The 72,089-nt window shown below is 41.5% G+C and overlaps 4 protein-coding genes across 4 annotated transcripts in view; all 4 read right to left on the bottom strand.

Moving 5' to 3' along the window:
* The window catches only part of LOC143710748 (extracellular superoxide dismutase [Cu-Zn]-like), a 1,321-nt gene extending 767 nt beyond the window's left edge, over positions 1-554 (bottom strand). The window contains exon 1 of the mRNA XM_077201877.1: positions 448-554. Coding sequence (XP_077057992.1) covers positions 448-450 — 3 coding nt within the window. The 5' untranslated portion in view covers positions 451-554. The remainder of the gene's footprint in view (positions 1-447) is intronic.
* A 3,958-nt stretch (positions 555-4,512) lies between these two features.
* On the bottom strand, positions 4,513-5,289 carry LOC143710773 (extracellular superoxide dismutase [Cu-Zn]-like). The gene has a single exon (XM_077201939.1). It carries the CDS (start codon positions 5,277-5,279, stop codon positions 4,635-4,637), a length of 645 nt encoding a protein of 214 aa, XP_077058054.1. The 5' UTR covers positions 5,280-5,289; the 3' UTR covers positions 4,513-4,634.
* Positions 5,290-29,676: 24,387 nt separating this feature from the next.
* On the bottom strand, positions 29,677-31,114 carry LOC143710747 (uncharacterized). The gene is made up of 2 exons (XM_077201876.1): positions 30,993-31,114; positions 29,677-30,458 (listed from the first exon to the last, which is right to left on the bottom strand). The coding sequence occupies exons 1-2, from the start codon at positions 30,993-30,995 to the stop codon at positions 29,787-29,789; spliced, it is 675 nt and encodes a 224-aa protein (XP_077057991.1). The 5' UTR covers positions 30,996-31,114; the 3' UTR covers positions 29,677-29,786.
* A 4,074-nt stretch (positions 31,115-35,188) lies between these two features.
* On the bottom strand, positions 35,189-36,552 carry LOC143710746 (uncharacterized). Its single transcript, XM_077201875.1, has 2 exons — positions 36,423-36,552; positions 35,189-35,889 (listed from the first exon to the last, which is right to left on the bottom strand). The coding sequence occupies exons 1-2, from the start codon at positions 36,423-36,425 to the stop codon at positions 35,218-35,220; spliced, it is 675 nt and encodes a 224-aa protein (XP_077057990.1). The 5' UTR covers positions 36,426-36,552; the 3' UTR covers positions 35,189-35,217.
* Between the last annotated feature and the right edge of the window lie 35,537 nt (positions 36,553-72,089).

The raw sequence follows: 72,089 nt of genomic DNA, 5'->3' as shown, positions 1-72,089 counted from the left end.
AGGGAGCTTTGAGCGTGGAAATTGCATTAAGTAAAATAGCACAACCAGATTAGTTTGCAACAGAAAACCATATAAAAGAAATTACATTTATTTTTGAATTGCCATGTACCCTTGTGAAAAGGTGTGCTTATTTGTATTGAATATGTACTTGTAGCTAGTACTTATTCTTGAGAGTATACTAAAAGGAAAAAAAGAGAAAATAATATTTCTACTTGCAGAGAACATAACATTGATGAAATAAAAAGCCACTGAAGTGTACTTACTACATACAGTACACTTTCAGAAGCATGTTTCTTAATAAACAAGTCAAGCACTTTTAAAAAGTTCACTTTGCAAATATAAAACTAAAAGTTTATTTTGTACATCGTTTTAATCTTTTTGTTGTGCTTTAAAGTAGTAAAGAATGGAGAGATAAAACGCATGCCAATAACAGCAAAGGTACATTACCATATAGGTGAAAAGTTGTCCTTAATCTGTGTGGAGCCTGAATATTGCGGTCACAAAAATACTACTACACTTTATCCGTGTGCAGTCCTGAACTGGGGTAGAGAATGTTCCTTTGCAGTCCTGCTTTTGGTTGCTCTTTTAGGAACTCATGTGGAGCTACAAGTTAACCATGATAGTCCGTTAGCCTGTTAATCACTGATTAATTTCACCTGTGTTTCATTTAGCTCCCTTTGTCTGCCTGTGTTTATATAGCATTCAGTTCTTTGTTTTGCCTTGCACAATATGTTCTCCAGTGTAAATTATCTCTATTGTTTTGTGTTTATTAAAATAAGTACTGCTATAGATTTCTCTTCTCTTAATTTGGTGACTCAAGTGTGACGCATTAATTCTTTGTGTACAATTCCACTTGAAGTTCATGCTTGACACCACTTCTTATAGCAGATATTAATTTCTCATAAGCGATTATCTGACAGTTGTTCTTTTTTAAAGGAACCATTTCTACAGATTCTGTCCCAAGCCTGACAAGCCTATATTACACATGCAATTGGGCTGTTATTTAATTGTCTTTGAAGGAAGGAGTAAAAATGTTTGGGGGAAATATTATTTTATGGGATCAATGTTAAAATCCCTTTTTAGTAGAGTGAATGCAGGTAAAGTGGGCCACTTTTTGTTAAACTTGTAATTTAGATAACTAGTTGTGTTTTGTCTTTTCTTTATTACTTTTGTTAACTTTAAGGTCCAACTTTAATATTTAATTTTGAATACAGTTGATGTGTTATTTTCAAGGTATAAAGCAATAAACATTTTGAGATAAATTGGTCTGGTAATGTGAGCCATCCCTGATTTATCAAAAATGATCCTGTATCTTAAAAACACATGATTTATTAACACATCAATCAAACATATTCCACAGCATATTTACCAGACCCAAAAGCATATAGATAGGCTATGATGAGTAATATTCATCAGTTCACTCAGTGCATGTGTAAAATTCAAAACAACTGATAGAAATATGATATGTTGACTTTAAATTTGATGAAATTTGAATATCAGATATGCGAATATGGATGAAAATGAACTGTACATTAAAAATGCAACTACAAAACATGCAACAAAAAGGCTAACAAATTCAATAAGAGGAACATTTAAAATGGTAACCATATTGTAAAACTTTTTTTTCTGTCTGTTTTCTTTAAACACTGTAAATTAACTTAAATTTTGTCCATATTTTAAAGCGTTATATTCTGAATCTACATTTTGCTCCTCTCATCCTTTCTTCACTCTACAGATTAAACTTAATTCCTTGTCTTATTTTCTGCTCTTTCTTTCATTTGAGTAGGTAAAGTGGATGACCTTTAACCTTCAGTAATTATACTCAAATTAGACAGTAAATCCCACTGGCCCACTTTATCTAACACATTGAGCCAAAGTGGGTCAGCAATATTTAAAGGGGTGGTTGAATATTTCACTTTTTTTAACTTTAGTTAGTGTGTAATGTTGCTGTTTGAGCATAAACAACATCTGCAAAGTTACGACGCTCAAATTTCAATGCAAAGGGAGATATATTCTTTTTTAAAAATCACTTTTTGAGGACTACAACAAACTTCTTCCCGGGTTAGTGACATCACTAACCCTTAAATTTACATAAACCCTGCCCCGGGGAACATGCAACAAAGGGAATGAGGCCATGATGATGATAAGAACAGGAAACGTTGCCGTAATAAAACACATTTGGGAGTCTGCTCAAGCAGTCGCATGCGTCTTTTCAAAATTATTGCAATACACTATATCACAAATGCAATAGCATATCATAAAAGCAAGATTACACCATAAGTAAAACCATAATTAAACTAAACCAGTTCTACCTTCATGCAGCATATTCTCTGGATTTGTAGGCATTTTACAACAGTTCCCACGGGAACAATTTATATATGACAGATTTATGCAAATCAATGACTTGAACATAGTTAACTCTAGGGGTGGGGGAAAAAATCGATTCTTAGATGCATCGCGATGCGGACGTGGATGATTCTGAATCGATTCACAAATGTCAAAAATCGATTTTCAAAAAAAAAAAAATTTTTTTTTTTAGATATGTAGCCTATTTATAATGACGTAATATAGACGGAACGCAAAAGACGGAACTCTGAAGCGCGGAAGTGCAGTGCCCGGACCGTCTGTCTGTGGCGTGCGCACATAACAGAGACGCGATGGCTGAGCGCGAAATCCAAACACCCTCCTCGTTAAAAGCTGACGTGTGGAAATATTTTGGCTTCTATGAAGTTGAAGGGGGAAAGGAGCTGGACAAGAGCCACACTAGCTGTAAGCTTTGTAGAATAAAACTAAAATATTTCGGCAACACGACAAATATGAGAAGCCATATGACACGTTTCCACCCAGAGGAGGAAAAACACTCGGCTGTACCAGAGCCGTTTCTCTCTATGGCTCTGGGCTGTATCGGTGTTCAGACGATTTCTGCTGCCTTGTCGAAAAATGCTACCCAAACGCAAATCGATCATAGATAATGTTGATTCATTCTCTATTGTTTCCATAATGGTGTAAATCTCACAATATTATAACATCGTTATTTCATTTTAATCAGGGTAAGTGTATGGGGAGCATATTTGGATATTTTAAATGAACTAGCAATTATCACATTTGATATAACAAGTAAAAATGATATTATTATATGAAATAAAATTATAATAAAATTCGAAGTTAAGAGTACAGTATAATGTACTGTTTTTATTTTTAAAACGGTGTGAAAAGTAAAAATTATCATCAAATATTCATCTTTGACCTGTCAAAGTTTCCTACAAGTCTCCACAGCAAGGATGCATAGATTTATGGGCGTGGTAAGCAGAAGAAAAATGAGTCTGCACATGCACCAGTAAGTAGCACATCTCGATGGGTAGCATGAATCGTCAGAACACCTGTTGTTGTTATATTATTAATTTACTACAAGTATGCTGCTAGTTCAGGCACACATTTATTTTCCTGTTGGTTCTTTGCAATGTTAATAAAATATATTGTACGTTAATTCTTTATGGGTCATTACTTTGTACTTTTAAAGCAAAGTATTTATATTCACACACACACACACACACACACAAAAGATTCAGATAATCGATAATCGCTTTTGAATCGAATCGCAGGCCTCTGAATCGTAATCGAATCGAATCGTGAGGTGCCTAGAGATTCCCACCCCTAGTTAACTCCACATCAGCCACGTAAATTCATCAACTAACAATTCAGAAACATCATGTTGCCTTCTAGATGTTGTCAGTTCTTGAGTCTCTGCATCATTGTCTGACTCCCGTTTTAACATAAAAGGCTGAACAGTTTCTGACATTTGTGAGTGCCTGTCTTTGTCTATGTGAGGTAATCAGAGCTGCTAACACTAACTCCAGAAGCTCCACCCTGTTTTTGAAAGGGCACCAGCGGTTCATTATGCAAGGTCTTTACACACCACTGAAAACATAGTTATGGATCTTATATTGCATTTCGGTCAATAGATCCTCAGAAATATTACACATTGCACCTTTAACATGCTATAAATTATCTGTTTTGAGCTAAAACATCACATACACACTCTGGGAACAGAGACTTGTTTCACATCTTGTAAAAAGTGGCATTATAGGACCCCTTTACAACACCTTACAAGAAAATTAACACATTTTTAAAATATTTTATTCCCCGTTAACTGTAGTAACAAAACCGGAGCGATCACAAAAATATGCCTTAACATTTAGAGAGAAATCTTAGAATTTAGACGATAAAATCTTATGTTAGAGGGTTTTCTAAATTTTACCATAAGGGTGTCCTCCCTTGAGATGTGGCCACACCCACCAATGTCATATTTCATCAACCAATTTTATCATTTAAAAAAAAAAAGTTAATCTTTAAAGTGGGTTTTAATGTAAAGTGTAAACCCATCAAGAGCAGTACAACCAAACATAAACAGCCCACTTTACCTGCATTCACTACATTTATTTTTAAGAGTATAGCCATTTGCTATTAGAAGCTATTGCCAAAAAGTCTCTAAACAACAAAAACATGGGAATGTTCAGGTTATTAAATATTACTTTATTGTAGGACACAAAGAATACACAAGGAATATCATGATTATCCTATTTGAATCTGCTCTTCCACCAGATCCGACTCATCTTTGAGTCTCAGTGCCCTCCTCAACATTTTATCTTGGGGGGCACTTCAGTCTTCTGCCACAGACTTGGAGTAGTAATACCAATCACACCGTAAGCAATTCTCTGTCCAGCATTCCCACTGAGTTTACTCTCCTCATCTGAACCCATTCCCAGATCATCTTCCTTCTCATGAACCACCACCGCACGTCCCAGAATGGAATAAGGCCCAAAGAGCTTGGCCCCTGGGAGCTTCAGGAACTGCCTTATAACTCCTTGCTCAGAAGCAAAGTTGCCCAGGTCTCCAGGATGATGAGGGTGGTCAACGCCGTGTGGGTTGTAATGAGGACCAACAGTGATGCTCCCTTGACTGATGTCTCCATACCGATGGATGTGCATGGCACGCTGTTGATGATCGATGGCAGGCAAACCACGGAGGTTGATTTTCACTTCTAAATCTCCATTGGGGAAGACCTGCTTGAAGAGGATTTGCCCAAAGATCTTTGGCTGGCAAGGTGGCAAATTAGGGCTGGGAGTTACTTCACAAGTGGCATAGATTGTGTTGTCGAACTCCACGACTTCCGGCTGTGGAGCTTCGGCAATCGAACAAACTGGATTCTTAGAGAACTCTCCTCCTTGTATATGCAGGACCAGCAATATCAGAGGGAATATTAGGATGATTTTCTCCATATTTATCTTTAAAGCCTACAATGAAGAGTGGATTTAGTGAAATCATGTCATTTGGGTTAAGAATGTAATATTTGATAGAATAAGGTCAAAGCTTTGTTGCAGGGAGCCTTGAGAGTGGAAATTGCATTAGGTAAAATAGCACAACCAGATTAGCTTGCAACAGAAAACCATATAAAAGAAATTACATTTATTTTTGAATTGCCATGTACCCTTGTGAAAAGGTGTGCTTATTTGTATTGAATATGTACTTGTAGCTAGTACTTAATCTTGAGAGTATAAAGGGAAAAAAAGAGAAAATAAAAGGTCTACTTGCAGAGAACATAACATTGATGAAATAAAGCCACTGAAGTGTACTTACTACATACAGTACACTTTCAGAAGCATGTTTCTTAATAAACGAGTCAAGCACTTTTAAAAAGTTCACTTTGCAAATATAAAACTAAAAGCTTATTTTATACATTGTTTTAAATTTTTTTGTTGTTCTTTAAAGTAGTAAAGAATGGAGAGATAAAGCGCATGACAATAACAGCAAAGGTACATTACCATATAGGTGAAAAGTTGTCCTTAGTCCGTGTAGAGCCTGAATATTGCGGTCACAAAAATACTACTACACTTTAGCCGTGTGCAGTCCTGAACTGGGGTAGAGAATGTTCCTTTGCAGTTCCACTTTTGGTTGCTCTTTTAGGAACTCATGTGGAGCTACAAGTTAACCATGATAGTCCGTTAGCCTGTTAATCACTGATTAAGTTCACCTGTGTTTCATTTAGCTCCCTTTGTCTGCCTGTGTATATATAGCACTCAGTGTTTTTCAGTTCTTTGTCTTGCATTGCATGTGTTCTCTAGTGTAGATTATCATCATTGTTTTGTATTTATTAAAAGAAGTACTGCCATAGATTTCTCTTCTTTTGGCAACTCAACTGTGACTCATTCATTCTCAGTTAGTGCTCAATTAGATGGGAAGTTCATGCTTGACACCACTTCTTATAGCACATATTCATCTCACATAAGTTGTTCTTTTTTAAGAAACCATATCTACATACTCGGTCCCAAACCTGACAAGCCTATATTACACATGCAATTGGACTGTTATTTAATTGTCTTTGCAGGCAGGAATAAAAATGTCTGGGGGAATAATTCTTCTATGGCATCGATGTTAAAATCCCCTTTTAGTAGAGTGAATGCAGGTAAAGCGAGACACTATTTGTAAATGTGTTCCTAAATGTTTAGATACCTAGATTTTTTTTCTTTTCTTAATTTGTTAACTTTAAGGTCCAGCTTTAATATTTAATATGTGTTAATACGTGTTACTTTCAAGGTATACTAATAAACATTTTGAGATCATGCACTCCAGACACATTCCTTTTAGGTAAAGTGGGCCGCCAGCTGGTCACGCAACTTTAGCCATCATTGATTTATCAAAAATGATCATGTATCTTAATTAAAAACACATGGTTTATTAACCCATATTATCAAACAAATATATTCCATAGCATATTTAACAAACCAAAAAGCATATAGATATAGGCTATGATGAGTAATATTATAATTAATTATTTGGCTCGTCTTGTTTACACCGTGAGAACTGCATTCTTTAATGAACATAGTACAAACACATCAGCCTATTATACAATGCAGTCTTAAAGTAAAAAAGATGCAAAAAATTCAATACATCAAACAAATATACATGTAAAACAAATACCTCGTTGGCTGCTTGTCATGAAAAGATGTCCTTAAGTCCTTTGTTTAACAAAATTTTCTTTACAGTCCCCTTTGACTTGAGACAACACTTATTTTTAAACTTAAATTCAACTTTTGTTAGGTCATCTGCTCATCATCAGTCCATCGGGGGCAATGCAATATCTTGTCATTTCCGCTAAAGTGACGCATTCTCGCGCCTTATATTTAAAGAGCCACAAATGAATTTACTTAGCATTACATCAAATTCACATTTTTACATTGTACCTCTAATAGATGAATGCATTAAATTATGGATTTAATAATAAATGAATTATAGAACTTCTGCAATACAGCAATACAACAACATTAAAAATGGGACCACGACAATCAGGGTAATCTTCTACGGTGGCCGAGAGAGCTCAACCTGCTGCAACCTAAAGAAGACGAATGCAAATAGAAAAAAAAGCATGCAAATAGAAAAAAACACATGCAAATAGAAAAAAACGCATGCAAATAGAAAAAAAAACGCTTGCAAAAAGAAAAAAACTTATGCAAATAGAAAAAAAACACCAGCAAATTAAGAAAACATCTTCATCAGTTTCACAGCACACGTGTACTCCAAATACTCACAACACAACCAAATACAGAAACGCGCTGCAAAAGTTCACAACACAACCAAATACAGAAACGCGCTGCAAAAGTTCACAACACAACCAAATACAGAAACGCGCTGCAAGTAACTCAGACCACAACGGAAATGTTTCCGGGGGAACCAAATAAGTGACGAACCCGGCTGGGACGTGCTTACAGCAAAGAACTGACAAGAAGTGAAAGCCTTTTTTTAGAAATAAATTATAATATTAAAATGATATTGTAATATATTGTATATAGAAATAATATTATAATATTATATTGTAATATTATACTTTTTTATAGTTCTTATACTCTTTGCTTACAGCTCAAAATTCTACTTTATTTAATTTTATTTATTTTAACTTTTTTTTCTGCAAAACATACAGAGATGAATTTTTTATGACAACTTGTATACAATATACAATGTATTAACTATATGTTCAATGTCATCAGAAATGAGAAAAGAACAATGAGATGAAAACTTAAATAAATAAAAAGATAGAGAAGAAGAACATGAAGGAAAGATATTAATCTTTACATCAGTTACACCAGAGCCATTCTCTCTATGGCTCTGAGTTACACTATACAAATTGTTTCATGTTATGTTTAAATTTTCATAAAGAAAAGTTTCATAAGAAGGTGTAGGTAATGTAGGGTCCAATGTTTTAAAGTTGAGACACTGAAACACAGATATATAACGGATATATAAAACGCATATTTTAACAGTTTTTTTGTAAAGTAAAAATAAATTTATTTGCAACCGTTATGTTAACAGTATTATATTTCTGTCTTCAGAACAGCTATTCAGCTGATGGACAACGTGCTGCGTTGTCATGGGAACATCCCAGGTGAAAATAATTACGTTTGAAGTTGTCTTTCACTGCTCCCTTCATCAAGTGCGTTCCAAACGGCTACATAAATGGCACACTAGCGCCATGCTCACTCCAAAGTCCCACTAGGCCTATTTCACAAAAATGTCCGCCAAGACCGGAAGTAGGGTAAACTATTTAACGGTGAAAGCGCTAGCCGTTGCAGTCGGAGGACAAATGCGGAGACTAAAAGCGGTCCGTCCTGTTGTGTACCTTTTTATGTTTCAACCCAAAGAAGAAACAACCCTATTTATCACTTCACAGCTTTCCGTGTTTTCAGGGAACAATTGGAGAGAAGTTAAATCACGCCAGACACGTGTAAAGGAGGAAGCAGATGTTGAAATTGAGTGTTGATGCCAGGGTTCTGGGGTGATGCCCTGACAAAAGTTTATATTGCACTTGATTGTTATCCGATTTGCACGTCATGCACTTTTATTTATTATTATTAACTGTTCGGCAATTTAAAATTGTTTGTAGAAGTTGTTTTCTGTAACTTACTTTCCCTTTTTTCCTGGGTGCGCTTTGCCAGGCCTGCTGTTTACTTGTGCAAGCAAGGGCAGCCTGAACATTTATTAAACGTGTAGAATACTTTCCAAACCTTTACATATAGTATTATAAATTCAGACGTTTGTGATATACAAAAATAAACACATTAGAATAACTTTTAAAGTTGTGTAAACACGGAGCAGTTTTTCCCGTTAGTGGGACTGGAAAACCCGGAGTGGATCAGGAGCGGAGTGATGACAGCACGCTTAAGGCTGATTTATACTTCTGCGTCGGACCTACGCCGGAGCCTCTACAACGTAGACTACGCTTTGGTTTTAATTTATACTTCTGCGTCGTTGTCCGCGTTGTAGCACGCAGAGGGAGTATGTGAAACCCGAGGGAGCGGTTTGAGCAGACCAATCACAGCGCTTGCGTCCGCGTAGAATAGACGCGTTGTTACATTTTTGGAGAGGTGCACGTCAGGGTACGCCGGAGGGTACGCGCGCTACGCACAGCCTACGGCGTAGCTACGGCGTAGCTACGGCGTAAGATCGACGCAGAAGTATAAATTGGGCTTCAGAGTGCGGAGATGAACGGGCTTTTGCTCCACTCCAGGCTTTATCACACCCCCTTCAGCAGAGTGAACACCTCGTCCTTCCCATTCAAACTAAAATTAAGACATTTATTACACTATTTGAGAAATGTAAGTATATTTACGGCCTTAAAATTATGAAAAGTGAATTTAAGATACAAGGACAGGGGGACACTTTACATACATTATATATTTTTTTATATATGAAAATTGCGTATGTATTATTCAATATATTAACACCATATATTATTCTGTATATTTTAAACCATTTATGCCTGTGAGCTGTTAAACCATTCCATATATTAATCATTCATATATAGGGAAATATATTTTCTTTTCATAAGGGGGACCTCAGACATTAAAATATTATTTTGTAACATCATGATTTTTTTTTAAACATGTAATATCACTCACTTCATTCATGTTTTGAGTCTAACCATTTTTAATTATAGCAACGTTTGGTAAAATTCACTGTAAAGATGTACAATTCTTAGTTTCATTCATGGTGGTAACATGAAAAATGAGCCATAATCTATTCTAGTGGAATTTTGCTGCAATCTCCTGCGCAAACTAACACTTAAGAACATGAATTTGTAACAAAAGCCACTAGATTTCACTCATAGCAATCAGACATAATTTCAATTTATTTATTTATTGTGTATAGATATAGTAACGTTAAATGTGAGCTTAGTCGTCAAGTGTCATGCCATTTAAATGAATGGAACTTTTTTTTAATGTAAGCAAACGTCAAGAATTTGTAACCTTTGTCCAATTTCAGCGATTTTTTCACAGCTCCCTGAAAACTATCAACAAAACGGACAACATCTGCTATTCTTACTTTTGTCAGATATATGAATGACGGAGAGAGAAAACAAGCTGTTCACACTCCATTTTGAGAATTAATGACGATCGTAGCGGGCGCGGCCAGAAGTCTTTTTATCGTCTGTGTCACTCTGGCGTGATTTAACTTCTCCCCAGTTGTTCCATGGAAACCAGCAAAACACGGAAAGCTGTGAAGTGATAAATAGGGTTGTTTCTTCTTTGGGTTGAAACATAAAAAGGTGCGCAACGGGACTGACCGCTTTTAGTCTCCGCATTTGTTCTCCTACTGCAACTGCTAGCGCTTTCACCGGAAAAGAGTTTACCCTACTTCCGGTATCAGTCGCCATTTTGTGAAATAGGCTAAGGCCGTTTCTCAATATGCGTTCTTGTCTGTACTTGTGTTCTTGTGGACTTGTGAAACGTCATCAGTCGCTGCCCAAGTACTGTCTCAATACACAAGTTTGCATTTTGGCAAGAACGGTTAAAAATCCCGGAAGTGTTCTTGACACGCCCATTTTACCGAGGATGCATCGGTTGGTAACTTGTGTGAACTTGACGGCAGAAATATCCCAGGATTCATTTCGGCATTCAAGGAAGGAGCGTGAGCAGAAAGGCAGAACAACAGTAAGTCGTTTTTCTACAATTTCGTATGCTATTTCATCACTAAATTCACTTCTGAGAACATTTGATGCGAGAAATCTACTGTGTTGATTTCAAATATTGCCATTTTTACGAAAATTTATGGCGAATCGAAAATATGCTCAAACGTTTTCGGTAGTGAAGAATCTCCATAAGCGCACGCGGGTGTAGCTAGCGAGCCAACCGGCCAGTCATGCTAAAAACCTGGCTGTTATCATTAATAATTCTTGTTATGTTTGCGTACTGAAGACGGCGCTGTGCGGGGGTATTGCGCAATACCAGCAAGAACACATCGCCTCAAACTGTCAGCAGCGTTCTGTGTGCTCGTCTCCTTGTAAGTTTATTCTTCCAAGAACAACTAGCAAGAGCGTTCTCCCCAAGAACACAAGTCCGTTCTTTGCATTCTTGGTTTTGAGAAACGGCCTAAGAGCTCTGCCGTCTGCCCTTCGAAGGAAGTAGGGCACAGGGATGCTCACGTGCAATAAGCACGTCCCAGCCGGGTTCGTCACTTATTTGGTTCCCCCGGAAACATTTCCGTTGTGGTCTGTATTACTTGCAGCGCGTTTCTATATTTGGTTGTGTTGTGAGCTTTTGCAGCGCGTTTCTGTATTTGGTTGTGTTGTGAGTATTTGGAGCACACGTGTGTTGTGAAACTGATGAAGATGTTTTCTTAATTTGCGGGTGTTTTTTTATTTGCATGCGTTTTTTTCTATTTGCATGCGTTTTTTTCTATTTGCATGCGTCTTCTTTAGGTTGCAGCACGTTGAGCTCTGTCGGCCACCGTAATCTTCCGTCCATTTCATTTCCAATTTGAAATGAAATAAACAAATACGAGAAAACGCGCCTTTATTCGTTTTTTCGTTTTTTAAACCCCCCCCGAAAAAACGAGATTTCGGGTTGATTTTTCGTTTTTTGGTTCACGGGTCAAAAACAAATAAATTACTTCAAAATCTGTTTTGCACATTTGGGCGGTTATGAGACGCCCCTTTCATCCGATTGGTCAAGCAAATCTGAGCTTTGACATCATCAGTAATTCCGCAGGTCTTTTTAAAGGGTCATGAAACCCTAAACCAAATTTTCTGAGATTTTAACAGAGGTATGTGTGTTGAACACCATTGAAGACAAAGTTAGCTCTGTTAGATTTAAAAGTAGGGTGAAAATGGTTAAATTTTAGTTTTTTCCCGCTATTTTCGTCTTCCGGGTTTTAAATCTTCATCGCAGGCTATGACATGGCAGAGCACAGTGTAGTGCGTTGATGACTCATCGGTCTCTCATAACTATTAATGAGACTGAGTTTTTATATCCTATGAGAAGACACTGTCTCTTAATTATTCATGACACCACGTGGATCTTTCCACAGATATGTCAAACTGTGATATCGCGTAGTAAAGGAGAGAGACAATCATGGGACGCAAGTGTATATTTTCGTGGTGCAAAAGTCAAAGTGGGTTGAATATATTTCCCCCCTATGCTGCCAGGGCTAGACTCTGGCTCCGGGCGGTTGGTTGGCCATCAACCACGGACACATCTGTAGCGCCAATGACTTGTTTTGGGGAAATTATTAGCTTAAATGGGGAATAATATTCATCAGATCATGAATATTCATTGTCTACATACATTAAATTATCCCAAATAGGGAATAGACTAAACCTCACCGTATATGAACAATTAACACGATTGTTCGTATTAATTATTAATATAGGTCGGTAAATTCATATAAATTATGCGAGTAAATTTTGATATGATTCAAGTTCAGTTATCACACAACCTGTCCGTCCAGCGGACGTGGAGGAGAAGACTTCCTTTATCACAATTTACTAGCCGGTACACAACGAAAACACACTTTCCTGTGGCCACAAGGAAGGATATTTTCGTGTCAGGCACTTTAGATACTTCAATAGTTAAACCAAATAGAGCTTGGAGCTTATATCGACATTTTCAGGGACTTCAAGTATGGAACCATGAGACAGATTCAATTCAAAGGATTATCGAATTTAATAAAACAAGACTAAAGATTACATAAACTACTTAAAATCACGCAGGAGTAAATATGCATAGCAAAACAAACAATTACAATGAAACAGAAAATGATGGCAATACGAAATATTGGAGAGAGAAAGTTAGAGGGTGAGAGAGAGAGAGAGAGAGAGAGAGAGAGAGAGAGAGAGAGAGAGAGAGAGAGAGAAATCTTCTCAGGACAGAACAGTTCAAACAGTTACTTCAAAATGAGACCCAAAGGCTTTTTAGGAAGTTCTAGACAACCTTAAAAACAGCATTCTATTTTAGATTATACTTGCATTGATATGGCCCCTTTTGTGCAGCTGGTTTGAAAGGAAACGTAGGGTGAATGTCCGAAGTTTCGTTCGGACGGAGGTAGATGTTGCGATCTCTTCAGCTCGTACGACGGATGCTTAATCTTAAATTCGTTTCGTTCGTGAGTGCACTGAACGAAGGAAAACTATCAACTGAGGTAGATAACGGAAAGAAAACTTAGATTAAAACGAAATTTAGAAAGCAAACGAAGAGCTCCGGTTGGAGTTCTTGTTGAAGAAGGGAACCTCTCTCTGGCGTAGGACTGCTAGCACAGAGGAGACATGGCGCTCCTGGTTTTGAAGGCGCTCGAGACACGCCTTTCGTACGCGTCTTATCCAATCGTTTGGGAGGAGGCGTGTCGGCAAACCTCGTGGTTCGCGAAGTACACGCCTTCTGGGTCATGTGCATAGAGACCACAAATTTAGTAATAATACACTTCTAAACTAGGATTTAATAAAGTATGCCTCATACTGCATTTTGGGTTAGTGATTCGATCTTATTTGATTTCTCTGATTCCAATCATACCACTCGCGGCATTCCTAGGGCTAGTAAAATGCAGATACGTGATTTTTCGTGATTAAACGAATGTCAGACTGCTCACATATCATAAAAGCTTACAGTTATATCAATTAAGTCACAAGGGAATCCTGAAAACAACCAGAAAACAGTGTCTGTGGCCTGCATATCCGCAATATCGTTGTTGGAAATTTGCGGAGTTAGCGATAGCATTTGTGAAGCTGGTGTAGTAGTAGTTAAGGGCCGTTTGCTGCGGGTGAGTACCGCAACGGCGGGGGTGGGTAAGGGGTTTGGGGGAGACCACAGCTCACCGTGGAGGGCGCCGGTTTTGGCAAGCGCATCGGTGTGGTCATTAAGGTCTTTGTCTTGGCCTGGTAGTTTGGAATGTCCCTTTACCTTTTTCCAGTACACGGTGACATCGTGTGTTTTTGTGATGTTATCACATTCCTGGAACAGGTGTTGGTGTTTGACAGGCTTGTTGTTTGCCGTTTTGAAACCGTTTTGTTTCCAGATTGGGAGATGGCATACAAAACTGAGTCTGGCATAGTTAGAGTCTGTGCAGATGAGAAGGTCTCTGATGTTATGGGCGGATGCAACTTGCAGAGTTATGAGAATTGCTGCTACCTCTGCATATTGTGATGACTGGGGGCCCAGTTTGAAGTGTTGTGGTGGGCATGGGTGGTTGTCAACCCACAGTACCCCTGCACCTGCCTGTAGTATGCCCTCATGGTTGTAGGAGCATCCGTCGACATAAGCTGTGGGCATGCCTTCGCACACATTCTTGTCAAAGTACCTGTGACAGGTCAGTTGTGGCTGTTGGGGTTCTGGTGTGTCCAGCATCGCAGCAGTTGAGTTGTCAGAGCAGTTTTGACATGTAGCCAGGCCGTTTCCCAACGCCGACTTGTGATTTTGTGCGTATCGGGCCTCAACATCTCGTCCTTGGAGAGCCATTAACCACGTGGCTATGCGTGCATTGGTTACCACACCATCTCGGATGCGTTGGCTGTTGAGGAACATTACGGGCTGGTGGCAAGTGTATTATAACTTTCTGTGCTCCAATGTAGTTGGAGAAACGCTGTACGGCCCATACTGTGCAGAGCAAAGCTTTTTCGCAGTCTGAGAATTTACATTCTGGAGGGAGAAGTGTCTTGCTGGCATATGCGACCACCTTTTTGTCTTGGTCGTGCCGTTGGTATAGGCCAGCACTGAGACATTGGTCAGAAAACCCAGCTTCCAGGTAGAATTCCTTTTGAGGATCGGGGTAAGCGAGACAAGGAGCTGTGCATAAATGTCTTTTTAGTTCTGTCATGGCATGTTGTTGAGCGTCTGACCAGACGAAAGGGCAATCTTTCTTCAGCAGAGCCGTGAGGGGCCTGGCGATGTCTGAATAGTTTTCGATGAACTGTTGAGAGTAATTGCATACCCCTAGAAAACTTCGTAGTTCGGAGACGTTAGTGGGAGGCTTGATGTTTTGAATGGCATGGATACGGTTTGATTGTGGTTCAATGCCATGGGGTCCGATGAGCAGGCCCACGTAGTTAACCTTGGTACGACACCACTGTCCCTTGTGTAACGCTATTTTAGCGCCAGCAGCGGACAACTGGTTCAAAACATAGTCTATTTCTTTCAGGTGGTCGGCCACCGTCGTGCTCTTCATGAGAACATCGTCTACGTAAATCAGGTTACCTCTCATCCTGGCGTCTGGGCAGGCTTTGTTCAGGAAGATTTTGAACTCAGCTGGTGAGTTGGCATACCCGAACGGGCATCTGTTGAAGGTGAACTGTCGGTTGCCAAATGTGAATGCCAACTTGTGTTGGTCTTCTGGGTGCACCGGAATCGTCCAGAATCCAGGGGCCACATCGAGTGTAGGGAAGATGGTTGCTCCTCTGATTCGGGGTATTTCCTGTTCCAGCTGTGTCTTGGGCCACCGTGATAATGGCACCTGTTGATTCAGCTTTCGATAGTCAATGGTGGGCCGCCATTTCCCATTCGGTTTGAGAACGGGCCAGATGGGGGCAGAGTAGGTGCTGTTACATGGACGGATGACACCTTTCTCAAGCATGGATTCGATGATTTCCTGCACTGGTTCGTGCGAGGCAATGGGAATTTTGTACTGCTTGACGAAAGTGGGAGGAGCCTCAGGATGCGTGGGGATGCGCACCGTGTGGAGGTGGGTGAGGCCACAGTCTAACGAGTCTTTAGCAAAGGAGTCTTTGAACTTATAAAGGACTTGTCTTAGGCTTTGGCGGTCTGCGTCGTCCTGAAGCGCATCAGCATCTTGTAGAATTTGCTGCACTTGAGATTCAAAGCCTTGATATGGCTCCTCTGTCGGTGTGTCATCGGTCGGGTTGATTTTTAAAGGTGTAGCAGGTGCATTAGTCTCACTGACAGGCTGGTGAGTGACTGTGTACACTGCGAGATGTTGGTCCTCTGTCAGCTCAGTTCTGCACACTTGGTCTTTGGCTACTGACATGACAGATGCGATAGCAATGAGTTGGAAGGGTACTGTGAACACTGTGTTGTCAGTGTGCCCTTCAGGTATCAGTGCAGGTGGGATGGGCCCGATGATAGGTAATACAAGTTCAAAGTCATGAAAGTCGTGGCTCACTAGCCATCCTAGCCTGTAGGATCTGGGGATGTTGATGTTCGTTGCTGTGCAGTTGTTGAACAGAATGTAGACTACCCGAGATGACACTTCTGTGAGGGGTGTGGCTTCGAGTGTGATTCCCAGGTTTCCACATTCAGGTGAAGGTTGGAAGAAAGCCAGCTTGTGGTTTAAGGTTTGGCCACGTCGCATGATGAGCCGTACAGTGACCCCTTTAGTATAGGCCGGTATCACTGTTCTCTGTTCGTTAATTAGGGTGCAGACTTCTGGGATGGTCTGCCCTGACAGTAGATTTTCATGATCGATGAGAACAGGTGGTTGTAAAGTCATTGGGGCCCATACCACTTCATTGAGCATGTCCACATGAGCTTTGAGACGAAGCAAAACGTCTGCTCCAATGTAGACATCGTGGACCGGATCCGGTAGGATCAGGAAGTAATGGGTCAGGCACCGGTTATTCCACTTTAATTTCAAAGCACAGATCCCTTTTGCAGCTATCATGGAAGATGGATGTGCGTTGAGAGGGAAACGTGTGCGTTTGCTGGTATAAGGCAGGTACGGTGTTTTGTCAATGATTGCATTGAATAATGAGAGACTGATGGCTGAGTTGTCTGCCCATAGTGCAAGGATAATGTCTGTTGTGGTTATATCTTGCAGTTGTAGGTCAGTCCTGACCTGAGGGCAGTAGGTATCAGAGCCTCGGCTGGTTTTGAAAGTACAGAGTAGTGAACTTGACCCCTGATCAGCTGTTGTGACTGGGTCGTCATGTCTGGCTGAGGGAATTCCCGTGAACCCTGTGACCTGACATTCTGGCTGAGCAGACATGTGTGGCTGGAGGGGGAGGGGTTCACGCACCTGAGCCCAAACTTGCAGGTGTTTGAAGTCCAGTAACGGCTCGAATCGATCCAGCAGGTCTTTGCCTATGAGAAATGGATAAATGTTCATTGGCGAAACGTAGACAGGGTGTACTAGGCTCATAGGACCAATTGCCAGGTGAATGGGAGCTACGTTTCTTAGTTGAATGTCATTTTGGCTGTATGACTGCACGTTCAGCTCACAAGTGTGGAAGTTAAGAGTTCGATTTTGTCTTAGAGCTTCAAATTTGAGTCTTTCAAAGAGTTGAGCCGAAATTAGCGTGAGATCGGAGCCGGTGTCCACCATGGCTTCGATTCTCACCTCCTTTTCCAAAGTGATGGTTAGGTAGAGTTCCCCAGGAGTTTTGGTGTGGGGTCTTGCGTGTTGATCGATAAACAGTGCGGGTATGTGTCGTGTGGCTCGTTGTGGGTGCAGATTAACAAGACAGCACTGTCTGGTACCTTTGTGTGAGCGCTGCTGCAGTTTTGTTCAGGAAGTGCAGCGTTTTGTTCAGGAAGTGCGGTTGTCAGCCGGAGTGAGTGAGGGGTGTTGTCAGTTGGTGATGCAACGATGAATTCACTAGTCTGTGGCAGACAAACAGTGTTCTGGGGGGCTGTCAGTTGGAGGGAGTGAGTGGAGCTGTCACTTTGGGATGTAACAGCGAGTTCCATAGTCTGTGGTTTGACAGTGTCTGTGGGGCTGTCAGTGGGAGGAACGTTGGGAGTGGAGTTGGCTTCAGGCCTAAGGTTTAGTCATGCGGTGTCTGGTTTATCTTTGTCATCCTTGCAAGGTTTCTTTTGAAGAAACTCTCTCAGCACGCTCAGAAGTTCTGCAGCTTCAACCGTGGCTGTGTTGTTTTTGTTGGATTTTGGCTCCAACCGCAGCTTATCAGTGTCACGTCGAGAGGGGTCCTTCGACCGGCTCTCTGGGCTTAGTGTTCGGGGAGATGGAGGTCGGCTCCTTCTGGGTTGCCGGCCGGCTTCCCAGGTGCCCCCTTCCGTTTGGTTGTGGGAGGGGCGAGGCCGGTCCCAGAATTGCCTAGAGTGGTCGTTCTGTTGCCTTGGGCGAGCACCCCCACAACCGCGCTGACCTCTGTTGGCCTGAAACGGTCTTGACTCTCTGTTGACAGGTTTGTAAGTGGGGTGCTGTGCGCCCTCTAGGGGCAGCTCTGAGCGGCGCTCAGAGACGGGGCAGATTGTGGGGTTTCTCACAGTCTTTTCAGAGATAGTTCTTTGTTTGGTGTATGCTTTGTGAGCCAAGTCACGCAATTGTTGAATTGACATAGTCCTTGGCTCAGCCAAGACTCCCAGATGATGGGAGAGGGTAGGGTGGAGATTCCGCAGAAACAGGTTCTTGAAATTCCAGTCCTCTTCCATGCCTGGCTCATTGCGTGATCCGAAGTAGGCTTGTCGGAGGCGGCCGTAGTACGCTTGTGGCGTTTCGAGCCGGGCTTGTTTCAGGTCCATTGCCGCTATGATACCTTGGTCTGATTCTGGATCGGAGAATTCACGAATCAGAGCTTGCCGCAATTGCTCGTAGTCCATCTTGACAGTTTCTGGTTGACGGTCGAGGAAGCTTCTCACGTCACGGCTTGAAGTGATCCTGAGAAGATACAACTTATCCCAAGTAGTGGCGTTGTCCACAGTTTGTAAGTGAAAATCAATGTCTTTTAAATAAGAGTGTACATCGTGACCTCCTGCTGGATTGGGAGTGAAAGTCGGGATGTTTCTAGCAAGCTTGTCCAGTTCTTTGGGGGCCGTGTGGTGGCCGATGGCCTTGCCCTTCGGTCTGGGGCCCTGCTCCTCTTCAGCTGGTGGGAGCTCGTAGCGGCTGGCTAGAGTGGTGCCGCGCCGTGGGCTTGCTTCCCCTCCTTCAGCTTTGGGGGATTGGCTGAAACGTGCAGGCTCGCTGGTAAGGGGAAACGGAGTGATGGGTGTTCCCCCCTCCAGGTTGCCCTTCAGTCTGTAAGGATGTTTCAGTTCTCTGTGGACAATGTCAAGTTCATCTTTTAGATCTTGTCTCTGTTGGACAAGCTCGTTAATTTCAGCTCGGGCTGCTTGCAAATGTCTTTCACAGGCCTTGGCTTTGGCCTCTCTGTCCTTTAATTCAATCTCTGCTCTTTTCAGCAGAGCGTCGCCATGTAGCAGTTTGTCCTGGAGTTCCTCCATGGTCCGTTTTTCCGACTGCAACCTCTTGTCTGTGTCCGTGCGCAGATCCTCCAAGACCTTTTGCAGTCTTTCCACTTCCTCTTGTAATTCTGGGCGCGTTTCGTCCTTGGCTTCAGCCTCCAGAAGTAGCTGATCCAGACGTTTCTGCGTGTGGTCCTTCTTTTTGCGGGCCTCCTTTAGTTGAGTCTTTAGTCCTGCAATTTCCTTTTCCAGATTGGCGTTGTCCTCCTCCGCCAAGCGTGCCTGTGCCGCTAAGTTGTGAGCTAGGCTTCCGATTATCCGGCTCCATTCCTTTGAGCTGTAGGCCTGCGTGGGGTCGTTGGACATTAGCTGGTCTACTTCGGCGTCCAGTTCCTGTCGGGTCAGGGGTTTTGGGTCGCCAGCGTCCTTGGGCAGGCAGCCGGTTGTCATGGCTCCTAACCAAGCATCCAGATTGCTCCAATGGGCCGCAGGACTGGAAGCGCGTGACATTTTTGCTCACTGTAGGGCGAGAGAAACACAACACACACAAAAAGGGCCAATCCAAGCTTTTGTTTTGTTTTTGAGGCTAACGAGCCGTAGTACGGCCGTGCCGTCTATAGAAATTTTGGCTAACTGCCGTAGACAGTTAGGTGGGCCAATTTATGCAGGTCAGCGTGGGACCCGAAAATAGAGGCTGCCTGGTTGTCACTCTTATTGTTTAACTTCCTTGGGGTCTCTGAAAGAAACAAATCACAACAGAACAAAACGAAACAAAGGAAAAGAAGATTGAGAGGGGAAAGCAAAATCAAAATATCGCAGTGAAAATAACACCTAAGTGAATTGACCTGCTCTGTAGCGTAACCTCTAAGAACTAAGAGGGTGTGTCTTAGGGGGAAAGAGGTAACCAAACGCTTAGAAAATCTATCCGGGGGAATGTCTGATATTCTGTGGCTTATATTAAGTGTCAGGGTTTTATACAAATCAGTTTTGTTTGTTTTTTTACCTGAGGTGAACTGGGGTCGAACCAAGCTGGACCCAGCAAGCGTGGTCAAACTTTCCGGCGCCGCCAAACACTTGACCGCCGTGACTCCGGACTCCTCGTTGCTCTGGTCACGGTTACGCCCTCTCAAACAGCGCGTGACATGTAAACACAACCTGGTAATCTCCGAGGTATCAACCGGCCGACCGCACTGCAAAGGTGGGCGGGGCCCAGAACCCACCAGCGAACTGGCGTGGCGCTTTCGCCTATGGTTTGTGCACCGTTCCCAACAATTGACTTGTGCGATGGCTTGATGGTTGACCCTACAAAGCACCAGATTGCTGATGTCACTTACTGCGTGCCGCAAACCGTGGCAGAGATGAAAGAACTCGAGAGTCACCGCACGGTCAGTGTCGGCGACGCCAGTCAGCAGACTCGCCCACCGAGATCAACCAGGACTCCCACAATCCACCGCAGATGCTGAGGTTTTTACCTATACAACAAAAAAAAATGGAATGAACAAGGGAGCTTAAAGGGAATTAAGATTTTCCTTCTTAAACCAAATTGAGTAATTTAGGTATGTAAAACAGAAACTACAATAAACCTGAGGAGGGGTAAGGTAGTAAGAAAATTAGAAAAACTAATTTACCTGGACAGGAAAACTAAAATAAAAGATGAACGGCTTTTGCCAACTGATGATAGCACAGAAATATATTAGACAGGATGGTAGTTATTGAAAAATAACCTAACCCGATTGGAAGTTAGCAATAACTCAATGCAGGTGGAAGCCGGAAATGGGAGCGGTAGGTCGCTGTAGTGGGTTTGGAGCCTCAAGGGGGCGCACTTCCTCTCTGTGGTTCACCTGGACTGTTTGACACAATTTAAATTTAAATCAAAATTGGTTTAACTTAAATCCAAATGAGCCTGGGGGAGATTGAAAGAGGATTAGACTGATTTCTTATAATAATCATAACAACACTGAAGTCATTCGTAATGATTATAAAATAATCCTCTGGAAAAGCATAAATGAAAATGATTTCATACAGTTTAAGTTCAGTAGAAGGCTGATAGCTGGCTTGAGAAGGGTATCTGCCACTAGGTGGCGTCTTTCCTTTCAGGGGGCTATTAATGATTGAAATGTGAGAAATTTATAGTGGAGGAAAACAAAATAAATAAAAATAAAATAATAATAATTGTTTCAAATCAACTCTAGATACACTGGGGAGGGAGAAACAAGAGTTTGTTTTGCAGAGGAATCAGAATGATTTCTGATAATAAATCACCATACTACTGAAGTTATTAGTACGATAATAAAAATACTGAGGAAAAAAAAACTGAGGAATTCTATGACTCAAGCCCCAATTCACTTCCGTGAATTGTACTTAAAATAAAATGTCTCAGCCCAAAAGGAGGATTGTTTTGCGAACTAGCAAGCTGTAAATGCACGTATGTATTTAGGCAGCTTATTCAACAATCATCGCAGTAAATTTGGAGGAAAGTACGACCGGGAGGGAAGCACTGGGTAGCAGGTCCTACCTGCTATTGCCCACGCGGTGGCGGTGTCGCGCTCACCCGAGCCAAACTCACGAGCGTAGTAATTTGAGACTGACGCGCGCCTGTTAAGGAAATCCAAAGTTTCCTCGCGTACAGAATACAGATTTCTACACGATACAAGTATACACACATTCGACAAGTATACTTTACGAAGATCACGGCGGATCTCTTTGTGCTTGGTCTGCACAGAAAATGAAACGGGATTTTCCACCGGGTAGCTAAGCCAGCGTTTTGAAACCCGAAGTTATCGTTGCTAACGATATAAAATAAGGATCTTTTACTGACGGGAGGATTCTCACAAAATATACCGGTAATACGCCTGAGTGAAGATTTCTTCGTTCAAACAGGACTTCGAACAATATTAACGTACCACAGGCAAACGAAAGAAATGTTTTTCTTTTCCTTAACCTGGGCCTTTTAAAATATTGTGACTGCAGTTTTCATCACATCCAGTAGTGTTAAAAAGAAATGCTTTAGACCTCTTTCCGGTGTGGCATGGCTTTTGCCTTGCTCAGTTTTTGAGTCGACTATAACGTTACACAATGCAGACGCACGTACGCAATATTAAACTCTCAAAACACACATGACTATGAATCTGAATATTGGTCTCAAAATGAAGTTTGAAAATGCCCGCGTTCTTCCACCATAATATGTAGCGACAATGACTTGTTTTGGGGAAATTATTTGCTTAAATGGGGAATAATATTCATCAGATCATGAATATTCATTGTCTACATACATTAAATTATCCCAAATAGGGAATAGACTAAACCTCACCGTATATGAACAATTAACACGATTGTTCGTATTAATTATTAATATAGGTCGGTAAATTCATATAAATTATGCGAGTAAATTTTGATATGATTCAAGTTCAGTTATCACACAACCTGTCCGTCCAGCGGACGTGGAGAAGACTTCCTTTATCACAATTTACTAGCCCAGGGGTCGGCAACCTTTACCACGCAATGAGCCATTCGGACCCGTTTCCCACAGTAACGAAAACGCTGGGAGCCACAAAACCCAATGAAATAACACTGCATATAAGTTTATTTATTTATGTATTGTCTTTATTATGTATAAACAAACTATAATGTGTTGCATTTATTAAATCAATGAATGACTGCAGAGAAAACAAAATTACATTTCTGCATGCAACAAAAACATTTTGAACTCCGAAAAAAAGACGTTGGCTTGAAGGTTACTTTCAAGTAAAATAAATTAAAATACTCAATGACTAAATTTATGAAAAAACGCCGAACTTAAATTATCCATCGGCAGCAAACCAAAAATGCCGTCCTCTCTCTGTGTGCCGTCATCATTTTAGCTACTGGCGCGTGCAGTCAGCTGTCAACCTGAATAATAAAAGGACTACTTTAATGAACAATAATAAAAAAAAAATATGAATATACGGTATACAAAATAATAGGCAATTAAAATATTTATCATACTTGGTTAATGTGATTTCTGCTCCTGAACCTCAGCGCACAGCGTCTGCACATCAGGGCTGTATGCCGTCACCTTCATCTTTACGCAGGATCGTAAACTGTCATCTGTGAGGCGTGCGCGATGTTTGCTTTTAATATAGTTCATGTTGGAGAACACCTGCTCACATACGTATGTGGATCCAAAGATCGACAGGACTCCAAGTGCATACTTTTTCATGTTCACATAAACGTCGGGGATAGCATTCCAAGTTTCGAACACAAGTTTGTCAGGTTTGGGTAGGTTTTCAATATCACGCCATTTGTGATTCTGAGCAAGAACGGCCTTCTGACGGGCAACATCTTCAAGGTCTGCTGTCAAGCGTTTAAACTTGGACACCCATAGATGCAATGCTACCACATCTTTAAAAATTTTTTTTTTCGTGTTCGCATTTATGAGGAAAAAACAATGTATTATAACGTGCGCGTTAGTTGAGCTGTATGTGCGTCTTGTGCGATATGGGCTGCGCGATGCTATTTTACAACACGTCAATTCCTCAACTTCTCACGAAATACGTGAAAGTGGCCGGTGAACTGGGAGAGGAATAGGGTAAAATATAAAGCTACTTACACAATGTGTATCTGATATGAATAAAACGTGTTGTCTTTTTATAATGGAAAGGACCATTATTGCCGCTTCCATAGACATCAGTGTGTATTTTACAAACTCAAAATATATATTTTTTGCTAGTACTTATGTGTATTTAAATGTCTGAAACCTAAAATAAACATTATGTGGTTGAAAACACTGAATAGTTGTGATATATGACAGCACTGAGCGCGTCTGTCTCTGGCTCAGCGCCAGCCAAATCGCAACAGCACGGTTGAATTTAGCAGTTGATCACGTGATGCACTTCTAGCGTACGCTCCAGGGACCAGCCAAGACTGATCACACCGGTGTGTGATCATACGTGCGAAAATGTTAAAAACGAACGAATTAAAATTAAATAAATTTTAATCAATTAATTACTCATTCATTATTTTCAAAAGCCACAGGGAGCCGCATCAGAGAGATGAAAGAGCCGCATGCGGCTCCGGAGCCGCGGGTTGCCGACCCCTGTACTAGCCGGTACACAACGAAAACACACTGGTGGACTTCGGCCTTGTCGATGACCAATGCAAGTTACGCCTTGCGAGTAATGCGGTACCAAGTCCTGAGGACTTTTCTATTCCTTCAGAGGTATGTGTGTGTGTCTAAAATGTAACCCCGGTCATTTTACTTGCCTTTTGTTAAATAAGCGGTCGTTATGAACATTTTAGATATTTCGATAATATATCAATCGTATGCTTAATGCGGGAGACTTGTGAATGTGTAGTGTTGACGTGCGGGCCGGGCGACACCGTGTGGTGCCTGTGTGTGTGTGTGTGTGTGTGTGTACGTGCTTGCGTGCAGGCAGGCGAGCCTGCGAAATGATTCGGGGTCAGAGAGAGAAGCGGTAGGAATGTGTGTTTGGACGAACGACTGAAAACTCTGAAATAATTGTTCAAAATTATTGTACAAATACGATAATTATCGTACATCTGGCAACACTGCTGGCTGATGACAGTTCCCCCTCTCCCCTGCCGTGCCACACCCACTCCCTCCCTTCTTCTCAGAGCCATCCACGCCCATTTAAGTTGCATTTTTCAAAAAGATTGTGAGCTAGACTTGAGCTGAAAGAGGGGGGTTTCATGACGCTTTAACAAAATAATAGTCCTATGGCTCTACGTACCCAGGTACGTTTTTATATGAGACTGGGTTGCTATATCACAAATGCAATAGCATATCATAAAAGCAAGATTACACCATAAGTTAACCATAATTAAACTAAACCAGTTCTACCTTCATGCAGCATATTCTCTGGAAGATTGAAGGCATTTTACAACAGTTCCCACGGGAACAATTTATATATGACAGATTTATGCTAATCAATGACTAGAACATAGTTAACTCCACATCAGCAACGCAAACTCATAAACTAAACCATTCAGAAACATCCTGTTGCCTTCTAGTTGTTGTCAGTTCTTGAGTCTCTCCATCATTGTCTGACTCCCGTTTGAACATAAAAGGCTGAAGAGTTTCTGACATTTGTGAGTGCCTGTCTGTGTGAGGTAATCAGAGCTGCTAACACTAACTCCTGAAGCTCCGCCCTGTTTTTGAAAGGGCACCAGGGGCCTGTACCATGAAGGTAGCTGAACAAACTCGGGGTTACAGGATTAGTTTTGAGTTGACAAAACCGAACCGATGCAATCAGGCTTTATTGGTACCATGACGCAGCTCATCAACTTTCTCTGTCAACTCAGGCTTTGATCTTAACTTATGATTAATCCACGAGCGCGTGCACATAAAAGAGTGACGTCGGCACTGAACAACCAATCGCGTTCGAAATGGATAGAGCGAGAGCTATATATTTTTCCGCGGAGGAGCAAGAGATAATTATTCAAAAATATGAAGAATATAAAAGTGTTTTTCAAGCACGCAGTAACACTGTATCTGCTGCCAAAGCAAGAGAAGATTCTTGGAGGAAGATTGCGTTAATGCGTAAGTTAAACAATTAATGTAAAATGATGTAATCATATTAAAAATGTATTAAATGCTAAAATAAACATGTGTGTATTCGTGTTGATATACATGCATGCATGCATACTGTACATACTTGTGTGTAGATGTATGTAAAATGTGAACGTATAGGCTATTCCTAAGAAAGATTGATATTCATATATTTTTAGATGCAACCCCAACTCCAAACGTTCTTGGCAGCAGATCAAGACAAAATATAAAAATATAATTCAAAGTGGTGAGTATTTACCACAACCTTTTATTATTTTTGTGAACATTTATTCATAAAAACTTGTTTGCAGCAAACAGAAAAAAATGTGAAATCAGGAAAACTGGGGGAGGGCCACCTCCTCAAAATTACACTGTGGCCGAGGAGTTGGCGCTGAGTAATAATAAGGGACGGCCGATTATGGATGGCATTGCAAGTGCTGTACAGTCTGACCCTGGTGCTGGCTCCTCGAAGCAAGTGACACTGGGTATGTGTGTGCAATGCATTACTAATGTTTTAAAAAGGGTTAAATTTGGCTGAATCTGTTCTGCAGTAGAGGGAAATACAGTGTCCCTGTTGAAGCCAGCACACATGCACACAGTCTCCCACACAGAGGTCAGTATATGCAGCAGACAGAACACCATGAACATAGCCTGCTTTATAACAGTTATGCTTTATATTTGCCTTTTATTTATTAGGGTGAACCAAATGATGAAGACACTCTGTCTGTGTGTTCTGAGACAGTTGCTGAGGTGAATGCACAGGGCTTTTTATTACGGCACACATTTGAATGTCATAATTAAGTGACTGGCCCTTACACATCTCTTTTATTGTAGGATTTTTCACAACCTGCCCCAGAAACTGAAGCCTCTACCTCAATGGGCTACAGAAGGAATGTGAACAAGGTAATGCTTTAAACCCTTGACATAAATTACAGTCAGTCCTATGTTTGTAGATAGTCATGCCACTTTTTGTGATTTGATCAACCTCCAGAAAACTTGTAATGATCATGTTTGTGGTGGAATTGTTTCAGGTGGAAACAGACTCAGTCAGGGCCCTTTATAAAAGGAGCCTAGAACTAGACTGTGAGCTAAAGGAGCTAGACTGTGAGCTGAGGAGGCTCCAAATTAAAAAAATTAAATTGGAGATCAAACAGCTGGAAAAAACAGATCTCCGTTTGTGAACGTTTTTTTAAACAAGTAACGCTTTAGTATGAACACTATGAATGTCTATTAATGTAATTTTCTTGCTCTCTTTCTTCCTCCCTAGCCACATGACCAATAAAACAGTTTGAGTCCTATCTGCAGTGTCAGTGTGCTTTTATTAAGTAAAATATTGTGTAATACAGAAAAGGGGAAAAATTTGTAAGTTTTGCCATTAAAATAAAAAATGTAAAGTGTACTCTACCAAATTTAACTTGCCTTCCTCAAAGCGCTGACACAAAATAGTCTCACGGAAAATGCGTGAGTCATGCACTGAGCCAGGCCATTTGGAATCCAAGCTTGTGATCATGCATTCATGATCACAAGTCATCTGCAGATGAAATGTACAGTAAATCATTGTCCTATCTGTTAGTTACTATTTATTTAAAGATTGATATCAATGCAAATAAAAATAATTTCACATAGGGTATAGTAGCCCTACCTGAACATTAAGGCTGTGAAAGGACTTTCTGTTCACATAATCTGCCTCATGTTCTCCTAGAGCTGTGGAGATTGCAACATGTGTGCAGTCTATTGCTCCTCTGACTCTAGGGAATCCTATCATAGGAATTAAACATATATATTTAAAACATTTCTTAACAGGTAGCTACTGCAGACTATTGTATAATAGATTTCTAAGTGTGAATTTTTTTTTTTGAAGAAAAAAAAAATTGTGTGAAAGGCTACATTTGTTCATGTGATGTCACCCTATCAATATATCTTAACGGCAATTTTATAAAAGCCCTCTTTTATGGACATGGTGGATAAATGTCCAGGGAACACAATGAAGCTATTTATGTACCCCTGCAGAGCGAGGACCACCTTGCGAATTGTTCGACAGAGCGTGTTTTTCCCTAGATTCTCTGCATCACCGACCGCATACAAGTATGTACCACTTGCAAAAAACCGCAACGCAATACATACCATTTGCGGTACAGTAAGTGCATGGCTTCGACGAGTCACATTTGTTATGTGCGGCTCAAGAAGTTCGCAAAGATAAGACATTCCTTCCGCGGAAAATCTGTATCTTTCATACAAGTAAATATCAGGAAAGTCAAAGGGATTTTGTCTGTCCCTAAAAACTCTTTCTCGACGAAGTGCTCGTCTAACAATTTGCGCGGAGATGTCCACGGGATTTGGGAGAAAAGGTGAAGCCATTGCAACAGAGAACAGACGCTGGGAATCAGTTACGTCACCTATATGTTTCTTTGCTCACAGCTGATTGGTCAAACTTCAGTCTGAGCTCTCGAATCCAGAACTTAACCTGCCCCGGAGCAGGCTAGCCGTGCAGCGTAAGATACCATGGCAACGAACACCGATTAAAGCTGAGCTACTTTCATAGTACCTAAAACCCAGAGTTGGCGGAAACTAAGCTGAAACATAGCTGGCTAGCCACCTAAACCGGCTTCATGGTACAGGCCCCAGCTCATTTCCATTTAAAAAGACACACAAAAACAAGCATGTTTTTGCTTATCCCCAAAAAGTGACAATTTTAATGGTGCAGTGTGTGATTTTAGCGGCACCTAGTGGTGAGGTTACGAATTGCAACCAACAAAATTTACAGTGGCCGACAGGAAAATATGTCATCGTCGGAGACAGCAGGGAGTAGCCAGTTCAGCAATGAGGTTTCTTTACAAGGATAAATTAAGAAATTATGTTTACTTAATTATTCAGTAAAACTATATACTATTTTGAATATTATTGCTACTTGTTCATCATTGTGTCAGTTTTATTCACTGAACTTAGCTTGCTTCCTTGCAAAAAGAGCAACATACTAACGAAACGTGTTTGTCCGTTTAGGGCTACTGTAGAAACATGTCGGCGCATTTCAACGCAAGGGGATGCGCGGTGTATGTACATAGAAACTGCTCATAAAGTAATACAAATATAACGGTTCATTAAGTAAGGTCTTTATACACCACTGAAAACTTATTTTTCAAGATAGTGACGAAACGCGCTCTGTAGCGCTGTTTGTTCGCTGTCAACTACGGTAGAAACATGACAAGACAATATGTCGACCTCCATAGAAGGGGGTGCCGGCGGTTATGGAGATATAAATCTCTCATTCTAAGGTTACAAAAACATAACGGTTCATTATGCAAGGTCTTTATACACTACTGAAAACATAGTTATGGATCTTATATTGCATTTCGGTCAATAGATCCTCAGAAATATTACACATTGCACCTTTAACATGCTATAAATTATCTGCAAGGAATTTTGAGCTAAAACATCACATACACACTCTTTTCTAAATTTTACCATAAGGGTGTCCTCCCTTGAGATGTGGCCACACCCACCAATGTCATATTGCATCAACCAATTTTATCATTTAAAGAAAAAGTTAATCTTTAAAGTCGGTTTTAATGTAAAGTGTAAACCCATCAAGAGCAGTACAACCAAACATAAACGGCCCACTTTACCTGCATTCACTACATTTATTTTTAAGAGTATAGCCATTTGCTATTGGAAGCTATTGCCAAAAAGTCTCCAAACAACAAAAACATGGGAATGTTCAGGTTATTAAATATTACTTTATTGTAGGACACAAAGAATACACAAGGAATATCATGATTATCCTATTTGAATCTGCTCTTCCACCAGATCCAACTCATCTTTGAGTCTCAGTGCCCTCCTCCACATTTTTTCTTGGGGAGCACTTCAGTCTTCTGCCACAGACTTGGAGTAGTAATACCAATCACACCGTAAGCAATTCTCTGTCCAGCATTCCCACTGAGTTTACTCTCCTCATCTGAACCCATTCCCAGATCATCTTCCTTCTCATGAACCACCACCGCACGTCCCAGAATGGAATAAGGCCCAAAGAGCTTGGCCCCTGGGAGCTTCAGGAACTGCCTTATAACTCCTTGCTCAGAAGCAAAGTTGCCCAGGTCTCCACGATGATGAGGGTGGTCAATGCCGTGTGGGTTGTAATGAGGACCAACACTGATGCTCCCTTGACTGAGGTCTCCATACCGATGGATGTGCATGGCACGCTGTTGATGATCGATGGCAGGCAAACCACGGAGGTTGATTTTCACTTCTAAATCTCCATTGGGGAAGACCTGCTTGAAGAGGATTTGCCCAAAGATCTTTGGCTGGCAAGGTGGCAAATTAGGGCTGGGAGTTACTTCACAAGTGGCATAGATTGTGTTGTCGAACTCCACGACTTCCGGCTGTGGAGCTTCGGCAATCGAACAAACCGGATTTTTAGAGAACTCTCCTCCTTGTATATGCAGGACCAGCAATATCAGAGGGAATATTAGGATGATTTTCTCCATATTGATCTTTAAAGCCTACAATGAAGAGTGGATTTAGTGAAATCATGTCATTTGGGTTAAGAATGTAATATTTGATAGAATAAAAAGTCAAAGCTTTGTTGCAGGGAGCTTTGAGCGTGGAAATTGCATTAAGTAAAATAGCACAACCAGATTAGTTTGCAACAGAAAACCATATAAAAGAAATTACATTTATTTTTGAATTGTAATTTACCCTTGTGAAAAGGTGTGCTTATTTGTATTCAATATGTACTTGTAGCTAGTACTTATTCTTGAGAGTATACTAAAAGGAAAAAAAGAGAAAATAATAGGTCTACTGGCAGAGAACATAACATTGATGAAATAAAAAGCCACTGAAGTGTACTTACTACATACAGTACACTTTCAGAAGCATGTTTCTTAATAAACAAGTCAAGCACTTTTAAAAAGTTCACTTTGCAAATATAAAACTAAAAGTTTATTTTGTACATCGTTTTAATCTTTTGCAAGTGCTTTAAAGTAGTAAAGAATGGAGAGATAAAACACATGCCAATAACAGCAAAGGTACATTACCATATAGGTGAAAAGTTGTCCTTAATCTGTGTGGAGCCTGAATATTGCAGTCACAAAAATACTACTACACTTTATCCGTGTGCAGTCCTGAACTGGGGTAGAGAATGATCCTTTGCAGTCCCACTTTTGGTTGCTCTTTTAGGAACTCATGTGGAGCTACAAGTTAACCATGATAGTCCGTTAGCCTGTTAATCACTGATTAAGTTCACCTGTGTTTCATTTAGCTCCCTTTGTCTGCCTGTGTTTATATAGCATTCAGTTCTTTGTTTTGCCTTGCACAATATGTTCTCCAGTGTAAATTATCTCTATTGTTTTGTGTTTATTAAAATAAGTACTGCTATAGATTTCTCTTCTCTTAATTTGGTGACTCAAGTGTGACGCATTAATTCTTTGTGTACAATTCCACTTGAAGTTCATGCTTGACACCACTTCTTATAGCAGATATTAATTTCTCATAAGCGATTATCTGACATTTGTTCTTTTTTAAAGGAACCATTTCTACAGACTCTCTCCCAAGCCTGACAAGCCTATATTACACATGCAATTGGGCTGTTATTTAATTGTCTTTGAAGGAAGAAGTAAAAATGTTTGGGGGAAATATTATTTTATGGGATCAATGTTAAAATCCCTTTTTAGTAGAGTGAATGCAGGTAAAGTGGGCCACTTTTTGTTAAACTTGTAATTTAGATAACTAGTTGTGTTTTGTCTTTTCTTTATTACTTTTGTTAACTTTAAGGTCCAACTTTAATATTTAATTTTGAATACAGTTCAAAATTATGTGTTATTTTCAAGGTAATATGTGTTATTATGTGTTAATATGTGTTATTTTCAAGGTATAAAGCAATAAACATTTTGAGATAAATTGGTCTGGTAATGTGAGCCATCCCTGATTTATCAAAAATGATCCTGTATCTTAAAAACACATGATTTATTAACACATCAATCAAACATATTCCACAGCATATTTACCAGACCCAAAAGCATATAGATAGGCCATGATGAGTAATATTCATCAGTTCACTCAGTGCATGTGTAAAATTCAAAACAACTGATAGAAATATGATGTGTTGACTTTAAATTTGATGAAATTTGAATATCAGATATGCGAATATGGATGAAAATGAACTATACATTAAAAATGCAACTACAAAACATGCAACAAAAAGGCTAACAAATTCAATAAGAGGAACATTTAAAATGGTAACCATATTGTAAAACTTTTTTTTCTGTCTGTTTTCTTTAAACACTGTTAATTAACTTAAATTTTGTCCATATTTTAAAGCGTTATATTCTGAATCTACATTTTGCTCCTCTCATCCTTTCTTCACTCTACAGATTAAACTTAATTCCTTGTCTTATTTTCTGCTCTTTTTTTCATTTGAGTAGGTAAAGTAGATGACCTTTAACCTTCAGTAATTATACTCAAATTAGACAGTAAATCCCACTGGCCCACTTTATCTAACACATTGAGCCAAAGTGGGTCAGCAATATTTAAAGGGGTGGTTGAATATTTCACTTTTTTAAACTTTAGTTAGTGTGTAATGTTGCTGTTTGAGCATAAACAACATCTGCAAAGTTACGACGCTCAAATTTCAATGCAAAGGGAGATATATTCTTTTTAAAAAAATCACTTTTTGAGGACTACAACAAACTTCTTCCCGGGTTAGTGACATCACTAACCCTTAAATTTACATAAACCCTGCCCCGGGGAACATGCAACAAAGGGAAGGAGGCCATGATGATGATAAGAACAGGAAACGTTGCCGTAATAAAACACATTTGGGAGTCTGCTCAAGCAGTCGCATGTGTCTTTTCAAAATTATTGCAATACACTATATCACAAATGCAATAGCATATCATAAAAGCAAGATTACACCATAAGTTATCCATAATTAAACTAAACCAGTTCTACCTTCATGCAGCATATTCTCTGGATTTGTAGGTATTTTACAACAGTTCCCACGGGAACAATTTATATATGACAGATTTATGCAAATCAATGACTTGAACATAGTTAACTCCACATCAGCCACGTAAATTCATCAACTAACCATTCAGAAACATCCTTTTGCCTTCTAGATGTTGTCAGTTCTTGAGTCTCTCCATCATTGTCTGACTCCCGTTTGAACATAAAAGGCTGAAGAGTTTCTGACATTTGTGAGTGCCTGTCTGTGTGAGGTAATCAGAGCTGCTAACACTAACTCCTGAAGCTCCGCCCTGTTTTTGAAAGGGCACCAGCTCATTTGCATTTAAAAAGGCACACAAAAACAAGCATGTTTTTGCTTATCCTCAAAAAGTGACAATTTTAAAGGTGCAGTGTGTGATTTTAGCGGCATCTAGTGGTGAGGTAACGAATTGCAACCAACAAAATTTACAGTGGCCGACAGGAAAATATGTCATCGTCGGAGACAGCAGGGAGTAGCCAGTTCAGCAATGAGGTTTCTTTACAAGGATAAATTAAGAAATTATGTTTACTTAATTATTCAGAAAAACTATATGTTATTGTGAATATTATTGCTACTTGTTCATTTTTGAACAAGTTTTTGAACGGCGCATTTCAACACAAGGGGATGCGCGGTGTATGTAGATAGAAACTGCTCATAAAGTAATACAAATATAACGGTCCATTATGTAGGGTATGGACCAATCAGACACACACTAATTATTCATTATATACAAAGGTTTATGAAACTCCAAAACTAACAGCCCAAATGAACAAACACAAGGGCAGAAACAGTGTCATGTTACAGGGCATGATAAGGAGATTTTACGACCTCCGAGGAATGTGGCCACATGCACAAGAGAGAGACTATGGAAGACAAAAACCCTCTTTAAAACAGACTTTGCTGCATTAATCATAGACTAACTGATCAATACATGAACATGCATAAAACTGTGAAAGAAACAGTGTAAATGGTTTACTGTCTCGTGTACTATTAGGTATATATTATGGTATGTATCCTGGTACATGGGCGTAGATTACGCGGGGGACGGGGGTGACGTGTCCCCCCCCCACTTTTAATAAAATGTAAATTCGTCCCCCGCACTTTTTCATAGGGCAAATGTGTCTATGACAAGCTGAGGTTTCCGCAGGTGTGTATAGCGTGCCCTACATCGAGATTTAAAATCGAAAGAGTCAAGGATAGTCTATCTACATACGTGACTTTCAAGCTTCCATGGTAATTAGTCACTCGTGCATTAGCTTACGACACGCCCATGCTCGCACCCGCGTCGAATCCATCAGTTTCATAGAGTTCAAAACGGCAAAAAAACTCTTCACTCCTTTTTCACGAAAAAGTCAAGCACTGTAAGTAAGTTGTCATGTGGTATCCGAATTGTGTTGCACAATGATGAATACCTCTGCCTATTTCTCTTATTGAATAATTAACAAGTTTTGTTGTAAATTAAAAATATTCACTATACCCGCACAAACGTGCACTATTTTCAATCTTTTTTTATTCGTAATGTCTTTTATTTTCACAGATATGTTATCAAAGCCCTTCAAATTAGAATAAACATGGTGATTGTTAATGCTGAATTTGTATGTTCATGCATTAACAGCCACGATCTGCTTGAATCAGGCAATAACATGTGTAGACTATGATGTTTACTATAATTCGGTAACACTTCACAATTAGATAAAAAAGTTTGTAGACAGACTTTAAGTTCACTTGAAAAAGCCTAACTAGAAAGTTTGAAGTATTTTTAAAAGCTTGACGTTTGAAGGTTTTCAATTGGAAAGTTTTAGTTTAGTAAGACAAACTTTAGGCTATTAAGGAAATGTTGTTTTGCCAAAAGAAGAACTTTTATTTTAAGTAAATGTTATTTTTAAATCAGCCTACTTCAGTTTGATATTTAACCATATTATCATGCTTCTCAGTAACACTTATAATTTGAATAATTGTAATGATCAGATATCTAAATCAGAGAATATCATAGGTTTGGGTGGTTGACGGGTGGATTATTTATTTTTAACAGTGGATTCGGGGGACTCTAAGTGCACCAGATTAATGAATTTATCTTTAAAATGTACAAAATTTGCATTCACTACATTTATTTTTAAGAGTATAGCCATTTGCTATTGGAAGCTATTGCCAAAAAGTCTCTAAACAAAAACATGGGAATGTTCAGTTTATTAAATATTACTTTAATGTAGGACACAAAGAATATCATGATTATCCTATTTGAATCTGCTCTTCCACCAGATCAGACTCATCTTTGAGTCTCAGTGCCCTCCTCCACATTTTTTCTTGGGGGGCACTTCAGTCTTCTGCCACAGACTTGGAGTAGTAATACCAATCACACCGTAAGCAATTCTCTGTCCAGCATTCCCACTGAGTTTACTCTCCTCATCTGAACCCATTCCCAGATCATCTTCCTTCTCATGAACCACCACCGCACGCCCCAGAATGGAATAAGGCCCAAAGAGCTTGGCCCCTGGGAGCTTCAGGAACTGCCTTATAACTCCTTGCTCAGAAGCAAAGTTGCCCAAGTCTCCAGGATGATGAGGATGGTCAACGCCGTGTGGGTTGTAATGAGGACCAACACTGATGCTCCCTTGACTGAGGTCTCCATACCGATGGATGTGCATGGCACGCTGTTGATGATCGATGGCAGGCAAACCACGGAGGTTGATTTTCACTTCTAAATCTCCATTGGGGAAGACCTGCTTGAAGAGGATTTGCCCAAAGATCTTTGGCTGGCAAGGTGGCAAATTAGGGCTGGGAGTTACTTCACAAGTGGCATAGATTGTGTTGTCGAACTCCACGACTTCCGGCTGTGGAGCTTCGGCAATCGAACAAACTGGATTTTTAGAGAACTCTCCTCCTTGTATATGCAGGACCAGCAATATCAGAGGGAATATTAGGATGATTTTCTCCATATTGATCTTTAAAGCCTACAATGAAGAGTGGATTTAGTGAAATCATGTCATTTGGGTTAAGAATGTAATATTTGATAGAATAAAGGTCAAAGCTTTGTTGCAGGGAGCTTTGAGAGTGGAAATTGCATTAGGTAAAATAGCACAACCAGATTAGCTTGCAACAGAAAACCATTTAAAAGAAATTGTATTTATTTTTTAATTGCCATGTACCCTTGTGAAAAGGTGTGCTTATTTGTATTGAATATGTACTTGTAGCTAGTACTTAATCTTGAGAGTATACTAAAAGGAAACAAAGAGAAAATAATAGGTCTACTTGCAGAGAACATAACATTGATGAAATAAAAAGCCACTGAAGTGTACTTACTACATGCAGTACACTTTCAGAAGCATGTTTCTTAATAAACAAGTCAAGCACTTTTAAAAAGTTCACTTTGCAAATATAAAACTAAAAGTTTATTTTGTACATCGTTTTAATTTTTTTGTTGTGCTTTAAAGTAGTAAAGAATGAAGAGATAAAACACATGCCAATAACAGCAAAGGTACATTACCATATAGGTGAAAAGTTGTCCTTAATCTGTGTGGAGCCTGAATATTGCAGTCACAAAAATACTACTACACTTTATCCGTGTGCAGTCCTGAACTGGGGTAGAGAATGTTCCTATGCAGTCCCACTTTTGGTTGCTCTTTTAGGAACTCATGTGGAGCTACAAGTTAACCATGATAGTCCGTTAACCTGTTAATCACTGATTAAGTTCACCTGTGTTTCATTTAGCTCCCGTTGTCTGCCTGTGTTTATATAGCATTCAGTTCTTTGTTTTGCCTTGCACAATATGTTCTTCAGTGTAGATTATCTCTATTGTTTTGTGTTTATTAAAATAAGTACTGCTATAGATTTCTCTTCTCTTAATTTGGTGACTCAAGTCGCTAGTTGCACGTGGCCGCCATGTCGGATTTACGATCAGCGAGTGTGCGGTTGGACACTTCCGGTCTCACTTTACGCCGGTGCAGGGAGCCGGAGAAAGCCGAAAATGATCTCTTATAGTTGTTTATAGAATCAATTATATCACTTAAAATACTACTAATATATATATTACTATCACACGAGCAAATGGCAATTAAATGCACGGATGCATAGTCAGATTAATGAATGAAATACAACTGTTCACGAACAGAAGATTGTCTTGGACTCATCCTGCACACAATGAGAATTATGCCTACTGTCAATATAGAGTTACAACTACGATTAGAGTTGTTTGCATAAAATACCACGTGAACATTCACATGTCTGCCCTGTGATAGGCTAATTTATCTCCATAAATACTATTTTCTCAATTCAGCGCATAAATTTTCACTTGCATCAATTGCTTACTCAATATCACATATTTTACATACATGCTTTCTTTGCATCAATTATCTTTATAGATAAAAACAAAGGTGGAAAAACAAATCTTAATAATTGTGATTAATTTACATTTTTAACTGTAGTTAACACAAACAATTTAATATAGCTAAGTTTATGTTAAACGTAGTAAAATACTGTATTATAAACACCAGACAGATAATGATTTATGAAACAGATGCTCTTTATCTCACTTGCACAAAATAAATGCAGTAATAACATAGAAACGCATAGGTGAAATACATTGAAAATTATATGCATTTAAATAACATACTAAAACATAAAGAGTTAGCAATAATAATGTTACCAAATAAAGTAATGCCGACTACAGACCCGGGTGTTTTGGGTCTGGTTGATTAAGGGGGCTTTTCCACTGGGCTCGTTTGCTGCGGTCCGAGCCCGAGCGCGTTTGTTCCCGGCGCCCCCCGCAGCGTTGGTCTGGTTTCACACTCAACTTGATTCTATCGAACTCTGGTGCGTTTGCGTGCATCTTACGTCATTGCAAACGTGCACGGCGCATGATAGAAAACACGACGCGGGTCAATATATTGTGTTTTTTATTAATTTGGTGCCATTATTCATAGCTGAGTAAACAACCCAGGTTAACTGTGTGTGTGTGTGTGTGTGTTTCGCATAAGCTGTTTTTCCGCTGCTTGCAAATGGACTCTTTTGAGGAGACAGTGGATTTCCATTAATTTGTTGCCCTGATTGCACGCACTATGCGCGAATACACTGCAGACTCACTCTTGCTCGTATCCAGGGTAAATCTTCATCCCTTACGTGTGTTTTATTTAACTAAATACATCATAATTGACTAAAACGTATGCGCAGGATACTTTACTTCCTGAACAAGTGCGCACCCGAGTCCGTGTAGTTTTCACATACACGCGAATCGCAGCACGGTTCGGGAGCAACCGAACTCAGACCACCTCCTCCAGGTAGTCTCGGGTTCGGTACCCCAGTGCGCACCCGGGTCCCATGACAGGGTTCACATTAGCGATTTTTCATGCGAACCGTGCCCCGTTCCGAACTAAACTGCCAGTGTGAAAGCCCCCTAAGTCATCCCTCCGGATCTTCTGCCCGTACCGCAGTGGCAACGGGGAATGCACGAAAGCTGACTTTGTTGTAACGTGACGAAACGTAACGACACACAACAATGAAGTGCTGAGGCTGTCATCCTCTGAAAGGCAAGTCCTCTCTCCTGAATCCTAAAAATTGCGTGCAGCATGAGTCCAAGACAATCTTCTGTTCGTGAACAGTTGTATTTCATTAATTAATCTGACTATGCATCCGTGCATTTAATTGCCATTTGCTCGTGTGATAGTAATATATATCTTAGTAGTATTTTAAGTGATATAATTGATTCTATAAACAACTATAAGAGATCATTTTCGGCTTTCTCCGGCTCCCTGCACCGGCGTAAAGCGAGAACGGAAGTGTCCAACCGCACACTCGCTGACCGTATATCCAACATGGCGGCCACGTGCAACTAGCAAAGTGTGACGCATTAATTCTTAGTGTACAATTCCACTTGAAGTTCATGCTTGACACCACTTCTTATGGCAGATATTAATTTCTCATAAGTGATTATCTGACAGTTGTTCTTTTTTAAAGAAACCGTTTCTACAGACTCTGTCCCAAGCCTGACAAGCCTATATTACACATGCAATTGGGCTGTTATTTAATTGTCTTTGAAGGAAGAAGTAAAAATGTTTGGGGGAAATATTATTTTATGGGATCAATGTTAAAATCCCTTTTTAGTAGAGTGAATCTCGTTCTTTGTCTACTTCTCTTCCTCGTTCTCCTTTCGATCACCGCTTCCGCATAGGCTAATGCGTTCCCCTGGGATGGAGCTGCTTTCACTTGGCTGGCATGGATCCACTGCGGCTAGAGGTCAGTCAGAACACCTGTCCTCGTAGCAGCAATAAAAGTGGATGGTCCTAAGTAGTTCAGCTCACAGAGTTTCGTGGGCTTCAAATACCTTATCAGCACCTGTTGTCCTGGAATGAAAGGAGTCGGCTTTTCTGAAGGAAGAGGGAGAGAGAGAGAGACATCACCATTTATGCCATTCAACGTTCTAACTAGGGAATCCACGTAATCCGCGATGATCACCTCCGTGTCACCTGTGGAGAGATTGCCAGCGCGACCTCTGACCCAAGGGGCCGGGAAAGGTCTACCCATCAGAATTTCAAATGGAGACATTTTTGTGGTTGCCGATGGAGACATTCTAATTTCCGTCAATACGGCAGGCAGCAAATCAACCCAATTTCTGCCTGTATCTAGACACGCCTTATTCAGACGTTCTTTTATCGTCTTATTGGTCCGTTCCACGTTCCCTGAGAATTGCGGAGAATAGGGAATATGGAAATGCCAATTAATATTAAGTTCTTTGGCTAATAATTGTGTGACTTTTGAAGCAAACGGAGTTCCATTATCACTTGCGATAACGGTTGGAATACCGAAACGCGGTATAATTTCTTTTGCAAGAACCTTTACAACCGTCTGCGCGTTTTCTTTGCCACACAGAAAAGCTTCTAGCCACTTCGAAAATCGATCAACAATCACGAGCAAATATTTGTGATTTCCACATGAAGGCATGTGTGTAAAATCGATTTGTAAATATTGAAAAGGAAGCTCAGGATGCGGTAAAGCGTCATGGCGGGTTGCCTTGTGTCTGTTTGTTTGTGCACACACCAAGCAAGCATCCAATATCAACAAAGTATTCTTTCGAACATTTGCTATGCAGTATGATTGATTCAAATTTTGGATCACTTTTTCTTTTGACACGTGTGATACCCCGTGATAATGCCTGCACAGCATTACAACGGTGGATGCTGGTAGAGCGATTCTACCCTGCTTGTCTCTTAAAATACCAGCTTGATCTGGTTTTACTTCGTTCGCGGCCCAATGAATCAAATCGGCTTGCGTAGGATTAGCTTGTAGTACTTTAATGTCCAAATCATTAATTCGCGACAAATTCATCATAGGCACTTCGGTGTTCTGTTCATTTACGTATGGACTAAGTATGACTTCTTTAGCAGCTCATTTCGCGACTTCATCTGCAAACCTGTTTCCCTTGGCCTCATCAGATTCACCTGTTTTATGACCAGGTACTTTAATGACAGCAAGTTTCGATGGTTGCTGTGCTGCACTGATGAGCTCGGCCACGATGTTATGATGGGAAATTAGTTTTCCGTCGGAGGTTTTGAAATTTCTTTCTTCCCACAATTTAGCGAAATCATGGACAGTGCCGTACGCGTATTTGGAGTCAGTGTATAAATTGATGCACTGACCTTTTGCCAATTGACAAGCTCTCGTTAGAGCAATTAATTCTGCTACTTGTGCTGATTTATATGGCAACGAATATGCCTCAATTACACGATCCGGTAATTCAACAATAGCATATCCACACAAGTATAAATTGTCATTTGGCTTGAAACAGGATCCGTCTATATACCAATTATCTCCCACCTCCAGGACAGATGTAGACACATCTGGCCTGCAGGCAGTCGAAGTTTGGAGTCTGGTCAGGCAGTCGTGGTCATCACTCTCAAATTCACCATCCATCAACAACCTGTGCAGATGTACAGTAGGGCCATGAATAACAGAAGTTACTTTCAACGTTAAATTATCAGTTGCTAATAATATAGCCTCATAGCCAGAACGGCGTTGAGCAGACATGTGTTGAGTAGAAATATTTTGCATAATCGTTCCCACTTGGTGTGATGTGTGAACTGTGAGTGGATGTGATAAAACAACCCTTTCAGCATCCTGTACCATGATCGCTGCAGCCGCCACTGCACGTAAACAGGCCGGGAGTCCCCGAGCCACTGCATCAAGAGTTTTAGACAAATAAGCTAATGGACGGAAAGTACCCCCATGCTCTTGGGCCAGGATTCCCGCCGCCGTGGCCCCACCTTTGTGCACGTACAGGTGAAAATCTCGCTTGTAGCATGGAAGAGAGGATTTCAAATGTCTGAACGCTTGGTCCATTTCACTTGTCCATGTAATGTCCTCTTTGTCATCCAGCGTAGCGTCTTGCAGGATTTTGTCATACATGGAACAATTCGGCATCCATAACCGACAGTAATTGACCAGTCCCAGAAAGCTTTGCATTTGCTTCCGTGTTGAGGGGTGCTTGAACGAAGCGATGGCTTTGACTCTGTCCGCCTACAGGCGAACTTGGCCTTGTGACAGTTCATGGCCAAGGTAAGTGACTTTCCTCTGCACCCACTGAAGTTTCTCCTTAGATGCCTTGAAACCAGCCTCTGCTAAAACGTTGCAGACAATTGTAGTGGCAACAGCACACATGTCCGCAGAATTACCAGTGACGAGAATGTCAGCAGAGTATTGGAGCAGGCAGGTGTCAGGAGGGAGTCTGACATCCTTCAGCGTTGCGTGCACTACAGCGGAGAAAACGGCCGGGGAATCGCGAAAGCCCTGTGGGAGTCGTGACCAGGTGTACTGGGAATTCTGAAAACAGAAAGCAAAAAGTGGCTGAGTTTGTTGGTCAACAGGAATGCTGAAAAAGGCGGAGCATAAATCAATAACAGAAAAAAATGCATGTTCCAAAGGGATAGAATTAATAATAGTCTGTACATCTGGCACAATAGGAGCAAGTGGTTTTATCAAATCATTAATTTTTCTCAAATCTTGCGTTAAGCGCCAAGAACCATTTGCTTTCTTGATTGGATTAATTGGTGTGTTGTAAGGTGAATAAGTGGGAACCAGAATGCCTTGAGCCAGAAACTCTTCAATGAGGAATCGAATTCCCTCCCATTTTCCTTTGAAAGCGGGTATTGTTTTTGAAACACAGGCCTATTCGTTGTCAAAATTGGCCACATAAGGTTGAATGTCGAGTAGGCCTACGACATCCTTATGCGCCGCCCACAGTTTCGGGTTCACCCCAGCAACTTCCTGTCCGAGCCCAGTTGCAGACACATCCTCGAAGGGAGCACTTCCTGTGTCGGTCGTAAGAGAAAAGGCTGCTGGAAACATGAGTTGCAAAGAGTCAGAGTCAAATTCCAATTTAACACCCATCTTGTGCATTAAATCTCTTCCTAACAAGCAGAATGGAGAATCAGGAATTATTGCAAACTCATGCATTTTGAACAATGATGGTACATCATTAGAGGTAACTGGTAAAGTTGGTGTCAAATTACAAACCACAGGAACATTGTCTATTCCTATAGAATTTAGTTTTTTTCCTGTAATTGGACCCTCATAAACAGTAGAAGACAGCGATGAGATGGAGGCGCCGCTGTCAATTAAAAAAACATATGGTTTGCGGTCAACATTCAATTCAATAAAGGGCAAAACATTTGACTTGTTTGCATAACTCATTGAAATCTGTGAAAAGTTATCAGAAAAATGCAGCACATTTTCCTGGCACAGTCATTGCTTTTGCCATGCGGTTGGATAAACAGGTCTCTGTTTTTCAGAGGGAGGAATGAAGGGAGGGAGTTTTGGCATCGGGCCATCAGAGCGCCTGAACATCTGTTTATCAATATTTCGCTGAAATCTCTCAGCTCTTTTCTTACAAAAGCGCTGCGTGTGTCCGCGACACCCACAGAAAAAACACTTTATGTCCCTTCTGTCATTGGGTGGCGGGCGATTTTGGACAGCAGAACTAATTTGAAACATTGCGAGAACTTTTCCTCTGGAGTAGTCAAATGCCCCAGCAGACGAAAGTTCACGCAAGCGTCTTCCCAATTCATCAACAGAAATGTAACTAATGTTAGTGGTAGTGATTTGAATCATTTGTGCAGTCTCGTTGTGCATGTTATTCAAAAACGTGTTCACAAACAACAAACAATTATCCTCATCAATAGGAATCGCAGATTCGTGAATCCAAGCATTTCGAAATCGATTAAAAAATGCAAGTGGACTTTCTCCCACCTTCTGCTTTGTGTTCGCTGCGTGCGAAATGTCCTGTTTAGCAGAAGACAACTTCACTAAAAATGCAGTCAGTTGCTTGAAAAATAGTTTCAGCTTACCAGGATTGGCCCAAATCCAATCGGGATTAAAATCTCCATAATCAGCGATTCTAAATGCGCTCGTAGGGTCGGAACAATCAACAGGATCCGAATCTTTAAACACAATACTCCGAGCGGGTGGTGCGTCGTTCACTGGGTCTAACAGATCAACCTCATCAATTAATTCTTCCTCTGTAATGTCAGCAGGCAATGTTTTAGTCAAAATGAAGCGATAGTCACGACCAGTAAGCTGGCTGTAAGCCGTTAACCGCTTAAGCTTCGAAACAAATTGATGTGGCGACCGTGCTGGGTCTGGCAATTCCTTGGAAATTGCCATCACTTCAGAAATTTGTAACGGATGAATTTTGAATCCTTCTGAAGTTTCAACAAAAGGACACAAAGTCGCGGTCGTCAGATCGGGGTATAATCTGTTTTTGCTTGGTTCAGAAAGGAGTTTTCTGCTGCAACAGGCTGCGGAGCAACTTTCTGTTCCACAGACTGTGAGAGTATTTTTTCCTCCTCCCTAGGCTGCGAGAGCCGCCCCTCCTCCATCAGAGAATTTCGGTCTCTCTCGGCCGGAGAAGAAAGGACGGCAGAAACTACACTCTCTCTCACAGCCAATTAAGTTTTTGGAATCATATTTTTGCCCATATTCTCAACTCTTTGTGGACCTTTGTTCCTATAGCATTGCATGTTTTTCCAGATATCATAAGATTGTTTCATATAAGAATAGTCCCAATCGGGGTCGCCCCAATTTCCAAAAATCATGCCTTTTGCCTCGCGTAAATCCGCGTGTAACAAAGATCAAGGTTCAATATGTTGAGGATGGAAGAAGACAAGGGTCGGTGTGACTGGGTCTCGTATACTTTTATTAATAACTCGGAACAGGAATCACAGTTGCGCATGAGCGCCTTCGCCATAGATAACCTATAGCACGTTCCACAAACAGAATAACACAGCATCAAAACTCAGTTCATGTGTGCACGAGATCCCAGTCCCTCTCTCTCTCTCTCGATCTCTCTCTGACATCCGGCTTTTATCCGGTCTCCCCACGCCAATCACTGCAATCAGAAACAGGTGTTCGTCATTTTGCACTTGACCCACTTACTCACCGCTCGGCTCCGCCCTCGCTCTCGTCTACAGACTCTGCTAAACCATGCCCCCCTTGCCACACCGCGTCTTTGAATGAGCCGTCACGAGGGAACGGATCTAATTGTGATTTGCCAGTTGACCAGCCAGCTAAATTTGACAAATAGCTCCGTAAAAAATGCTTGATTATTTCTAATCATAAAATCTTTCGGAGATTCATCTTCGAACGGTGGACTAATTTTATTCCCCATTATCAACACACAAAAATTTCTCCGTAATGCAACTTAAACAAATTACAGCATGGCCAAATAGAAAACAAAGAAAAACATGCAGTTTAAAACTAATTGTGTTAGTAAATTGGCCAATAAAGAGAGAAATAAAAGAGAAATAAGAGAGAAATAAGAGAGAAGAAAAAGACTAAAAAATAAATAAAAAATAATGTATTATCTATCCATAACCAAGACCAAAGGTAAATCGAAATAGACTTTGCAGGAGAAAAACCGAATGTCTCTGTCAAATCTATTTCCAAACGGAGGAAAGTGATCAATTTTCCTTGTTCTGCTCGCTTACGATCACAAACACGAGGATAACGTCCCGTATTTATTTATACGACGGACAAATGTCCCGCATTTATTCATGCGACGGACAGGCGTCCCGCACATACGACGGACAAACGTTACGCATATACGACGGACAAACAAACAAATTTCACCAAATATGGTGAAAATCACGGCACTATAGGTAAAATTTTTCTCAGCAGACAGGAAGAATCAACCTTTTCTTTTGTAAAAAAAACTTAATTCTTACCTGTCGGCCACTGACTTCCTGCTCAGCTACTGTTCGGACGCTCTCGCTTACTGCTCCGCGATTTGCTCTATCGCTTTTATATTTCTATATTTTATCTCCTTTTATCACCTAATTTTAACTTCAGCAAATCAGCACAGTGCTCAAACGCTTTGATTACTACAAAAAAAAGCAGAATTATTTTATTCGACCAGCCTCCCACTGAAAGCTTACATTCCGGGGAAGAGAAAACACAACTGCCTACATTCATAAGGATAAGAAAATGCCTCCTCTGGAATCTACTTGCTGCTCCAACTGCCACAGACTTTTACAAAGGATTGCAATTCTTGAAACAAAGTTAATTGCGGGACCACCAAACCAGACGGAACACACAACAGAGCTTCGTCATGGACGCCCTCAGCATACAGCCGGTGAGTCCCATGAATCTAGTGCTTCTCGACAGGCCATACTGAGTGTAGAGAAACAAGCCGATCGACTTACTAATCGATGGCACAAACAGGGTGCGAGACCCAAAGGCACTCGAGACATCAGTGTAGGGTATGGACCAATCAGACACATACTAATTATTCATTATATACAAAGGTTTATGAAACTCCTCACACAGCCCAAATGAACAAACACAAGGGCAGAGACAGTGTCATGTTACAGGGCATGATAAGGAGTTTTTACGACCTCCGAGGAATGTGGCCACATACTCAAGAGAGAGACTATGAAACAGAAACCCTCTTTAAAACAGACTTTGCTGCATTAATCATAGACTAACTGATCTATAAATGAACATGCATAAAACTGTGAAAGAAACAGTGTAAATGGTCTACTGTCTCGTGTACTATTAGGTATATATTATGGTATGTATCCTGGTATACAACCAACTAACGATCAATGTAACCTCACCTGTATCATGCCTCCTACCTAATTAATCCTCATTTAATGACTCACACTTTGATGTACATCACCTTCTTCTAGAATGCAGCGTGGATGTGTTATAGCTATCTGAGAATTAATGAAGGTATAATCATGCTAGGGACAAAGATCCGTAAATCAACTAAGAGCCACTTTCCCTCTCAGACATGTCACCTTTCTGATTGGTCGAGTTCAACAAAAAGAACCAAGGACAATCTCAAGAGTTTTGCTCCACGCTGTCAGGGTCTCTGCATCTGTCCTGTGCCTTCTCCCGTTAAGCAGGGTTCGTTCTCTGTGGAGTCCTGTGGCGAAGCACGTCTCATAAGAGCGTTAAACCACCATCTTCTCTCTCTCTTTCCATCTCTCGACCCCTTCCTCTTGGTTTCACTTTCAGATTGAAACCCAGATACTTTGGGTTTTTATTTGTGTTTCTTTTATTTTTACTTAAATCTACCCCTATTTTATTTTGTGTATTTACACCTGTTGAGCCTGAATCGTCCTATTCAGTGAAGTTGAATTTAATTAAATTGGGAATTTAATTAAATCAATTTGCTTATTCAAGTTCCCCCCTAGTTACCAGAGCTATGAGAACACACAATGTTTTACATACATTTTTTTTTATTTTATTTCAATTTAGTTATTTACCTTTGTTTCAGCCTGAATTCTTATATTCAGCTAAAGAAAAAAAAAGGGCTTAACTAAATTTGAAATTTAATTAAATTACTTGATACGCTTCCCTTTCCTTTTAGTTTTCTTAGAGCTATAAGGACGTTCTAACTTTACCTTTACCTTATTTTAGATCACTAGTCACTATCCTCATCTTCTCTCTCTCTATAGGATTACAATATCTAGCGACTGTTGTTTCCATAGCGAGTTACACAGGTCATTAATATCCTACTTCCTGTCTGTGTTTTACCCATCCTCACTCCTTAGCACCAAGCTAAATACATGAAGTACGGCTAAACACAAACGCACAGTAGGCCCCAGACAGAACTGGAAACACTTCCCCTTGTTTCTTCTTCTTCTTTTGGACCTTGAGATGTCTGATGTGTCCCTGGTAGCTTAGTCTAACAGCAGCATAACCCATAAGTGACTCCTGTTTACCTATGTCTCCTAGCTAAATCTAAATAGGTAAAACACTCCTTTCTTCCTCTTCTTTCCTGGTTTCATCCTATTGTTTTATTTTGTTTTTTCTCTATCTGTTACTCTCGTAGCACAACATGTGAGAAGAACCATCAGCATTTTTGAGTAATAGGTTATGACATGTAAGAGCCCAGTCATCAGTCGATGCTGCTTAAAGCAGTCAACTAAGATACTCAAAACTTTTTTTTTGTTGTTGTGTGTGCTCACCAACACTAAATTGTAGCTGCTCCACATAGCCATTCTCCCACACAGATAGCTCACCACCTCTGTAGAAACTTGCATTTGCCTTTGCCATTTCTCTCTCGTGTTCCCACAAGTGTGCCAGTAGGCCTCAGACACCCGGCCCTGCCACCAGGACCACCTGAAGACCCGGCAGAGCAGTGTCATGGACATCCTTCAGCCTGAAGCAGGCAACGACCTGCCACGGCAGAGGAAGGAACAGTTAGGCAACAACGAAAGCAGACGTCTGACACCCAGCCTGAGCCACCAAGAGCTGACCAGCATTATCTTCTCAAACAGGAGGTAAATGAACTAACGCTGCCAGCCACAGGATTCCACAGAGAACGAACCCTGCTTAACGGGAGAAGGCACAGGACAGATGCAGAGACCCTGACAGCGTGGAGCAACTGAAAGAGATCACCAGTTTTCAAGCGGCTCTGACAGCTGCTGAGCACCTGCCAACAGACGAGAGAGGAACTGGTTGAACTCAAAGAGAGAGACGCTGAAGCCATCGGCTTGCAGCCAGAGCTGAAGTCCCAACACTGACTCAGCGATGCTGCAACATTATAGTCCAGCTCGATGTGGTCCAAATAGAACTGAAACAGTCCAACCAACTGCAAATGGACCCCACGAGAAAGATGTACCCTGCTGAACTTCGCATCAGCAGCGTAGGCCTCCCCAGCCCTGCACAAAAGGGGGGGGGGGGACAAACCCCTCTGCTTAACATGTCATCAGACAATTTCCTTAAAGCTTCTGCAGCCGTGGAAGGAAAAGGATTGATTCAGAAGAATCTTGAAACGACGCGTGTAGTGACGCTCAAAGACCTCAACCGAACGGCCAGACATATCCCTGCATTTACACCAGAGCTTGCTAGACTCTATCTGACCAGGATCACATCCAGCCCAGAGTTGCGACGCTTTCTGGCTCGGCAGCCAGAAAACATCCAGTCTAACTACCAGCAGCTGGAACAAGCCATCACAACAGGATTCTCAGACTTAAGAGTCTGAATGTAGACTGGGCGCGGTCCCAGACACCAACCAGGGTAACCCTGAAAGTCCCTGTGCTACTACCACAGAAATCAAGCGAGCTACCTCGGAGCTTGCAACGAACCTGTGATGGAGGAAGACACCAGCTTCAAGAACCTTTTGACTCTGAACTTCAAAACCCAGAAGACACACGGCATGACCACAATGCACGACTCTGCTACAAAGTTCCTAGTCAGCATAGGACATAAAACTTTTAAAGTAGATGAAAATGTGTGCTCAAAAGGAAGCAAGAGTTTGCATTAGTAAAATTTGAATTTTACTGATTTAAAGAAAATCTTGAATGCAGGTGTAAGCCTCACGTGCCAACAGACTATGCACTGGTTTTTGAAACATACAGACATTGTGCCACCCGCTGGTTGAAATATACACTGCTGCACATTAGTTTCCATGACAATGACTTGTTACAGGAAATACAAACTCCAAATAGGGCATTCGTCACCCTAATGCCAGATAGTAAGCAAACCACCTAAGCTGGGAAAACTAACATGACCTAGAGCCCCTTCGTAACTACTGTTATCCTAAAAGTGCTTATTTGATCATTCCGATCCAAATGGGACATGATATGCGATACACATTTTGATCACTAGCTGCTGGCTTGTCTAAATGCAGATAAAACGATAGCTGGAATTGACATCTCTACTTAAAATAATAATAATAAAAAAAAAAAAGGGTCTCAACTGGTATCGGTAATTTCAGCATTAAAGCGTAAGTCTGTTTGACAAAGGAATCTCATCTCAGCGGCAGGCAAACTGTACCGGTATTTATTAGTCTGCTTTGGTTGAAGGAACCCAAATTGCAGTATTGCTTAATCTGTTTCTGACGAAGGAATCTCAGTACAGTGTTATATACACGTAGACTTGGGTGATGCTCCCCTTTCTACAAAGTAAAGACCTTACAAATTATTGTTAGATTGATGTAATTCACCTAAATTTTGGCACAAGCAGAGAGCTACCTAGCGATCAAAACTGTTCACTCGCTGAAAAGTCAGTATTTATGCACGAGATGGACGTAACTATATAGGCTTAGACAAGCTTTGACTTACAGCAAATCTATTTCCTTACTCTGTAAACAAATAGAATAAGTTGCTTAAAGTAAAGAGAAGAGTTCCATGAGTAAAATTTGCAAATGCCAAACCACATTTGCATTTTACTGAATGTAACATCAAGTTCTTGAAAGACTTAAAGTATAGGCGCCCCCTTCTAACCCGTTTAAACATGCATAACTCATTTAAAATGTGCAGACATTCTTCATGGACTGTTGCATTGTTCTGACATGCACTGGTTCCCATGACAACGACTTGTCACAGGAAATGCTAACTCGTGACGTCATTTTGTAAACAAACCAGCATAGGTGGCTAAGCTAACTTAACCTAGCGTCCATCCAGCTTAGGCTAAGCTAAGCTAACCTAGCATCCATCCAGCTTAGGCTAAGCTACATAATAACTTCTACAGTTAGCGGTTAGCATCATTTACCTGAAGCCTTAATTACAGCTTTTATGTATACAGCGCAAAGTATTCTAAAATACTTTCTTTAACCCCATTTAGGGTTTCTAATTTTTCTCTTTCCTTACTTTCAATTCTTCATAGCTGAATTTCACCTTCACTAGTTTAGGCATAGTCCTTGCTGAGCGCTGTAGGCTAAATTTGCAGATGCCCTGTCAATTAAACCCAAGTTTAATTACATGTAAGCTGTGTAGCTAGAGAAGAATTCTTATAGTTATGAGAATTTTCATCAGCATGTTGACTAAACCTTTGGAGGGACACACACGGTGCGGTCTTAAACACGCAACAGCTGTGACCCACTATGGAGTGTTGGTCCAGGCAAATCTAAAGGTTAGTCACTAGTGCTATTGATTATTCTCAATTTCAGATCATTCCCACTGTTTTGATCACTTACTTAAGTCCTTTTTATTTTTATTTTACTTCGATAATAATAGCAGTCAGCTATTCACTTGTCTATTCTGTCATGTATATGATTTATTTCCATTTCCTCTCTTGTTCAAATGTGGTTCCATTTCCCATAGGGCCCAGAAAGGAACCAGAGACACCTTTATTTGTGATTTTGTTTATTTTCAACAAGTGCACTAATTTTTATGACCCTGCAACACAAGTAATTTCAACGATTACTAGGGCATAACTATAGTCCTGAGGATTGATAATAAGCATAATTTGAATAGGAAAGCTGTCCTTTTTCCTCCTATTCTTCACTTCGTCAAGCCGTAGTGAACCACCAGTTAAGTCCAGAGAAATATTTTAGTCATAAGAACCATCTTAAGTCATTTATTTCATCTCGGCTATGCCCTTTCCAGGAAATACTTTCGGAACCACACAAGTCTTAGCCTCCTAACATCCACAGCTAAGGTGATAAGGATACAATACACACTTCACTAGCTAGCTACACATGAAATACCTAGCTTTATGCTACATATCTAGCGAACCCATTAAACCGTGGCTCTGAACTTTCTAGGGTCATGCATTAGTCTCTCATCACAAGTGTGCCAAAATGTTGCAGATCCTCTGCTTAACCTGACCTTAACCGGACAGGAGACCGCAAAGACTGACAAGCCATCGCGAGGAACACTGTTCCACCCATGGCTGCTGACATCCGACGGCACCAGAGCCAACGCAACTGCACCATGAGAGAAGAGGACAAACGACCCATGACCCAAGCCAGAGTTACAGCCACACCGGGGTGATCAAGATTCTCATCTCCTTACCCACCTTATGGGTATAAAAAAGAAGGTAAACAACCTCACATAATAGATCACAGCGTCCCACAAGGAGCGGACCTGTGCCCAAAGCCTTACAGACCAGCTAGAGACTGAGGTTCGAACCAGATTCAATGCAGCTGGACTGAGCATGCCCAGGACCAGCACAGAACTGTCACCATGGCAACAACCCAGGTACCAGCCAAGCCCCTTGAAGAAGCCATGGAGGACAGCACCCTCAACCTGCAAACACCACAGGAGGACCAACGGCTGTCAACGACAGCATCCTCTTCCATACCCTTCACACAGGTGTCAATCTGAGGCTCCGCAAGGACAGCTGGACGCACCTGCCTCAGAGTTACTGGAGCCGCTGACACAAGCAAAATAGCTCCCTGCACAGGACTCACCCGAGGAGTCCTGTAAGGTACAAGCTTCCGACTCCTTGCCCACCCCAGCTTAGGCAAGCTTGCGTCGGCACCACCATAAGGACAGAACAACACTTCAATCCTCCAGACCTCTCGTGACTGAGAGGCTAACAACCACCTTCTGACCTCCGGCCACCAGCACCAGGTCAGCTTGAAAACCTCTCCATGCTACATAGAGGCCTAACCACTTCCTGCAACCACAAGGAAACACCTGCCCCAAAACTAATGAACTTCAGAATGCCCCAACACCTGCTGCCTCAACACCTGCTGCAGAGACCTGGACTTGGCTACTGTCCACATCACCAGCCGTGGAACGACCACCGCTCCAGAAGACACGAGCAACCAGAGGCCACCATGGCCTTCCAGCCTTCTATGACAAGTGTGTGTCTGATCTCTCTGCACTTCCAACTTCGCTCGTGGTTGTCCTTGAGGGGGGACGACAACGATCGAAAGGGGGGATCTGTAGGGTATGGACCAATCAGACACATACTAATTATTCATTATATACAAAGGTTTATGAAACTCCTCACACAGCCCAAATGAACAAACACAAGGGCAGAAACAGTGTCATGTTACAGGGCATGATAAGGAGATTTTACGACCTCCGAGGAATGTGGCCACAGACTCAAGAGAGAGACTATGAAACAGAAACCCTCTTTAAAACAGACTTTGCTGCATTAATCATAGACTAACTGATCTATAAATGAACATGCATAAAACTGTGAAAGAAACAGTTTAAATGGTTTACTGTCTCGTGTACTATTAGGTATATATTATGGTATGTATCCTGGTATACAACCAACTAACGATCAATGTAACCTCACCTGTATCATGCCTCCTACCTAATTAATCCTCATTTAATGACTCACACTTTGATGTACATCACCTTCTTCTAGAATGCAGTGTGGATGTGTTATAGCTATCTGAGAATTAATGAAGGTATAATCATGCTAGGGACAAAGATCCGTAAATCAACTAAGAGCCACTTTCCCTCTCAGACATGTCACCTTTCTGATTGGTCGAGTTCAACCCTTAGGGGAGGATCTTTTCCAGGCCTTATTAGTGACAGTCCACATGTGACCTCTCTCTCTTAGTTCTTTCATCCAGCCGCAACACTGTTCTGGTTATACTGGGGAACCCCCTCCCCCTCCCCCTCCATGGGGGCCCCAGGGCCCAGCAGGCCTCGATCCAACCAGATATGGGCTCAGGCAGGAGAGAGATGACTCTCTCACAAAGAACCAAGGACAATCTCAAGAGTTTTGGAACCAAGACTCCAACCAACAACGACTCCAATCACCCATCCTTCCGACTTCCTCACTTCTCCCGGGTGCTCGTCGTGGCCTCAACAGATTCCCAGGCCTTGAACAAACCAGCCATTCGTTCCTGGAGAAAGAGAACGCTCAACCAACTTCCACTTGACACTGCCGGAACCATCAACGACTTCAATTTTCAACAACTTCAAGAATTGTTCCCATTACAAATGCAAGTATTCAATTCAATGAAATGTGAAAATTAAATTCTGATGGTTCTTCTCATAGACCCTCTTCCGGTTTCCAATTTCATCCTATCACTAACCTATTTATGTATTCATGTGTGTATGTTGTTTAGTTTATTTATATTCATATAAATATCTATATTTAGTTAATAAAACTTGTACATAATATGTATTTGGTTCTGTTTTGTTTGCAATACAAGTCACTTTACGATCACGGTTTTTGCTACTGGCTCAAAGTACTGGACAGGCGAAGAAATAATTATTCTTCTGTGGCCAGGGAAGATACCCTTTTCTTAGAATAAATTAATAATCAAAAGAGTTCGTTGGAAGAACTGATTAATTGATTGTAATATTAATTCAGCCACATCAAGTTAATCCAATTAACTGACCCAAATATTTATAATTAATAATAACAAGATATTATTGATTATTAATATTTCCAAAAAGCTGAGTTCCTTACATCAGATTGTCACGAGCATCACATATTACTGCAGTAGCATCCTCTACCCCAGATACGGCTCTGACAAGGACTGCAAACACTGGTCTCCTACCACCGCCTATACATCTTGAGAACAGATTTGAAGTATTAATGAATGAGGAATCCCCAAATTTGATGAATGTGATCGAACACAGACTGAATCAGCCAGTAGCTAACACTGATGCTAACTGGGGCTCAAGGTCGAGCAGACAGCGGCACTCAGCTCAGAGCGCAGCCGGGCCCAGGACTCTGATAGTGGGCGACTCCGTATTCAGAAACATTAATAGCAGGGATACAACAACGTGCTGCCTTCCACAAGCAACAACATCTGATGTAAACAGGGAACTTCAGAACATTCTGATGAAACATAAGCCTGCAAATCGACTCATCATTCATGTGGGGAAGAATGATATTCATAAAGAGCAGTCGGAACTTCTTAAAAAGGATTTCAATGAACTTTTTGAAACACTTAAAAGACTGAAAGTTCAGACATTCATCAGTGGACCACTCCCAGCAAGAGGAACAAACAGGTTTCACGGTTGCTTGGGCTTAATACATGGCTGCAAAAAACCTGCAATATAAAAGGAGTGAACTTTATTGACAACTTCAATCTTTTCTGGAGTCAGAGGCAACTGATTCAACAGGATGGCCACCACCCAAACAAACTTGGTTCAAGAGTGCTGAAGGACAATAACTACTTCCCCCACCGTCATCCTTCTGCAATGTGTGCCAATCCACTCAATCTGAATGGCACACACACACCTGGATACAGTATGAATGACCACAGGATTTCACTTCAGCACCTGAATGGACATGCGGTTGACACATCACACAAGGACAGTGATAACACCACTCAGCCACAGCAACCTCTGCTCACGGACACAATCTCAGCTGAGCCCTGCCCACAGAGCTCACCACAGACAGACTGTGACATACTAGCACTGCTCCAAGATACAGTACTCAAGGACGACTTTCTGGAAAACAGCCAGGGAAACCAGGACAGCATATTACAGCCTCCAATAACACCAGAGCAACAACCCCTCTCACCGGAAACGTTATCCCTCTCTCCAGCATCTCCACTACTGTGCTTCTCAGAGAAAATGGAAAAACTGGTGCATGCTGGAACTACACTATCCCACTTTTTTGCTGCGAGCCCCCAGATACCAACCAAAAAACGCCAGGCCCCACAACCACCAAAGCCTGCGGGCCCAGCTCGCCCTCTCCCTCCCCATGTGAGAGCTCTTCGGCCTCTGCCACGGCGCCAGGGCCCACACCCTCCACCAGCGGCTCGAGGTGAACCAAAAACAACTGATACCAGCTCTCAGTGTTATGTGTCGGGTCCCCGCTATGATAACAATAACTTTCTCAAAAGTTTACAGAACAAGCGGGAACCCAGTGTGCCTGTATCTTTTTCTATTGCTGTTCGATTACATGATAGAAAGTCTAAGGCCTTCAAAAGCCGTACAGCAAACCCATCTAATCTGGTGCCTATTACACGACATACTAAGATTGCTGTGGGGACAAAAAGAAAGACTGTTAAGTTAGCACTTTTAAACATCCGCTCACATAAAAATAAATCACTTTTAGAAAGTAAAAGCCTGAGAAAGTAGCCACTGTGTCTGATTTCGAAGAAATTGATGGCAAAATTTTCGAAGAAACCGTACAGCAACTAAAAACATCAACCTGCGCCCTTGACGCACTTCCCACATCTTTTTTCAAAAATGTGTTACAGAGCTTAGAAGCAGATCTCCTAGAAGTGGTAAATGCCTCACTTCTCTCTGGGAGTTTTCCGACCTCCCTGAAAACTGCTGTTGTCAAGCCCCTCCTGAAAAAGAGCAATCTGGATAAGACCATATTAAACAACTATAGACCGATCTCAAATCTTCCTTTCATAGGCAAGATCATTGAAAAAGTTGTCTTCAATCAGCTGAACAAATTCTTAAGCTCGAATGGATACTTTGACAATTTTCAATCTGGTTTCCGACCGCACCACAGTACAGAGACCGCGCTCATAAAGATAATAAATGATATTCGCTTAAATACTGATACAGGCAAATTATCAGTGCTGGTACTACTCGACCTCAGTGCTGCATTTGACACTGTCGATCACAACATACTTCTTGACAGGCTGGAAAACTGGGTCGGGGTTTCTGGGATAGTCCTAAAATGGTTCAGGTCATACTTAGGAGGCAGAGGTTATTATGTGAGTATAGGAGACCATAAGTCTGAGTGGATATCCATGACATGCAGAGTCCCTCAAGGCTCAATTCTTGCGCCACTCCTATTCAACCTGTACATGCTGCCAATGAGCCAAATAATGAGAAAGAACCAAATCGCTTACCATAGCTATGCAGACGACACACAGCTCTACTTATCCCTATCGCCTAACGATTACAGCCCCATTGACTCCCTTTGCCAATGCATTGATGAAGTAAACAATTGGATGTGCCAAAACTTTCTTCAGTTAAACCAAGACAAAACTGAAGTCATTGCGTTTGGAAACAAAGATGAAGTTCTCAAGGTGAACGCATTCCTTCAGTCTAGGGGTCAAACAACTAAAAATCAAGTCAGGAATCTGGGTGTGTCTCTAGAGTCAGACCTTAGTTTCAGTAGTCATGTCAAAGCAATAACTAAATCAGCATACTATCACCTGAAAAATATTGCAAGAATTAGATGCTTTGTTTTCAGTCAAGACTTAGAAAAACTTGTGCATGCTTTCATCACCAGTAGGGTGGATTATTGTAATGGACTTCTCACTGCCCTTCCCAAAAAGACCATAAGACAGTTGCAGCTCATACAGAACGCTGCTGCTAGGATTCTGAGCAAAACCATAAAATATGAACACATCACACCAGTCCTCAGGTCTTTACACTGGCTGCCAGTTACATTTAGGATTGATTTTAAAGTATTATTACTGGTATATAAATCATTCAATGGCCTAGGACCTTAATACATTGCAGATATGCTCACTGAATATAAACCCAACAGATCACTCAGATCATTAGGATCACATCGGCTAGAAATACCAAGGGTTCACTCTAAGCATGGCGAGTCTGCTTTTTAGCTACTATGCCAGCCGCAGCTGGAAGCAGCTTCCAGAAGAGATCAGATGTGCTCCTACAGTAGTCACATTCAAATCCAGACTCAAAACACCTCTGTTTAGCTGTGCATTTACTGAATGAGCACTGTGCCACTGTTCGTCCGACTGTTTGCACTGTATTTTATTTTATGTTTTAATTACTCTGATTTCATTTGATTATTTCAGTATTTTATCTTTTATTCTAAACTGTTTTAATTATTCTGATTTCTTTTGATTATTTTAATTTCTTCTATGTAAAGCACTTTGAATTACCATTGTGTATGAAATGTGCTATATAAATAAACTTGCCTTGCCTTGCCTTGCCTTGCCTTGCGTTGCCTTGCCTTGCCTTGCCTGTCTGGAGAAATCCCGGACGAGCAACCAAATTGTTAGAAGTGGAAATGAAATGGTCCAAACGAAAAGTGCCCCAAACCTTGGTCCTTTATTATGAACAGATCATACAATACACCAGCGCTGGTTGGAGTAAAAGCTCAACCTAATATCCATTGTCTAGGGTTTATATAGTGAAAGTCATAAACAAAAGAATACAAGTCTAACCAATAAAATCAAACATTACATCATAGATATCATATAGACGTTATATAACAGCTTCTTAATATGGGCAATATCCTGTTAGATTCCCAACATATCCTGGGGATCCTAGGAGCTCTATCAAATACACAATTTATAGAATTGGAACGAACATTCAGGGGGAGGAGGCAATTCCATCCTCCATTAATGAATACCAGATGTTTAGCTTACACAAGAAAGAAAATGTACAGACGTGGCAGTTATGCTGGCCCATAGAATCTCTATTGTACCTAGACTTTTAGATTGTATGCTGAAGGAGAATCATAATTCTCACAGAAGGTTAAAGGTTGTTGGGAACTCAAAAGCGAAGACCAGGAGACTTGGATGTATCTTCAGCAGGATTCTTTATTGAGAACACGAGCTGTCGGTAGCTGCAGTCATCAAGTCTTAACTCAATAGCTAAAACTCAGTGTTTATACCTTTCAAGGGGGAGGGATTTACATAGAGGTGGAGAGACTCTGAAACATCAGCATGACAGTGTAACTCAGAGCCTTTGAAACAAAGCATGTAAATTAAACACAGAAGTCAGCCCGTTCCTGGAGATTCCTCAGAGTGATAACATCAGCATGACAGTGTAACTCAGAGCCTCTGAAACAAAGCAGGTAAACAAAAGACAGATTCCTCAAACCTGATAACATTAGTATGACTGTGTAACTCAGAGCCTCTGAATGCTAAGCAGGTAAATAAAAAACAGAAGTCAGCCTGTTCCCAGAGATTCCTCAGACCTGCATTATCATAGAGACAAAGGCCCAGCTGTTCTTGAGAAGTAATTGTGAAAATTAAATTCTGATCGTTCTTCTCATAGACCCTCTTCCGGTTTCCAATTTCATCCTATCACTAACCTATTTATGTATTCATGTGTGTATGTTGTTTAGTTTATTTATATTCATATAAATATCTATATTTAGTTAATAAAACTTGTACATAATATGTATTTGGTTCTGTTTTGTTTGCAATACAAGTCACTTTACGATCACGGTTTTTGCTACTGGCTCAAAGTACTGTACAGGCGAAGAAATAATTATTCTTCTGTGGCCAGGGAAGATACCCTCTTCTTAGAATAAATTAATAATCAAAAGAGTTCGTTGGAAGAACTGATTAATTGATAGTAATATTAATTCAGCCACATCAAGTTAATCCAATTAACTGACCCAAATATTTATAATTAATAATAACAAGATATTATTGATTATTAATATTTCCAAAAAGCTGAGTTCCTTACAATAGATAGTACACCAGTAGAAGAAACAACAGCAGATTGTTATTTCCTTTATCCATATCCACGGTACCTAACAAGTTTCCGAACCATGAAGAATTATCTTCAGTCATCTGGTGCAATTTTGCTGAAAGACCAAGAATGTCTTGTTGGGTTTTGTTCAAGTTCTCTTTTGGATCCATCAAACCGGTGCAGCACTCAGGGCTAATAATGGTGCAGGCTTCCCCTTGCGTTGCAAGAATGTAATCCAAGGCCACTCTGTTCTGTAAGATCATTATCTTGTGCGAAGCGAGAGTGTCCGTGATGTTACCCAAGGCCAAAGCCGTATCATTGACCAATTTCTGTACATAATTCGATAAGCTTCTGACTTCATGAAGGGCCTGCTCCTACTGAAGGTGGGTATGGTATGCAAACTCTCCTTCCAGGAAACAAGGCATTTCTTGACACATTTTTCATTTCATTTCATTTATTTATTTATTCTCTTTTCATGGTGATGCAACACGAAATGCCACAACAGCACTTTATCAAGTCCAACAAACACAACAAAAGTGCATTCCATGACAAGAATATCTCTTTTCATGGTAATGCAACACAAAATGCCACAACAGCACTTTATCAAGTCCAACAAACACAACAAAAGTGCATTCCATAACAAGAAGAACAGGAGTAGGATGAAGAAAAAAAAATCTTATAAACTCCTACCCATTCTTATAATTAAAAAAAAAAGTACAAATTAGATCTTGTAAGGCGGGTGCCGAAAAGTCTGGGCCCCCCCTGGTGGAAACAAAAGACTCCTGAGAATTAACATTTGAATCCTCCCTTGCATAATGATATAACAGCAGCATCCGAGACGCAGCACACAGTGCAACTCACACCTCACACCTCATTTGAACAATCTCCCCCTTCTCCTGCTCACCTGAAACTCACTGAAAACCCATGAAATGTTAAATGTTTACAAATAAGTAACTATGCATGTTAGGTATCATTTAAAGTATCTCAGTGCGCCTGGTAAAATGGTCTCATTCTCCCAACGATAATGGAAAGCTAAAAGAAGTTACAAAATATGAGAAGTAGTGTGTCCCTCTAAGCCTAAGGTGTTCCTTCCCCCAGATCCTCCATTCTGATCTCACAGTTGTGAGCCCCTCACTAGGGGACCAAATCTAATTATAATGACAGACACCACCATTTGGTAAGCAAATTGAATTATCTGGGTTTATAAGGAAAATGGGCAAACGGTTCTGGGAGTCTGTAGGTTGACTGCCCACACAATCGCTGTGTGTAATTTTCATTGCCAGGTAATACTACTTTCTACAAATTACTCGATTTCTGTTATGATATGATCAACTGATGATATTATTCTCATGAATTGGATTTTGAATTATTGCTTCATTACCTGGTCAATAAATTGTAAACGTTTGATTTTACTCTGATTGACTCTTGAGTTTGTTCTCCCAAGGAGATTATCGGATTCGTATGGTCCCGCAATTCTGCGTCAGATTGGCGACGGCTAATACTTTGTCACTAGTTCAAGTGTACTTGCTTTGTAGAGACGGGGCATTCCGTTTAGGGGTAGCTAACGTGCTGCCTGACCAGCCTAAATTTGAGTACGTTTATTTTACCTCTGTCTTCATTTAATGTAACTTTAGATAAGTGTACGTGAGAGATCACGGGCTTGGCCAGTCTAAACTATTATGAGGAAAGTATTGTTGGGCAACTCATACCTATAATAGGGCCAAAACCTCTACTAAAGTATAACTATTGAATTTAGTTCAAGTGTATGCAATTCAAGGGGACTAAAAGAAAAGTATCTCTGATTGTGTTTTGAGTGAATCCGACCGTCTGAGATATTAGTCAAAACCTCTGTTTAGTGACGAAACTGACGAGATTGTGATCGTGAGACCGGCAGAAGATGCGAGGAACTCTAAGCGGCATAGTTTCCTAATCTGAAAGGATGAAACATAATTAAAGAGTTTCAAAAGAATAATCAAACATTCGCTCACTTTTAATGATACCCAGATATCATTAAAACTCTTTTCATTTATGGAGTCAGATGAAATAACGAGTCAATACATATGAGAAAAATGTGTTCCATTTAATCTTGTTGTGTTGCGTAAAAGGAAAGACAGTAACACGCAGAGACCTTCACCTGTATTATTGGAAACCCTCATTGGACCAATAAACAGGCTTACAATCTCACCGACATGACAAAAGATAACAAAATTATTTTTCTCTTTTATTTATTTATTTATTTATTTATTTTTTATTATTAATTCTGCTTACACAACACTAAACAATCAAAAACAACAATGAGACCATCATTGTTGTTATAATTTTATCAATTTTCACATTCATCTTTATATAAATTAAGTATCCTCTGTTTATACTTAAATTATAGAATGTTTGAACAACATTTTAGATCATTTTCTAGAAAATTCCATCTTTTCACACCAGAAACTGTAACACACATTTGTTTGAGGGTATTTCCAACAAAAGGTTGTTTAAAGTCAAGTTATTTCTTCTACTTGTCTCACTATTTACAGTAAAAAGGGTTTGCAGTCCATGCGGTAACAGCAGTGTTTTGCTTTATAAACAACTAATAAAGTTTGTAAAGCAACCAAATCCTTCAATTTGAGTAGTCCTGACTCCAGAAACAGTCCTGTAGTATGTTCTCTTGGAGCAACTCCATTAATTATTCTTATACCACAGGCTGTTTAAATACTCGATTCTGATTGGCTGGAAAGTGTGCAGTAAAACCGTTTAATGCACAGGTAGTTCAAGTCAGTTGGATTACAGTTCGAAATTTATCCGCTACTAAAATCATTGGTAACCATAGTAACACAGTTACACTTGCAAACAGAGTGAGAGAAACATATGAAAACATTTATTTAGGTAGGCTAAATGGATGATTTTTGCATATCGTTTAATTTGTATGGTGAATATGGCAATTTTGAGAAATGGGCCCTGGCACAAGACGAAATAAAAGACTTGGAGAAGACGCGAAGCGGAGGGTGGTTGCTTCTACGTCGTGCATTAAAATCCTTTAGTGCATGGCTAGCCGTGGCTTATCCCGCTTATACCACGGTTATTTGCCAAGTTAAAAATAAGTTAAAGTTGTAACTGATGGTTACAGTGTAATTTTTTAACAGACGTGTAAAAATGATGGTTATTTTCTTAAGTTACGGCTCGTTAGTTCTAGCACGCTGTCCGCTTTAAATAAAGTAGAGCCATCGGATTGCTTTTATTTTAATGAATTATCACATTTATTTAAATTCATTATTAAAAGAGAGAGACAAAGAACTGAAAGAGTCCCCTCCTTGCCTAAGCAAATAGCTAACTTAATGATTATTTAATGGATTTATTAAAATTATTTATGAATGACAGGCAACACTGACAGTGACAAGACAATCTTTATTTGAACTAATCATGTCATTTATTTAAATGAATTATGTAGAGTGTGAAATAAAACCGGCGTCTCTAAGCACGATTACTATATAAAGACACATTACATTTATTGAAATGCATTAAATTAAATTAAAACAAAAAAATCAAACAGTTGGAAATTTCGATAGGGGATTGTTTTACTCATCATTATACTAATTGATGTTAAACTCCACATTTCCATTTATCGTAAAGCTAGACATGGAAAAGGGTAGGGTTATTTCAGTTTTAGGCTTGGAGGTGAAATTATGTTTGGCTTTGCTTGTTGAGGTTCTAGATGTCAGTATGTCACGCCATGGCCTCCTCTCTGACAAAGATTGGGCCCAATATATGACCGCAAACTGGCCTCGCATCGGTGGCCTGTCACTGACATGATCTGGCGACTTTCTAGTCGTGCATCAGAGAGTCGTCCAACGGCAGTGCTACGCAAACTATGGTTTGTGTACATTTGTGAGATACCTTCCACCTGAACAACAAGAATTTAAAGTATAAAATTTAGATTTGGAAAATAATATAAACACAGTTTAAAATTATGGGAAAAAACGAAATATCTATTACCAACCTCTTCACAAATACTTTTTAGCATATTGTCAAGGTACATGTAGTTGAGCCCCATCGGCTCCCTGGTGAACCACATTTCGGTGCTCTCGAGTTTGCACAGAGGGATGCGTCTCAGATGCATATAGAACGCTCCGGCATTTTCTGGACACTTTGAGAGATATTTTTTAAAGCTGTCCACGGGACAAAGTTGGTCGTCAGGGCTCGCAAACATAAATCCTCGTAAATTTTCCCTATCCGATGCAGTGGGATCCTTGTGGTTTTTTGTCTCAGGGTTATGCGCCAGGGTCAGGTACTGCTACTCTTTCCCTATTCTCGTCTTACCGGAGAACGAAAGACTCTTTTGATAGGTTACGGTTTCCTTCTCTTCCCCTCCGTGCAAAACACAGCTGTATGTCAAACCAAACTTTTCTTACAAGTCCTGTGGGTGTGAAAGGGGAGAGTGCAGGTGCATTTCTAATTTTCTCCAAGTCAGACTCATAATACGCGGATGAACGCTGGTGTCTTTTCCATTTTTCCTGTAGCGCTTTAAAACTGATTTAAAGATGGCATTGCTTGACTTGAAGTCTTTATCACTTCTAATGTTGTATTTTGTAATGTGACGGTTTATACCTGCTCTGAGACACATCAAACTTGCAACACTGTATTCGCGTCCAGCGGTAGACTGAACAGAGGCATAAAACTCCCGCAAATACTCATTTAAAAGAGAAGCAGAGTAGGTCTCTGTCACCGATGTTAAGGCCAAGGGTTATTTACCACACTCCGGAGGAGCAGACACCAGAGGACAGACAACCAAGGTAAGTTTAAAAAGTAAGTTTTTTTAATTAAAATTAAAAAGGGATAAAAGCAGGGGCAGGGACGTTCGGGGCTGTGGCTTTGGTACGATACAGGGAGGGGAGTGCTGGTAGGTATTCTTCCGTTCTTCAGGTAAATATATTCCTCTCTGGGTGGGCTCGTGGGACGGACAGTGACTCTCTCGTCGTCAGCCTCGTTGAATAAGCTCGTAGGACAGACAGTGGCTTTTCTCGTCGTCAGACTCGTTAAATAGCTCGTGGGACGAACAGTGACTTTTCTCGTCGTCAGACTCGTTAAATAGCTCGTAGGACAGACAGTGGCTTTTCTTGTCGTCAGACTCGTTGAATCAGCTCGTAGGACAGACAGTGGCTTTTCTCGCCGTCAGACTCGTTGAATCAGCTCGTGGGACAGACAGTGGCTTTTCTCGTCGTCAGACTCGTTGAATCAGCTCGTAGGACAGACAGTGGCTTTTCTCGCCGTCAGACTCGTTGAATCAGCTCGTGGGACAGACAGTGGATCAAACACAGCAGTCAGCAGACTCACAGAACAGCAATAGCAGTATACAGCGGCGGACGGCAGAATCCCTGTTCACAGAACAGCAATGGTGAGTACAGAATCCAACAGTTAATAACTGAGTCTTTGCTTACCACAGGACAACAATAGCAGAATGCAGCAGCGGACGGCAGAATTTCTCTGTTCACAGAACAGCAATGGTGAGTACAGAATCCAACAGTTAATAACTGAATCTTCGCTTACCACAGGACAACAATAGCAGAATGCAGCAGCGGATGGCAGAATTTCTCTGTTCACAGAACAGCAATGGTGAGTACAGAATCCAACAGTTAATAACTGAATCTTCGCTTTCCACAGGACAACAATAGCAGAATGCAGCGGTAGACTCTCTGTTCACAGAACAGCAGAGGGGACAGATCAGTTTGAACGAATCTTCAAAGTTATGGGTCAATTAATCCGTCAGAGACTCAGAGAAAACACAGTTGTTTGATCTCACCACACTTGTGCATAAATCACTCTTGTAAATCTCCACACGTGTTTGTTTCACTCTTTCAGACACTGCAAACTGACTCTACCTTCACAGTGATTAATCAACTCGTTTCTCTTCTCTTCATAGGGTGAATGATCCAAGGAATAGTGGTCTCAGAAGATGAACATGGATTCAGCGATCTTCCCAGCCGTTACCATTACTGTTCTTTGCTCTGTCAACAGGATAACACACACTGCCCACAAACACAGGTTAGTCGTACACTGATGATGGTAAATCTTTACATGTGATTTTCTCCAGAAGGTAAATCATAAAAGGGTGCACTTAACTTTCACTCTGTGAATCGCGTGAATCCAGCAGCGGGTTTCCACGCTCTTTTCTGCCAGTCACTCTCCTTCTTTCTCTGTGAAGTTTTCTCACTTACTTCGTTGCGTTGCTGTTCGTGGTTTCTTTTAAAAGACTCACTTAATGAGCATGTCTCGGGGGACTCAACATAGAACACTGATCAGGTCTTAAACCGCTGCTTTCTGCACCTGTCACCGCTCACTGCCGCTGCTACAATCCACTCGCGCACTCTTGTAGAGCTTTCCTACTGTCCGAGCATTTTTCCTTCCCCCTACTGTGCTTCAAGCCCCTCTCTTTATACTCCTTTTTCCCGGACACATGCTTCAATGAAGCGCTACTCACTGGCTTCAGCTGGCGCTTGTTATGGTCGGCGGCAGGGAACCCATCCTTCCCCCTGGAAACGAGTCAACAATTTTTTGGTTCCCGGTTTGTTCACCCGGTGACATCTCTAAATCACAATTTTTCTGTCTTTGGCGAAAAAAGTCACTGAAAGTCTTAACTGCCCATTTAGTTGTCTTTTTCGTATTGACCTCATCTTTGTCGTCTTCGATCTTATCTAGCTCTGTCGGTGTTAATTCTTTGTGCCGCTTTTTGTCATTCAACGTCTTCTCCAAGTCTTCTATTTCGTCTTGTGCCTGGGTCCATTTCTCAAAATTGCCATATTCACCATACAAATTAAACGATATGCAAAAATCATCCATTTAGCCTACCTAAATAAATGTTTTCATATGTGTCTCTCACTCTGTTTGCAAGTGTAACTGTGTTACTATGGTTACCAATGATTATAGTAGCGGATTAATGTCGAAGTGTAATCAAACTGACTGGAACTACCTGTGTATTAAACGGTTTTACTGCACACCTTCCAGCAAATCAGAATTGAGTATTTAAACAGCCCGTGGTATAAGGCAAAATAAAGGAACAATATAGGATTCTCATTGCCTTATAATTTAACATAAACTTTACTTTTCTCAAAATGGCAATGTTTTTACAAATTTCATTTCTTACATAAGCTATATGTGACTTTCATTTAAATTTTTCATCAATGAGTACTAAAAAAGTACTAAAAACCTAAATTCTGACACTTTCTCAATAGTTATTCCATTTAAAGTCAAACAAACATTTTCAGGGCATTTTTTATTTGTAAACAGCATAAATTTTGTTTTACTTAAATTTAAAGACTTAAAAAAATTTAATTTTATTTTTACTTGTTCAATAGTATTCATTAATATTTTTATGTTCTTCCCCGATACAAAAAAAAAAGTATTGTAGAGTATTAAAGTATTAAAGAACAAAATGTAAAATCTTTGATTCATCACAGAGATCATTAATATATAAAGTAAATAATTTAGGCCCCAGCACAGAGCCTTGAGGGACTCCACACTGTATTATTTCCAACTTAGATTCATAGCCTATATACTCTACATATTGTTGTCTATTTTCTAAATAACTAATAATCCAGTTTAATACTACACCTCTAATTCCATATGTCTGTAATTTAGATAATAATATACCATGATCAAGAGTGTCGAAGGCCTTTTTAAAGTCAAATATAAACACCAACTGTGTGATTTTTATTCTCCAATTCTGTAGTGAGGTCTTCTGTGTTTTCATCAAAGCCATAGCTGTTGAGCGGGTACTTCGAAACCCAAACTGATTATCATGTATTAAAGAATGTTTTTCAAGAAAAGAATCCAATTTTTTAACAAAAAGCATCTCCAAAATTTTTGAAAATTTAGAAAGCAAAGATATAGGCCTATAATTTGGGAGACTATGCCTATTTCACTCTCACTAACTTCATCAACAAAAAGAGATTGCATGACTCTGCTTTCGCCTGACCAACTTTTATTTTCATTATGTAGTGGTATAGTTTTGGCAAGATTTGGACCAACATTGCAGAAAAATGAATTAAATTCATCAGCCATTTTTTCCATCACTTATCTCCACGTTCTTTTCATTCATTTAGTATAATGGCTGACAATAATTCATTTCACTGCCCATAACCTCCCTTAAAGTAACACTATATAGTTTTTCAACCTTCATAATATATTTCCAAGACCCTTGTGATGGTACATTGACTTCCAATAGGTTAAATGACACGTCTGCCATAGCCCGACGTGGTCTGTATTGCTTTAACTGGCACTATGTAACTTCGGGTTTCGGGTAGTAACCGGAGCACAAAAAGAACTACAAAATTCCACTGCTTTACGGCATACATAGTTTTTCTTCGTTTGTGATGACTTTCAAAAAATCATGCATCGTACTCTACCTTGTCTGTGGCCATTGTTGATTCCAAAGCCGGTGATGGATAAACAGTGAGCGTGCACGTGCGACAGTAGGCTGCGGTTGTCACAATCAATAGACGGAAGCAAAGATGCAAGTAACTCGTTTATTTGTAAGGTCAGAAGTAACACAGTCCAGGAACACGGGTGGGCTTGTGGCGCAGGGACTCGGTGATCAGCGTGCTGGTGCAGAGGGATGGTGAAGAATCCAGTGCAGGTGAACATCCAGACGAGACGATAACCACGAAGAAACCAAACAGGAACTCGAATCAGGACAGGACTGCAGACAGGCACACGATACACAAACACGGAGGACACCAAACCAACGATCTGACAAAGAGGGGAGAGTGTGATGAGTTTATATAGGTGAAAGAATTGGCAGCAGCTGGTGCAGGGAATGAGATCAGCTGGCAAGTTGATCAGAGTGAAATGAGCAGTAACGCCCACTCACACACGCTCACACACACACAACAACAAATACACGAGACGCGAAGAAAACAGTAAATTCATGAATCGTGACAGTACCCCTCCTCCTAGGAACGTCTCCTGACGTCCCCAGACTCCCTTACCTGTCGATTGTAATCATCAATAAGGGAGTGATCCAGGATGTCTCTAGCAGGCACCCAACTTCTCTCCTCTGGACCGTAACCTTCCCAGTCCACCAAGTACTGGACTCCGCGTCCCCTCCGCCTTGAGTCCAGAATACGATTCACCGAATATGTGGGTTCCCCTTCTACGAGTCGCGGTGGTAGGGGAACCGGGGCTGGCGGGTTAATGCGAGAATGAAATACGGGTTTGATTTTGGATACATGAAAAACGGGATGGATTCTCCTGTACACTGGAGGGAGGTTAAGGCGGACTGCCACCGGACTAATGATTTTGGTGACAGTGAACGATCCAATGAATTTGGGAGCAGGCTTATTAGAAACGGAGCGGAGAGGAATGTTCTTGGTAGAAAGCCACACTTTGGAACCGACGACGTATACGGGAGGTCTAGACCGGTGGCGATCGGCCTTGGCCTTGGTGCGCGCTCCCACTTGGAGTAGAGTCTCACGGGCTCTCGTCCAAGTGCGACGACACCTCTGGACGAAAGCGTGGGCGGAGGAGACCGCGACTTCGGATTCCAGACTAGGAAAAATTGGTGGCTGGTAACCTAGACTACACTTAAACGGAGATAGGCCCGTGGATGACACTGGTAACGAATTGTGGGCGTACTCCACCATAGACAGTTGTTGGCTCCATGAGGAAGGATTCTTGGAGACCAGACATTGCAACGTTCTCTCCAAATCCTGGTTGGCTCTCTCAGTTTGACCATTGCTCTGGGGATGAAACCCTGAGGACAGACTCACAGTCGCACCCAGTAATCTACAAAACTCTCGCCAAAATTTGGACACAAATTGGGGTCCTCTGTCGGAAACCACGTCTGTCGGGAGGCCATGTAACCGAAAGACGTGGTTAACGACTGTTAACGCTGTCTCCTTGGCTGAGGGTAATTTGGGCAAGGGAATGAAGTGGGCCGCCTTCGAGAACCGGTCCACCACGGTCAAAACTACCGTGTTACCCTGAGAGGGTGGGAGGGCGGTGACAAAATCTAGAGCGATATGGGACCAGGGTCTCGAAGGGACCGGCAGCGGTTGAAGGAGCCCATCTGGGGGTAGATTGGAAGTCTTACCAGTGGCACAAACTGAGCAAGCCAAAACAAAACTGTGAACGTCACGAGCCATGCGTGGCCACCAAAATCGTTGCCTAACTAATGATGTAGTGCGACTAACTCCTGGATGACAAGCAACGTTGGAACAATGCCCCCACTGAATGACGTCTGACCGTAATTTCTCTGGCACAAATAAACGGTTCGGTGGACAACCGACCGGAGGCGTTACCCCTTGTAAGGCCGTCTTGACCCTCGATTCGACCTCCCATATGAGTGTAGAGATAATTAAGGTCTCTGGAAAAATGCACTCGGGAGTAGACGGGCGATCGGAACGGTCAAAAATGCGCGATAAAGAATCGGGTTTGATGTTCTTAGAACCCGGGCGGTACGAAAGAGTAAAGTCAAAACGTCCGAAAAAAAGTGCCCACCGAGCCTGCCTAGAGTTTAATCTTATAGCGGTTCTAATGTATTCCAGATTCTTATGGTCGGTCCAGACGATAAAAGGTACCCCCGACCCCTCTAACCAGTGGCGCCATTCCTCCAACGCTAACTTGACTGCCAACAACTCTCTATTACCAATATCATAATTACGTTCGGCAGGGGACAAACGGTGAGACAAAAACGCGCATGGATGCACTCTGTCGTCTGTAGGAGAACGTTGGGATAACACTGCACCTACCCCCACCTCTGACGCATCGACCTCCACCACGAACTGACGTGATGGATCAGGGGTAACCAGGATGGGGGCTGAAACAAAGCGGCCTTTCAGTTTGGCAAACGCAGCTTCAGCTGCGTCTGACCACCTGAACGCAGTTCTGGGGGAGGTCAAGGCGGTCAGAGGCGAGGCTAGTTGGCTGAAATTGCGAATGAACCGCCGGTAAAAATTGGCGAACCCCAGAAACCTCTGTAGGGCCTTACGGGAATCCGGACTTGGCCAATCCACCACAGCCTTAACCTTCTCAGGATCCATACGCATTCCCTCAGACGACACAATGTACCCTAAGAAAGGAACAGACTGTGCATGAAAAGCGCATTTCTCCGCCTTGACAAAAAGCCCATTCTCTAGCAACCTCTGAAGCACTCGTCGGACGTGCTGCACATGTTCCTGGAGAGAAGAAGAAAAGATCAATATGTCATCCAGGTAGACATATATGAACTGGTCGACCATATCTCGCAGCACGTCATTGACGAGTGCCTGGAAGACTGCTGGGGAGTCAGACAACCCGAAAGGCATGACCAAGTATTCAAAGTGCCCCCTGGGGGTATTAAAAGCAGTCTTCCATTCATCCCCCTGCCTGATGCGGACCAAATGATAAGCATTACGTAAATCCAACTTTGTGAAGATCGACGCTCCCTGCAACCTCTCGAAGGCTGAAGACATCAGCGGCAAAGGATAAGTATTCTTTACCGTGATGCTGTTCAGCCCCCGGTAGTCAATACAAGGTCGCAGGGATCTGTCCTTCTTCCCCCAAAAAAAGAACCCCGCCCCCGCTGGAGAAGAGGAAGGACGGATGAACTCCGATGCCAGAAAATCAGAAATATATTTCTCCATAGCCTCTCTTTCTGGAACAGAAAGTGAATATAACTTGCCCTTAGGCGGAGACGTACCTGGCAGTAACTCTATAGCACAGTCATAGGGACGATGCGGAGGGAGAGAAGCAGCACGAGACTTACTGAACACCTCCTTCAGATCTAGATACTCCGTGGGCACGTTTGACAAATCCACTGCTTCCTCCTGAAACGTAGAAACAGAAACAGACGGACAAGCAGACACAAGACAGGACTCATGACATTTACTGCTCCACTCTGATACTGATCTCTGCTGCCAGTCTATCTTGGGGTTATGTTCAATGAGCCAGGGGTGTCCTAAAACAATGGGTGCGAGGGGGGAGTCCAGAATGTAGAAGGAGATAATTTCCGTGTGGTTGCCAGATACGCTGAGTGTGATGGGTCCAGTGGTGAATGAAATGGTGGGAAGTTCTTGGCCGTTGAGAGCGTGAACTGCGATGGTACGGGTGAGAGGCAGAAGGGGAACCTGAATCTTGAGTGCAAATGTGTAGTCCATGAAATTACCTTCCGCGCCAGAGTCCAGTAGTGCTCGACAGTCGTGAATGTGGGCTGACCACCTGAGTCTTACCGGGAGGAGTGTAGATGTTGATGAGGTCTTCTCAGCGGAGATCCCACCCGACAGTAGCCTCAGATTTACTGCCGGGCTTGCCCTTTTACCGGGCAGTTGAAAGCAAAATGTCCCGCTGTGCCACAGTAAAGGCAAAGGCCCTGGGATCTCCGCCTCTCCTTCTCCTCCCGGGAAAGCCGAGCTCGCCCGACCTGCATGGGCTCGTGATCATAAACGGGGCTGACCGCGTCCCCGCCGCTGGCTCGCGGAGACTCCACCGCTCCAGACCCCCGAGCGGGTAGTCTCCGACGTTCGACCCGGGAGAGTCGGGAATCCACACGGAGCGCCAGTTCGATCAAACCATTGAGGGTAGTAGGTAAATCCAGTGCGTAAATCTCTCTCTGGATGCAGTCAGCCAGCCCATGCAGGAACATATCCCACTGCGCCTCCTCGTTCCACTGACACTCAGCCGCCAGAGTCCGAAACTCAATTGAGTAATCCGATACAGATCTTTCATCCTGCTTAAGGTCCGCGAGAATCCGTGCAGCTTCTCTTCCCGCGACCGCGCGGTCAAAAACTCTCTTCATTTCGGCGGCGAGTGTCTGGAACGAGGAACAGCATGGATCCTGGTTCTCTCACACCGCCGTCCCCCATTGAGCTGCCCTCCCAGTCAGTAGCGTGAGCACAAACGCGACCTTGCTTCGTTCCTCCGCAAAGGTCCTGGGCTGCAGAGAAAAGTGCATTGAACAGCGTGTTAGGAAAGCTCTGCAAAAGTTAGGCTCACAGTTGTATGACTCGGGCACGGGTAGGCGGGGCTCTGACTGGGAGACATTCTCTGGTGGTACGGGGGGAGCGGGGCGGTGGGGGTGGCGCAGTGGGAACTTGCATAAGTTGGAATCGCTGGGTGAGCTCGGACACCTGCGCCACAAGAGCTTGAATAGCCCGACCCGACTCGTTCATACTCCTCTCCTGGGAATCCATCCGTGAAATGCTGGATCTGATGAATTCGTCCAAAGAAGAGGAGGTTCCACTTGCTGCTTCCATGTTGGTCAGATCGTTCTGTCACAATCAATAGACGGAAGCAAAGATGCAAGTAACTCGTTTATTTGTAAGGTCAGAAGTAACACAGTCCAGGAACACGGGTGGGCTTGTGGCGCAGGGACTCGGTGATCAGCATGCTGGTGCAGAGAGATGGTGAAGAATCCAGTGCAGGTGAACATCCAGACGAGACGATAACCACGAAGAAACCAAACAGGAACTCGAATCAGGACAGGACTGCAGACAGGCACACGATACACAAACACGGAGGACACCAAACCAACGATCTGACAAAGAGGGGAGAGTGTGATGAGTTTATATAGGTGAAAGAATTGGCAGCAGCTGGTGCAGGGAATGAGATCAGCTGGCAAGTTGATCAGAGTGAAATGAGCGGTAACGCCAACTCACACACGCTCACACACACAC

The sequence above is a fragment of the Siphateles boraxobius genome, unplaced genomic scaffold (assembly GCF_051911475.1).
Source record: "Siphateles boraxobius isolate OS27281-9 unplaced genomic scaffold, OSU_SipBor_1 48, whole genome shotgun sequence".
NCBI lineage: Eukaryota > Metazoa > Chordata > Actinopteri > Cypriniformes > Leuciscidae > Siphateles > Siphateles boraxobius.
This window is presented reverse-complemented; position numbering and strand designations above follow the sequence as displayed.

Coding starts and splice junctions, on each gene's coding strand:
- LOC143710773 (XM_077201939.1), bottom strand. CDS start 5,279: ATGGAGAAAATCATCCTAATATTCCCTCTGATATTGCTGGTCCTGCAT.